This window comes from Prinia subflava, chromosome Z (genome assembly GCF_021018805.1).
Source record: "Prinia subflava isolate CZ2003 ecotype Zambia chromosome Z, Cam_Psub_1.2, whole genome shotgun sequence".
Classification (NCBI taxonomy): Eukaryota; Metazoa; Chordata; class Aves; order Passeriformes; family Cisticolidae; genus Prinia; species Prinia subflava.
Window position 1 is genome coordinate 16,479,920 of NC_086283.1, and position 60,948 is coordinate 16,540,867.

Below are 60,948 nucleotides of genomic sequence, written 5' to 3' on the forward strand. Positions count from 1 at the left end.
TTCACCCTGGTTGCAAGAAACAGGGCTCTGGCAAATACACACAGGAAACAGAATACCACTACAGCTGCCTTTCTTCTTCTTCTGTGGTGGGATGGACACTGCAAGAGAGGCCTTTTCTCTTGCAAAGGTGAATTAAACACTTTCTTCACATGTTTGTTTTAGTCCCTCATTCAAGGAAAATTTAGCTGCTTTGGGAAAACACGAAAGACTTAAGCTAGCACAAACCAAGTGTGATCTTTCAGGGTGTTATTGTCATTTAGGGCTGGGCTTAGGTAGTTTGTGAGAAAGATGGGAATTTCAGCATTAGGTCAGTACTGTGGGGTCCCAAGGTCCTGAAGAGTCTGAAGCTGTAAAACCATTTTAATCTCACTGATCACTGTATAACTAGGTTTTTATCACCTATTTAGAACCAAAAAAGAATGCTTTGCTGGGGCTATTTGTAGGTTAATTGATTCGTTGATTTGTTTTATTTTAAACAGTCATAACTACTCTCTTTGAGCAAGTATCTGACCAAGGATTTAAATATTAATTCTGAGAATCCTGAAATCCCAGGAAAGGCTCAAATCCAGAACAGCTTCTACTTTTTCTGCAACCCTGTCAAGACTTGTGCTTTCCTCCAGACCTGTGTGATTAATGCTTGAAGAGTTATTTTTAATGTGTAATGGCAAAGCTGTCTTTGCATTGTTTTTTGCACCCACTGCAGTGAGTGCCTGCGCTTCGCAGTATTTACTTGGAGCAGTGGTGAAAAGCAGATCATCTGGAGTTGATACAAACTGAACCATTCCGAGGGCACAAAATGTGTGGGCAGCCTCTTCTGCTAGGAAATAATTCTCCCCATCTGTGGTTTTGTTTGCAAGAGGGTTCTAAATATACTCTCATCTCCTGCTGATGATAGGAATAAGCCTTTTCCTGCATTATGGAATTAGAAGACTGTTTTGCAGAGTACACTGGGAGCAGCAGCACTGTCAGACTTATGTTACCCATTTAATAATGATCTGATGCTGCCATTGAAATCCAAAGAAGAAGAGTTGTTGTAAATGAAGTTGCCTCCTTCTGTGGTAGGATACAATGTGGCTGCCATGAGGGAACAGGAAACACAATTACTAGGGATTAGGGTTATCCTAAAACTTCTGTGTTTACTCTGCCACGGGTTCAGCCGCGTTACCATTGGAGAAATTATTTCATCTTTTTCCATGTCTTTCTGTTAGATTTCATTCAAGTTGATTTCTAGAGATTTGGAGGAAGGGTCAGCAAACCTCATATTTCTCCCATGCCAAGATCTCTCTCAGTATATAAAATATGCAGATCTTGTTCTATTGCTTACTGAAAATCTCCTTTAGGATGGAACGATCAGAGGATTCCGTGCCAGCTCAGTGCGTTTGAAATGTACGTTCTGCATTGCCTTAGTGGGTTATGTCCAAAGGCAGGAAATCCACAGAAGATGGGATTTAAATCACAGAAACACAGATGGGTAAAATTGCAAAGGAACACTGGAGGACATCTAGTCCAACGTCCCTGCTCAAGCAGAGTCCCATAGAGCGTGTGACTTGGGATTGTGTCCAGAAGGGTTTTGAATATTTTCAGGGAAGGAGACTCCACAACCTCTCTGGGCAGGCTGTTCCAGTGCTTAGTTACCCTCACAGTAAAATTCTTCCTCATAGCCAGGTCTACTTTCTGAAGTACCAGATGGAGAAAAGAAATGTGATAGAGACTAGGAACAGATTTTTAGAAACTCTATTCCAGTGCTGCAGTGCAGGCAGGGGAAGGCACAAGTATTTGAGGAGAAACTGCCAAACAAGCAAGAAGGAGGGTTTCCTCCATGTAAAGTATTTCAAAGTATATTTCACACTCTCCTTGCCCAGATAACAACAGCTACACCAGATTCTGAGTAGAAAAGAGTATAGGGGGAATATTGGATGTGACAGTAGAATTTGAGAAGCTATTTTGTACTACTTTCAAGTGGTTTTAATTATCAAATTTTGTCACTTACCACTTTTCTCTTCTACCACTTGGAGTGGAAGAAAAGTTTGTTATCCTAGTGCAAGACAACTCAGTGCCAAACCCTATTAAAAACAGCATGTTGGGTTAGAGTACTGAAAGAGAAAAGACTTTCCAAAAAGGGGAAAAAGGAGTAGGTTGGATCTGGAGATTCTGTAGTGAGGGAAAGAGAAACAAAGTGGCATCAAAACAGAGAACTTTGGCTTACATAAGTTTATTTTGGTATGATGGACCAAATGAAAGGAGACCCAGATGATAAAGATGCAGCAACTGGAATGGTGGTGAATAAAATTCAATGGAGACATTTTTAAATTGCAGAACAAATTTTTCACATAGAGGAAAAAGAAAAAGAGAAATTACTTCAGCCAAACAGAAGAGTGTTTAGTTTTCAAATGGCATGGTTTGACTTTGTTGCTTATGCAACATTATTTCTTCACATATTGTTTGAAAAGATTTTATTGAAGTAATAGGTGAACTGTTATACAGATGATTTTCTCCTGTGTTTACAAAGGCACAGATGTGTTCATCTGCTGTTATTTATTTATATGTGCTGAGTTATACTGAAGGTTTTGAACCAAAATGCAATTAAAGCTGCAAAAGAAGCTGAGGTGGCTGTTTGTGTGATAGCCAGAAGACATTTATGTCCTGATCGATTATTTTTATTCTTTTAGTTTTGAATTGTAGCAGGTTTGTTTTTTTTTTTATGCTGTTATGTAAGCTGAATGTGTCACTTTGTCTGTTTTACAGTCTGGATGCAGTGCAACTCATATTTAGGACTGTCGTCAGACATAAATATCCAAGTGCTGGTTAATCCTTTTTTATGGGGTGAGAAGGATGTCTCTTGTCTAAATCACAGTGTCTTCAATAAGGTGAATACTTTTCCTTTGCCTGTTTTGGTTCTGTATTTTAAAATACATGTCTGTTTCCAGGATGCTTTCCCAGATCCCCCTTGTAGCAAAAGTAAACAGAGGTTCTCCATCGTGTGTGTGTAGTGCTGTGGAAGTGCACAGGTGCCCCACAGACCTGCCTGTCTGACACTGCCCATTTAAGAATCTGCTAGATTGTCAGGGGCCGCAAAGGCAGTTTGTTTCTTATTATCAAGCAATTAAAACTCAGTTTTTATGTTACAGGTATAATGCTTTTGGCTTCTCTGAACTGGTGTGGGACACATATTGATCAGGCGAACGATTAAAGTTCGTGAATGCAAACTCACTAGTTTGCATGTGACCATTAAAGAAAATAACACAGCTTTTGATTCTAAGGGTGTGAGGGAACTCTATCTCTTCTGAGAATTTAATAGCATATATCCTAAAAGGAGGTAATAGTCTGTAATACAGGAGAGTACTAGCATAGCCTAATGAAAATTTGGACAGACTGGGGGGCACTCAGTTTTTCTACCTTAGCAAGAAAGGCGTGAATTATTTCATTATTCTACTACAGCAATAGAAAGACAAAAGTGAACCTGAGTCTCAGCCAGCATTTCTCTTCTGCCTACCATTTATTCTCCTATGGAAGTAACTGCTCCATCATTTCACAACCCAAGCAGAGGAAGGCAAGCAGGCTCCTCTGTGCTACTCAGCCAAGAACAGTCTGACCTTGAGAGGCTGATGAAGTCAAATATCACTGCAGTGTCAAAGCTAACATGTCATTTGACCTTGAGTGTCAACTTGATGCAAAAGAAATGTGACTGGAGTGACCCTGGAGCAGTAGTTGGCTGTCACTGATGCAAATGTGCTGGTTCCCTTGAGAGGTGCAGCCTGAAAGAACTGCTAATTTAGAGAGTATTATGGGAAGTTCTCATAGGCTAGAAATTAAGCCTTGCCCAACTGGGGCTAAAAAAAGGCAAATTATTAGAAAAACTCCCGTGTTCCTCATATGATTGCTGAGATGACCTGGTGAATAGAAACACTATTCAGCAGGAAAAAAAAAAAAAAGCACGTGGGGAGCTATCCTTTGTTTTTCCATAAGAAAGGCATCTGCATGCAGTAGAAAGTCACTTACACAACAAAAAAGAGTGCGAATAAATTTGTCTCCATCCACTGGAAAATGAAGAAATAATGGGGGGAAATTGTGGAGAAAACTATGTCATACTAGGGATTGAGATAGCAAAGTGTCCATTTACAAAAATAGGGTGACTTTCCTTTTTCTAGGGCACTGTCCAGCCCCACTGTACTGTAAGATCCATTCCTTCCCATGGCTTATTAATCTCAAAGGAAAACTGCTAGTAATTTTCAGACATCCCATTTCCTTTTCTCAGGTTTGTGTGGCTCCTGTCTATCATTACCCTCAACAGAATCAGCCTTAAACCTTTCTAGAGATGCTTTTTCTCTCTCTTCTCTTCTGTGTCCTTCAGGCTTGGTGGTGGAGGTGGCATTGTTCAGAATATGTGTTGTGAAGCAGCTGGTACCAGGCACCCACACCATGCTCTTTAAAGACTGGGAAGATGGTGTGCCTCAACAAAATAGCATTTTTGGTATGTGAGGGAAAGGATGACAAATCTGTGCGTTGTTCTTTCTGTTTTGTTGGTCAGTAGTTATGTCAGTGGGGTAAATTTGCTGAGAATTCACTTTAGGTGCCCTCATTTCACAAGCAGATTGGTGACTACAGGGCAGTACTCCACTAACATCCCCTTAGATCCACCTTAGGAAAAATATTATTAGACCTTTCTAAGAAGCCTCCTCATTTCAACTCACAGGCAGGAAGCTCTGTCACTGTAGGAGGAGGGACTAGTGTGGCAGAATATCACAAGATTAGCAGCCTCAGAAAAAAATTAACCAGAAAAACAAAATGTGAAAAATACCATGCAAAGCTCTCAGGATGCAGTTCTAACAGGACTGTTAGCACTAGTTTCATTTTGACCTCAAATTTCTTTATTTTGAATTTGCTCCAAGCAAGCAGCTTCGAAGAAGTTACTGCACTCATTTGGCTCCACTTAGATGAACTTCTTTTAAAATTCTCTAGTAAAACTTCAGGTTTCCTGAAAGCAAAGTATCTGTCAGTGGTGCTGTCTTTGAGTATTAACTCCTCTGTCCTCTTTATTATCTTGTTCTATGCTAAGTATAAAGTCAAATCAAAGCATCTCCCCAATGCCTTGATGGTATCACACATTTCATGAAAGGAGTGGTACCCAGCAGGAACTGAAACATTTTTCTTCTGAAATAGACACAAGAGCTCCTGGGCAGCCACCTGGACAAAGCCACATCAGGCCCACTGGCCTAAAGGGATGCTCTTTCTTGTCCCAGGATTGTGTAAAGACTGGATTTGGCAGTTAGATCAAGAACTAGCACAACTGGCAAATCTTGCACTCTGATGGTGCTACTGGGAAGATGTCTTTAGCATTACTGATTATTGATAACAAGCAACTCTTGTCCTTTTGAGCATGGGCAAATATCAAAACACAGCCACAGTGTAAGACTAAAATAAGATAAAAATAATTCTCACCTGATTAGGTAAGCTTTCAGACTGATTACAAGGTTCCTAGTGTCTCTCTGTGTGCCTTTAGGCAAAGATAGGACCATATCAAAATTCCCCTGAAACCAGAAATGTGAATCCTCCTCAGCCCAGAAGGGTTAATTTTGGTTGGGTGATTTTGTTTTCTGAGTTAGGGTGGCACAGCTACTCAGCTGATTTAACTGGTGGGGTACAGTGTATTTACAGCATGTCTACTGCAGAAGAATGAAATTTCTTTCTTTTTTTCTTTCTTCCTTTTTTTTTTCTTTTTTTTTTTTCTTTTTTTTATTCCCTTTCTTTTCTCTGTTTGTAGGTTTTCCTGCAGATAGGATAATACTCTTACTTCATCTGAGAAAATCCCCCTCCTATATTTTTACAAGCTTATCACTCTGGTGTTCAGGGAATTTCCAGACAATCTGGTTTGGTTTATTGAAGTGAGCAGCAAAGCTCCAGCCTGCTCTATACTGGAAAAAATATACCCCTTCTGAGCCACCCTGGAGATGTGCCTGGGTGGCCTGGCAGGGTCCCTCCAGCCCTGGAAGTGTCCTAGGCAACCTAGCTTGTGTTCAACCTTCCCATGGCACAGTGCAGTCTTTTAGCACTCTAATTTGAGGCTAGATTCTACAGGGGGATGATTTAGCCCTTTATAACCTTGTAGTTGTTACTGTGAGTTTATTAACCTGGCATGGGACCTCCTCCCTCATAAGAGCTGCCTTACAGTAAATAAACAGCAAATTGACCAAGACTCTGAAGGAGTTTGCTGATTCCTTTGCTTGTTCAGAAATGATAGTATTTAATGACACAGGTAGAAGAAGCTGCCATCTCCTGAGTGCAGGAGATGTGCTTTCAACTCCTCAGATTTTGGCAATACCACTTAAATTGACTTCTAGCATATGTCATTCTCTCTGAAAGGTCTCTGCAAATTTTGACTTGAAGACCTGAAGCCTGATGTGTTTCTAAATAATTCCTTCAGGGATTAAAGGAGCATGGAGTCTTCCTGATAATTTTTTTTTTTTTTGTAATAGTTCCTGGGGCCTGCTAAGTGAAAAATACTATATACAGCAGGCAGCTCTGAATACTGGCATAGCTGGTGCCTGGTTTCTGTTTTTCCACAGCATCAGACTGTTACAGCCTCTTGTCAGTAAACTTAAGTGTACTGACTGTATCAGTGGGTTATATTATTAGCCAAGAGTTACTCTTTGCCCTGGATATTTACAGAGCCAAGTAAATACATTGCAAAAGGAGGCATTGCCCAGAGCTCCTAATGGGAGTGCATTTGCAATGTGCTTTTTCACTGAACAAGTCCTGTTGTTAACAGGATTTTAGAGCACCTTCACTCAGCACACTGAAATGGCGTAAGATGCACAAAGTGCAGTGGTGATGTTTGAGGAGGAGGACATGAGTATCTGAGTATTTGCCAGTTTGTTCTGCTACAGAAACAGGTCCCAGGGGACCTCTGGGTCTCAACCTGGATCTCTGTAAGAACTTGTAAGTGCCTCGAGGCATCGACATTTTAAGGTGATTCCCTGCCATGGATAGGGACATCACATGATGTTGAAGAAGTAAGCAAAATGCTGCCAACAGGCAGGGGAAGCCCAGCTTGTGCTGAAATAGCAACCAAGGGGATGCTTAGCTCCTAAGGCAAGCTCCATACAGCAGATTGTATATTGTAAAACAATTCCTTTGGGCCTCAGGATTTTGGCACATCTCTGAAGACTTGGTTGCCTGGCCTCTGTGGAAGCATTTTTCTTAGTGTGTCTCCAGCAGTACTACCTACCCACCAGAGCTGTGCTGTTGCCATGATGCCATGACCAGCTATTCCTTAACTGTTCTGAAATGCAGAATTTCAGGAGCTTTCAGACAGCCTAACACGGAGATTTAATTCAGAACCTTACCCTCGAGTGCTGTTTTGATGTCAGGAGTAACCTTGCAATTATCTCAATTCAAACAGGCACAAATAAAATTCAAAAGTGTTTTCTGCCTTTACTTTTCATCAGGAATATTGATTATGGTAACATTGGTTTGTTGAGTCCCTGTTCTCAGTTTTAAACTTATATTTGCCAAAAACAAACACTCAGTTGCAAAATAGACATATGCAGGGGGTTCTTTTTTGCATCAGAATACCCATACAAGCAAAAATATACAAACCCAGGGCTGTGTTCCTTCAACATAATCTCCCAGTGTTGATTTTTGAGATCTGAGTTTTCATGTACAATCTTGGAAAAAGAAGCATAGAAAACAGAGTCGCAATAATTGCCACCTAGGAACAGTTAGAGGGAAGTAGGAGCACAGTGGCAAATACTCCTGCTTCATTTCTCAGGAACTTTGTGGAAGTTTTATTTCTGAGTTTGCATCATGTGAATTCCCAGTAACTGGGTTTCATTTTGCAAAACCTTTCAAAACAAAGCTCAGCTTAAACTGCATATTTTCATCCTTTTTGTGGTTTGATCATATGAAGTTAACATATTTCCCACAGTTTCTGGCCAAAAACATTAATCTAAGGTTGATCTGAAACTCAGTAAAAGTTCACATGTAATTGGGGTTGGACTTTGAGGTGATTTCATTTAATCTGTACTGAATTTTGAGGTTACAACAGGTTTAGTGTGTAGTGGAAAGGACATGGGGTTTTTTTATTAAGTTCCCTGTCTACTTCCTAGGCATTTAATTTGATAATTTAACTGGAATTTTCTGCTTGTAAATAACAATGAAATACTATTGTGGTACCATCTCCTATCATCCCTTGAGTTAAAAGAAGGAAAAGGGAAACCAAAGTCTTGTTCCACAAATATTCCTTCTCTCTGAGTAGTGACAAAGGCCATCTCAGTTTAACCACTCAACTTCTGTGCCTGATTCCATGGCTTTTTTTTTTTAAGAGCTGATTCACGCTGCTTAAGTTCTTTGCTTTTCCTTAAAAAAAAAAAAAAAAAAAAAAAAAAAAAAAAAAAAAAAAAAAAAAAAAAAAGCAGAGGAGTGCCAAAGAGTGAAAACTAGGTAGAAATTTCTGGGTAAGTAAACATTTTCAGCCTGCAATTTAACAAACTCAGTGTAAATCTCCTAATTGAATAAATGCTTTTAGCTGGAGGCTGTGTTTTGACTGAAACCAAATGAAATTGGAACTGATTGCTTAAAGACGTCAGAGGGTTTAAGACTGACCTGCCTCTAGTGATCTTCTCAGGATCCTCATTACATCTAGTTCAGGAATGCTTGTAGTGGTCATGTTACTTTTCATTTCTAATCAGACTCCTAAGACCAGAATGTGCCTTTAGCTCATTGTCAGTTGCATGCTTCTGGTAACTACTTCTGAAAAAAAAAAACCAATAAAGGAAAAAGGAGAAGTTTCTGGGATGATACATACTGCTGAAAGTTTCCTCCATGTGCAAATAAGCAGACTATATCTGTGATCTACCTTTTGATAACAGCTTTGCATCCTCCAAAATTACAGCTCTTCAATCTTGGGCCACCACATGCAGTGGAGTTGTCTGTAGGGACTTTTTGTCTCTATTACGTCCTCAAAATAAATTGATGATATGAAAAGTTTCTCAAATCAGTTGTCTCCCAGTGGGAATGAACTTAGCAGTTCCTCATGACGCAGCTTATGGCTTTGAGAGGAGAATCCTGATCCTGTTGGAATCGTGCACCATGCATGCATGCAGTGGGAATTCAGCAAAAGGGCTTTGATAAGACTATTACGTTCACAGAAAGCAAATCTGTGCTTTGAACAAATTCTGTCCACTTCATCCTGTGCCAGTGCAGTCTGTGCTGCCAAAACTCATCTTCTGCCAGTGCAAATGTGCCTAAATAAAGGTTGCTCCCTAGCTGAGTGAGTATGTCAACACCAGACAGCCTTGGCAGTTTGGCTGTCCTGGCAGAGACATGTACAACAACCATCCGTACCAGGATGCTGGCCAGACATTGGGGAGATGGAAAAAGGAGTTTGCAGCTCATGGGATATCAAAGAGAACATGCTCAGAACAGTTTGTCCCCACATCCATGGCATCGTCTGAAGTAGAACCCAATATTTTAATTTTAAACCCACACTTAGGCGGCTAACTTAAATTAGTGTGGCTGTACACACTGCTCCCAAAATGAATGTAGCTCTGGAGCTCCCAGGGGCTCTGCCAGCTGAAATGGCTTCAAGGTTGAGGAATACACATAGTGCCAGTGGCCCAGAGAAGAGCAGCACATTGGTCCTGGGTAGGGGAAAGGCTGGAGCACCAGGTGAGGGGCCATGAGGTGGCACCAGCCCTTTCCACCACAAAGAGCATGGGGACCTGCAGGCCCAGCCAGCTGACCCAACACTCAGGTCCAAGAGGAGCCAAGGATTCAGCAGAAAGACCCCAGGCTATGGCACACTTGGACTGTGAGGGGAAAAAAGCCCAGAGATCCCTTTTTTTCTGTGTCCCTCCTCAGAGGTACCAGCAGGAGCTGTTTCTGTTCAGCTGTTACTGCATCTTGATTAAACAGTGTGAAGGATGCTGACAAGTGGGATGGTGCTATGGGAAATCAGGGCTCCAGCCAGTGAGAGAAACCTGTCTGACTGTGACTGTAAGGTGTGTGGGAAGTCAAGTGGGGCACCCATTGGGTCACTGGAACACCCCTTGCTGCCAGGGGGTTTCAGTCCCAACAGTGAGTGCCTGGGTGGTGGGCGTGTGACTGCCACAGTGGTCAGACAGGAAATTTTCTGTAACATCACGCTAGATTTTCATCTTCAGTTGTGGCAGTAGTTAGTGAGATAAAAGGGTGAAATGGACTGGGAGACTGACACAAAAGTTTTCCTGTCAATTCTCTTCCATGTCCAAGTTGTAGTGGTACAGCTGCAGGCCAAGGATGAGCTGGGAATGAGATGTTAGACGAAAAATTTCTTTAAGCCAGTTCTTGTACTGAGAAAACTGACTACAGCAGCACAGGGTTTGGACATTTCAAGAATTTCAAGGCAGGTTCTTTCTTTCTGTTCCACGTGGGCAAATGCAGGGCTGCTTGTTATACTGTTTACAGCATTTCTGAGCTGACCTCGTCTGAGTGAGCATAGATATGTTGTCATGTGTGCGAGTGCATGATCAAACAACCATCACAAATATAATACCAAATGTCAAGAAGATTTAATCATATGAGCTGAAACATCTCCCACTAATGATACAACCTAATCACAGGATGCTGTTTTGCATGCATCACTGTCAAATGCTTTAATAGTTTTAGTCAGAAAGTATTTCAAGCTGCTTGTGATTAAAATTAGTACAATTACACTAATGGAATAGGATTTGTGTAGTTGCCCAAAAGCACATTTTGAAAAATAGAACTAAATTTCTTGTATAAATGATAAAACAAACTTAAGACCAAGTTTATTGGAAGGCTTATGTCAGCATTTGTCCTAGTGACCCATGTATTTTCTTTGCCAGTTTGTTTGCTTCTCTTTTACGTTGTCAAAGGAATTCCTTCCCTTTGAAATACAAACTTCCAACATAAAAATAGCATGCTAAAAAGGAAAAAATAAATTTTATTGGTGAAAATAACCAAAGAATGATACATAGCAGAGATGTGCATTTTTTCCTGCACTATTAATAAACACTTATGTTTATGTTATTTTTTCTGGAGAAAGCAGAAAAACGTCAATAGTTTTATCCAACGTCTATGAATGTTTCCTGAAAATTGACAGATTAATAGGGTCTGAACTGGTTCAGACTAAGGACACAGAGTATAAGGGGCAGTGTGATTCTGTATTAACTACTGCCTAGCTGACAATCTTCTGCCCAAATTCTGGTGGCTTTATTAGGTAGAAACACCTGTCAGCAGCAGCAAATTAATTTTTGTAAGCCTTGCCCACCTGACATGAAGCAAGAAGTCTTTATAAGAGCCTTTTCTGATGTTTTTATTAGTGCAAATTTCTCCTGTGTGTTCATCTGAGCACCAGAACAGTTGGACTGGGGAGGGGTACAGGGGGAGTGTCTGTCCCCTGTGCCTGCTGAGGAGAGGTGGTTGGGGCAGCTGTCAAGGGATGAGTCTCCTGAAGAGCCTGGCAGAATGGAGGAGAAGAGCAGAGCTGCTGCAGGAATGGGGACAGGGTAACCTGGGGCTGTGTCAGATGGAGCTGTTCTCAGGGCTCAGCTCTCAGAGCTCAGCTCTGCCCATGTTCCTGTATCTGGGGGTTTGTCTGTAGGGCTTGCAAAATGAGCAGCCCATATATTTTCACTCAGGGCAGCTGAAGGCAAATAATTGGGAGCTTCTTTGTCAAATAATTGGGGACATAAGGGAGACAAATAGATTTTGATCCTCTGAGATTCCACTTAAAAAGGCAAAGCACAGAGCTCTTGGCTGCAGTTCTTTGCCTTGATGTTAAGGCAATGCTTGACTTCAATTTGAATTTACTTTATGTGTTGGTTTTGTTTTTCTGAAGCAGGAAAGACCTTTAAAGTCTCCAAACTATTAGCTAGAAAGCCTCAAAACCTCAAGACAAAGATTATTAGATACTTTTTTAAAGAAGTGATTAATAAGTAAAAGAAATAAGACTTTTTCTCCAATCAGGTTCCAGTTTCTGCATCTTGAGAATCCTCATTATTATTTTTGACTTGTTAAAGGCAGAAACGTTGTTTTAGTTCCAGCTTTCTTGTATTGAGGGCCGCTTAGTCTGGTTTTAGCTCTCTCTCTCTAAAGCAATTGACATTGCTGTTTCACAAAGAGTTTGTCATAGGTTTCAACCCGTGATGCTTTTTCACTTACCAGAATCTGCTTTTCTTTTCAGTTTTGTTTTAACTCACTGGGGATTTGTCAGAACAGAGTCTTAGCTGCTTGCAAAATAGTTAGGAAATCAGCTGAAAGACCTCTCTCCCAAAAACATTTTGAGGCGTGTAGGATTATGAGGTTTTTGGCAGGAGATTCTGAGGTCCGGGCGTGTTTTTGTGGCCAGGAGAAAGTGACTGGGAAGTTGAGATGCAGGGCAGAGGTGTAGGCAGCTGTGATTTGATTTATGAATAATTTTCATAAATTTTGCATTTTTGGTAAATCGTATACATGAAATAGTAACTAGAACTTTTCCATTGAAGTTCACAAACTTCTGTGAAATTTAACTAGCTGAAGACATGGTTCAAAGACTGGAAAGTGAAACTGAGCTTATTTAGCTGCTGCAAACAACTCTTGAATATTCACCTGTTGCATTAGCTATTTGGGGGGTTTATATTTGTTATTGTTTATTGTTTGGAGGGTTTGTTGGTTTGACTGAGTTCTCAAAAACCCTTTGTTCAAGTTATACCAGACATCGAGTTCAGTGCTCAGATGATAGTTGAGTGGGACATGTTTTGGGATAGACAGCATGCTCCTGAAAACCTTTCTGGTCCAATTGCATATGAAATTCATGGCATCTTATTTGGTTAAAAGTTTTGAAAGTGCAAGTGCTACCATGACATTTTGCACTTTTCTTAGGATAGCAGATGTCCGCAGTGTCGTGGGACTTGTATGCTTGCATATGCTGTCCCCGGTGGGATTGGAGCCTAGTGGATTAGGGAAAAGGGATAATGCATGCTAATCCTCAAGAACTGGATTTGGAGCAGAAGGTAAAGCAACCTGGAGATTGCTCTTATTTAAGGCAGTGGCTCTATTGCAAGTAAATATTCTCAATATACTCGGTACAGCTCACACTTTATCCGGGGCAGTTGTGTAGCAGGGAAAAGGATGTTCTCTAGAATGTTCTGCAGCTATCACGGGAGACATCTGCAGAAACTCAAGATCATGAGCAATCCATTGCAAAGGTTGTTATCAGTGTGACCCAACCAGAGGGATTTTTTTTAATACTTGATGACAAAATCACTAAGACAAGGAAAGATGTTCTTTCCCTACCAAGACACACAATTACTCCATGTCACAGCAGCAGCTCTTCACTGGAACGAGCACAGCATTCAAGATCCATTAACTATTTCAGCAGTAGCTCAAGAACCTTTTATTAGTATTTTGCCTAATATAGGGCAAAACCATAACTTGGTCTTATAAAATGAAAAATTAGTGCTGCTTGGGTGTTTAGAAAGTTGTAGTAAAAATACAGAACAAATCAGGAACTAGAAGTTTGGTAGTTGAAGCAATATGTCAGAAACCATTTAAATTTTGTCTTTGCTACATGACAGAATTGTCTACGACATGAGGCATGTCCAGTTTTAGAAATTTTTAGCTGCTGAACAGCCCATAAAATCTTCATTTCCAGCCACACAGAAGCCTTCATTTCTTGTAATTTCTTGTACTGTTTCAGATGTCTTTAGGTAAAGCTGTTGTTATTGTTATTAACCAGAATCTTACTTTTTACATTTCTATGTGTCCCCGTTCGTGAGGTGATGGTGCTTAGCACCATATGAGCATAAAACAATAACAAAATTCTTGTATCATAAGGGAACCTGAATCGATGAAGGATAAACTGATATGCCCAGAAAAGGAAGTATCAGGATTTGGAGCAACCAATACCAGCCAGTGCCAGCTGCGGGAGTCTGGGTACATCAGTGGCCTGTTCACTTTGCAATTTCCTTTACTCATCACTACAAAGAAGAGTTTTGAGATGGTTTTAAGGAAGGGTAATATATTAGTTCAAAAGGAGCTTTTTCTATGTCTGAATTAAAGCTTATGAAAGAACCTGTCTCTGTGTTAATAAAGACAGAAGGAAAGAGATGGAGGTGAGCTGGACAATGACCTGGAGAAACGGAATGGCACCAAGTCAGCTTTCTTCAGTGAAATTATTTTTGCCTATTTAGGAGTAAATAATTATAATGGTTTATCATTATTCCTTTTCATATTGTAACTCATTATATTTTCAGTACATAATACTCTGCCTTACTTACCTGAGGGAAGAAAGAGATCTTGGGAGTTTGTGGGAGTGTGACACAGTCAATCTGGGCCTCCTCATATTTATATTTCAGCCATCCAACCATCAGAAAAACCTCCATAAGCCTGGTTAGGAAAATGCATTAGCAATATCAGTTATGGCAATAAAAAAGGAGTGCCTCTCAGATGCAGGATTTGAGCAGCAGGACCTACTCATGATCAGTACTACTGAGCTAACTTTAGCTTTTGATCCTCCAAAAATTTTTCCAAACATGGGGGGTTTTGTGCAAATGCTTTTATTCCTAAATTCTGGTCTCCAAAATCTCCCAAGCATGTGGTCTGTTGTAAAGCTGCTTACTTTTTGTCCACAAGCAATATTGTGAAACAACTGGAGAACTCTGCAGGCTGTTTAACTCAGTGCTACATTTCCCTCAAGCATGCATGAATGTTTGTATTCCAAGGATGTTGCTCTGAGCAATCTGAAGATTGCTTGGTAGATATTCTTTATCTCTTGCATTAGAGTTCTAGATGTTATCACATTCAAAACATATTTGAACTTTTTGGTAAGCATTCAGCATCTCTTTGAAGCAAAAAAAACATAGTGTGGCCCTCTTCCATAAGAGCCTGGCAAAAGTGGTTTTAGCTGCTTGGGGGCAAAGTCATGTGGGAACACTGATGCCTTTGTATTACTCTTCTTTATTTCAGCTACAGAAAAAGGCCTGCTAAATTCTATCCTTGCAGAGTATCATTAATAAAATCTTATAAAGAAATTCAGTAATATTCCAGTAGTCATAGCTATGGTGGTGCACTGAAAGATAAAGGCTATACTATCAAACCAGGTGGGTGACTTTTTTTTTTTTCCATTTAAAAGCATCAGAAATGTGAATAACTGACAAAACATTTCCAGTGACTTGATTCTTAAATATTCTGCTCTGAGGTTTCCCCACCATCAGCATCAGGTTCAGTGGTTATGAAGTGAGGTGACTTACAAGACCTTAGCAAAATTTGAACACCAGACTTGACTGGAACAGAGAACATCACCCTTTTCCATGTGGCAGTCTTTTTCAGGGGCACTCTTAAAAAAGAATTTGTAAGTCTCATCTACCGCCAGACTGACTGATTGATCAACTCTATGTTTAAGCAAAAAGATAAAAATGGCAAAAAATGGCTTTAAAATAACACCATTCTAAATTTTATCTGCTGATTTTTAGTGGCAGAACTGAAAGCAGAGTTTGAGTGATAGGAGTTGATTATCCCGTCTCTGCACCTACTTGCAGCAAAAGTAAGAGCAACATTTTTTCCTCTCCTGTGTTCAAGTTGTGACTCACAGTTCAGCAGCTAAGTGGGGCATACATTGTAAGATCTAGGCTATGAAATTACTTGCAAGTCTGACATTTCCAAAGCAATGTCACTGAGTGATCTTGAGCCAGCTTGTGTCTTGGGGTGCATCAAGCACAACATATCACCAGCTGGCTGGAGGAGGTGACTGTCCCACTCTACTTTGCACTGGTGCAGCCTCACCTCAAGCAGTGTGTGCAGTTTGGGACACCACAGTACAAGAAAGTCATGAAGGTGTCTGGGTATCCAAAGGAGGGCTAGAAATAGGGTAAAGGCTCTAGAGGGGAAGCCTTACAAGGGGCAGCTGAGGTCACCGGGTCTGTTCAGCCTGGAGGAGACTGAGGGCAGAACTCTGTGGTGGAGCCATGTATTAGTAGACTGTGTCTGTCTTTTTCTTCCAGTGTTCAGAAAGAAGAAAAATAAAATACTATTTCTGGTCCAGATTTGCTTACTAACCATCCCAGGGCCATGAACTATTATTTGATTGTCCTTGGGCTACTCTTCACAGCTTTATTACCACCCATATGGAAGAGAAACAATGGGTAATACTCCAAGGGCCCTTGGACCAGGATAAGAAGTTTCCTAGCGATGTCCTTAAACTAGACCCCAGGGAGGTAGCAGAGTTCCCTAAGAGGCGTGTCTGTCTGGCATGCAGGACCCTCTGTTCCCCTCAGAAGGGGGTCACCTACAACTATAACCCACCTTTCCTTCCTCGTGGAGGTGATCTTGATACAGAGGGCAGGCCTTTCTGGCCCTCACAATACCTCTTGTGCAGCTGGACCATCATCCACTGAGTGGCCTTCCACATCCTGAGCCTCATTCCTGTTGCACAGTGGCATCAAGGAAAGTGAGGGAAGACAAAGAAGGGACTTCTCCTGCCACCTGTGACATGGGAACACAGGTCCACCGTGACTCTACCTGCCAGCAGTTCTTTTCTTGGGAGATTCTTCCTGACTTGCAGTTCTTTTCCACTTATGAGTAAGATGTTTTCATTTCAAACTGCAATTGGTGATATGAGCCACAGAGTCAAAGTTCTCCCAGTGTAGTCTTTTATGTGGTTGTTAAATGTACAGCAGACGACAGACAGGACTTTTACCCCTGAAATTATTGGACTGAACTCACTCTGACAAACTTTCTAATCACTGGACTGACCTGGATCTACTCAAGAAGGAAAATATGGACAGCAAGGGGCTGAATACATAGAGAAGCTCTCTGGGGACAGTGATAACAGAAAGAATGTCAGCACATAAGGCATGAGAAAAAGACAAAAATATCCCTGTGGATAAGGATACAGGATGTAATTTTTTTTTTAAGTTACACAGCTTAGTTTATTTGGGAATTTGGGTCTCTCAGTTTAACTTTCTGATAAATTTTGCATTATTTGCAATCAGTTTAGTGGTCTATGCTTGGAGGCAAGTAAAACAAGCCTAACATCTCTTTTCCTTCCAAACACAGGAAAAGAGGTGCCTTTGGAATAACATACAGATGAAAAAGCCTACCTGCCCAGCAGATGTGCTAGGAAGGAGAGTCTGGGAACCACAAGCAGGTGTATAGCAGGAATGAGAACTAAAGTATAATCTTCCTAGGCTCTGAATTCTTAATTTTATCCCTGGATTTGCATGCCTGCAAGCTAGATACATCTACCAGGATTAGATAGTCTGCAGACCTGAGTTTCATTCATCAGGTTGCTCTCTCCCGGTTTGAAATTCTTCCTTGGAAGGCGATAACACATAATCCAAGTGACATCAGTTCACACCAGATTTAGACCCTTATACACACTTTTGCTAAATCCAATTAGCTGTCAGAGTTGAACTCTGAAAAAGCAGGTGAGGAGTTAAGGGTGTGGGAAATTGCTGTTGTACTTCAGTCCCTAAGAGCATTGGAAAGCTTTGGGTGTATGCAAAGCAGTTAACTCCTGAACTTACTCTTTGTGTGGTAAGACTCTCAGGCATAGATGAGCCCACATCAATGCCAAAATCGGAGCTCTAATCTGCACTGTGGTAGTTACTGTCACCATGGGAGTGGCAGCACAGAACAAAGGGAACTTGAGAACTGGCACAGATGGGTTTCCCTACAGTGTCTGACCAGGCAGAGCTAGGAGAGTGAGATCTGAAAACCCTGCTGGATTTTCTCTGAAGTCCATATGTTACTTGAAAGGGCATTAGAAAGACACACCTGTTCCTAGATGGAGAACTTGCTAAAACACCTTAAGCCTACACATGAGGGTACAATCTGTACACAATGGGTACAATACCCAGCCCATATGTTGGCAGATGCAGCTTTAAGTTCACATGAGGAAATGAGGTTGTTGGGATGGGGGAGACTCTTCGCTCAATAAAATGTTGAAAGTTGCCTTTGTTTCTGTCTAGTAATTTTTTCCATTGCTTCCCAAGAGTAAATGCATTTTGTTATCAGTGTAGCATTTCACTGCTTCCTGTTTCTGCTGTGCACCACAGCAGCAGTTCTTTGTGGTGAAGGCATGGGACTTACAGGGGTTATTGGGAGGCAATCCCCGAAGGAAGACCAAAAAGAAACTGAGTCGGGACCTCAGGGGAAAGTACAGTTCATCTGGGTGCTGACATATGTGCACTGTCACTAAGAAAGCAGCTTGCCAAGTCCACCCCAAGCAGGGTTGGAAGGTGTGAAGGCTGAGCCATACACAACCCCTCCGAGCTCACAGCTCTGGCCGTGACTACAAAGGCAGGCTCCTCTCCCAAATGTTGTTCCTTTTCTTGCTTGTCCAGATTGGCCCTTTGGCACGACAGAACAAACCAGCCTTAGCTACAGTACTAAGGTCAAGTGTAGAATCTGGAAAGCATTAATTGACTTAGAGTTATTAAGCCTCACCCTGTCTCACATCCTCAGAGCGAATCAAAGTTGCAGCATTGCTGCGGCAAAGAGAGGGTGCTGTTCAGTCTAGACCAGGGCTGCAGGAGTAACCTTTGTGCCCAGAACACAGATTAAGTTTGAGAGCTATTAAACTGAAGGAAGTGAGCAACGAAGAGGGAGGCAGGCTTTCAAAGGAAGAGTGTGGTGAACTGGTAAAACTCAAGTAAAGCAAGTATGTGATATCCAGAGGGGATGAGGACACTTATTGGATCCACATGTCACAACAAAGAGTAATAGAAAGAAATCTGCTTAAATGTGGGCAGCTAGAGCATTAGGGAGATCCAGCATGTCTTTCACACAGATCCTTGGCTCCCTATAGCAGGAATTCAGGTCCATCTCTCTATGAGCTCCCTTTAAATGCTCTGGAGCCTTCAGATGATCCCCTAGCCTGAAGCCTTCCCCAGGGTGTTCTGTAGACTTAAGGCCACTTTAGCTGAGGAAAGATAACTGATAACAGAATGGGGCTTCACTTCTAGTCAGGATTCAGCTACTTCCTACAGGGTTGCTTCTCCTCGTTTTTTCCCTATGGCTACTTTTACAGGGCTACACGTGGGCTTAGGAAATGGCTGGAGAGCCCGTTAGAAGTGGAGAAATCACCTTTCCTGTTCCATGCTCTGACTGTATGCAGGAATTCCAGAGTTCCCTCCTTGCACACTGGGTACAGTTTTATGTGAAGGACTCAGAGTCCTGTGGCAGAGTACCTCATGGTTTTATAGGATGATCTAACTTTTTTGAGGAAGCTTCAGAACACGCATCCCCGATTTTTTGTGCTTAAGGAATGGTTTGTTTGTCTGCTTTGCAAAAGCAGTAACAGCCTTGCAAGGCATGAGGCAGAAAAGGGCTGACACTCTGTTCTCCCTGTGGAGCTTTCTCAGAAAATAGTACCTAACTCCCTTTGTTGATACTTGGTGGATCAGTCACCAAATTTCACCATATTGGGTTATATGACTGAAAAATACATCATAAAGACTACTTTGTTTTACAAGCCCCTGCACATCTCTTTGCCTCTTTGCATCTACTACAGGAAACCAGTTAGATCCATTTAGAGATATGAAAAAGTACCACGAAGAAAAAGACTGCAGTTTTTAAGGTTACTTCTGTTATTCTTGAGCAATCAGAATAGCATAATTTCTGCCAAATTTGCTGCACAATTTTGAACTCAGAAACATCTATATAACTTGAAATTTCATTGTCCTTGGTATAATTTTCACCAAGAAAAATTACTGCAGATGAAAGTGTTCATGAGTACGGACAGTTAGAGAAACCTTTGAAATATCTGAGCTGGCAGGTAATTTTTTAAAAGCATTTTTTAAAAGTTGACTTTGAATGAGCTATTGAGTTTCAATTAATAACCCCATAGGAGCCACATTATAACTCCATATATTTTCTGCAGAATAATGCAATTTCTCCTGTTTCTGAAACAGTAGCTGAGCAATAGCTATTCCAGAGCTCTGCAGAACTAACACATAGGACAGAGAAGTGTATGCAGAGAATCCTGTTATCCCACGCAGTGTGGTAAACTCTCATATGGACACAAGCCAGAAGGATGGGGAAGCCATAGGCTTGATTCCCCCATGGATTATTAGTTTCTGACTGTTAACAGTGAGTTGTAGTCTGTAAAGAGTGTTTGGAGAAGAGGTGGTCTGATCAATGTGCTGGATTAAACTAAATAAACTTTACCACCTATTTCTCATTGTTTGAGTAGGACAGTTTGGGAAATCATGTCCCTCTGCTTCAAACAAGCTGGAATGCCTCTCCTTTGAAACAGATCAATTTGACAGCTTCAGAGGGGTACAAAAAGAAATGTTTATAAGACCTTGACCAGAAGGGAACTATTTGCATACCAGTACAGGACATGATTTTTTTTTTATATTTCCTGGTAAAGATTTGTGCTTTGTTAAGACATGATTATGAGTAGCAGTGCCCCTTTGGGTGAATACAGCAAAATCTCTAAACCTTTCTGGGTTATTTCTGCTAGGTCTGATATTATGTTCAAAGCTCATTGCTGCCTGATACAACGAAGAGTTGGGGAGACTGGAAAGATGCTCCTGAGCTGTAAGGTGATGGAAAAGCCTTTTCTGTAATGGGTGGTGATGGGAGCCTTTCCTTTTTCAATTTAGTTACAATCAGGCACAGATCTTTGCTGAGACATGGAGAATGGTTTTGGCTTCTCTGCCTTCCAAGAAAGAACACACAAGAAGTCTCATAGTAACTAGGACCAGCTGCTAGAGTCATGAATTTCTATGAAGGGATTTCTGGCAACCACATTAAATAATGCCTTTAGCCGACATGTCGGCTCTCTGAACTAATTTTTATATCATCAGCACTGCAGATGGGTGACTTGTTGCAGCACTGGCTGACAGTTATAGTTATAAGCTCCTACAACAACATACTCTTCTACTTGACAATGTTTTCAGGTTTGCAGTTTCTCTTCCACTGAGGGCAATGGTAGTACATAAAACGATGGAAGGGAGATGAGGAGAGAATATTCTTTCACCCCTCAGGACCCAGTTGTTATATCAGTTTTAACACCAATTGAACGTCTTTACATCTTACTACTGGTTCTAGCTTGTAAGATGGTGCAATTCTTCACACCTGTGGCTTCTTTAAAATGATAAAGAGTATACCCTTCAGTTACTGACTGGTATCTCAAATCCAAATTAGCCCATATTACCATTCAGTAATACTAGAAGAACAAGCTGTTTCCCTTTATATGATCATCTGCAAGATTTCAAGACTGAGGATGGGAAAACTATCAGTGTTGTAGCAGAGAACATGTGCAGGTAGATGAAAACAGAATCCATTCAGTAGAGTGCAGGAGAGACCTATTGGTAAACACTTCTGAAAAGAAATGCCCCAGAAATCAACCCAGAAGGTTTGTTTTATTACAGTTGTTCTTCACCATGTGTTCATTGAAATAGGAGTACTGTGATTTTCACTTCAAACTCAACAGCATTGAAGAATGCCAGAATCCAGAGTAAGTTCCTTCTTCAGCTTATTTAAATCTATTGTGGTGATTATTCACTGATGATATAACCACCACACCCCTTTACCAGCATTGTTTTTATTTCAAGAGCTTGTGTCCTACTGGTGCTCTGCAGCTCATTCAATGCAGTGAAGTATGGTGGCTGCATTTATAAAGGATGCTCATGAAATTTCAGCTAAATGTTAAAAACTGGCTCAGGAGGTGTTTAGCACACCCACCTCTGTGTGCATGATGATGCCCCTTACTTTGGAATTGTAGATCGTCCAGCTACAAAGAAATAAGCTGGTTTTGCACTGAAAGGCTTCTTCTGGAGGAAACTGAAAAAGAGAAATGGGCATAGAAGGGAAATGATGCACAAACAGCTATAGAAAGCATTGTGATCAGGGAGAAGACTTCCTGCCTGCTCTGGTTCATCAGGACATGTTGGCAACGCTGTTTCCAAGGTTTTCTGAAACATCCTTTCCTTTGACAGTGTTTCCTGACAAACACATCATGTGGTTGTGGGTTTCTGCAGTTCTGTTTTCATACCTTCTTCAGAGTGGACAAAGCTTGTGAAAAAAACTGCAAACCCACTATCTGGCTTGATCTTCTTCCATGTGGGTGACCCAAAGAGTTTTAGCAGATTTTTCATGCACATGGATTTCACATTCTTCCTTGCTGGTGCTCCTCCTGTTTGATTACAGCACAGCTATACAGAGCTTAAACTTCATTAAAACGGTTTAGTGAAAATTGTACATAGTGATCTCTGATCTCCTCTTAGGAACTACAATCCTCCTTAATTATTTTCTGCATCCTGGAGCTTGGTTGTTACTTTCGTGGTTGGGACTTCTCTTTTAGCCAGTCCCCCGTTTATTCAAATGCCCTCCCTCCTTTCCTTTTTGGAAGCATAATATTTGAGGGCATTTCGAAAGCAGTGGGAACCTCCTTAGAACCTTGTGTTGCCATAGTCAGAACACTTTTAAGGATAACCTCTAATCCGTGTGAGTGAGTAACTGAAGGCCCATATGTCCCAAGGGAAGGAAACCTTGGAAATGGGAGCCAGAGTCGAGTGTTCAGCAAATAAAAAAACCCCTTTTGGCTTTGTTCACATCAAACATTTGTGTTTGCCAAGAAAGGGAGAAACTTCTGCGTGACTACTTAGAATGCCACCTGCTCATTCAGCATTATGAATTGCATAAAGCCTACTCTTAAATTAATTCTATCCTCAAAGAATGGTTAGTAATTTTGAAGGAGGAAATACTCTCTTACAGAGATTGTCCTCAGCAATCTGAACATATCTCTTAACTTCTCATTTCTCCCCTGTGCTGGAAAAGGGAAGGTGTAGATTAGGCTCTAGATCAATGCAGTAAGTAATGCTTACTCTTCATAAATAGAGATCTGTGCTGATATATAATTGGTTATTTGACTAATGGGTAAAAAATCAACGTTGTATTAAACCTCTCTAGATGGAATCAAATGGAAATTGTTTTTTCAAAATATTTCATTTTCTTTAAAATATTAAATAAAAACTGCTTTAAAAATTAAAACAAAAAAATTTACACCATCCAAAAAACTCAGAGCAGATGTGTTTTGCCAACTGCACTTTCCTATGCCTAAAACAAGGCCTACTGTATAAGTTATGAGGAGGGTGAAGTGGATAACACCTACAATCTCTGCCTCCAAATTCTTGCCAAAAATTGACAAATGAGCTAGAATATCTTTATGTAAATATAGGATTGTTTTTACGTGCCTTTTTCAGCCTTAAATATATACTTCGGTCATATATACAGGCTTCTTCCAATATCCATGAAACTTAGGTAAAACCAAATGAAGGAAACATTAGATTTTTTTCTTAATAAAATTTCTTTCAGTGCAAGGAAGCAAAAATTTTCAAGCTGCAAGCTTTCTGATAAAACCCTTGGGGCTGAGAAATTGAATTGCTGAAAAATGGAAGGACAGTTCTAGCTTTCGTTGCATTATGAGAGGTGGGTACAGTGTTATCCCAGACCTCCAGTATACTGATTTGCTGATTTCTGATACTGAACTGCTGATTTCTGGAGGCTTTTTTTCGGATGCTTTCATAAATGCTTCCTGCATTTAACTATTGTCATGTTTCTGAATTCTGACACCATGGCTGTATTATTTTTAAGTACAAGAAAGAGGTAGGAACTGATTAAAAAATAATAATAATTAGATTCAGAACCTCTCTTGTTTCAAAATTAGCCTTCTGATGAATTTACCTGTTGTGCAGTGATGTTCATCCCAACAATTAAATCAGAGGTGACAAGAAACATCTTACTTGGCTGAGGTTATGCTCTTATTAAGTAACACAGCTCTGCTAACTAGAGATGACAACAAAGCAGTAATATTTGAACACTATTGTAAATCTGAGGAAGAAATGGCAGTCTTTAGTGTAAATGTCCTTTTCAGCCTGTCCTACATAACTGTATTGATGGGCTCCATTTAAAGCACTGTGTAAATGTTTAGTGAGACTTTCTCTTGGGTCAGCTCTTATTAATGTTGAGTGTGTGCAGAACAATTTGCAGAATCTGAATCTTGGTTTCTGGCAGAGTGTCTTTCCTTTCTAGTATGCTGGAAGAGGGGGAAAAGCAAAGTGCGAGGGAAAAGCAGTGAACAGGCAGCAGAGACCTGCAGCCTATAATGGGTGTAAAAGCATCCTAAACCATATTTAGACAAGAACTGAGGCAGTCACTATTTATCCTGTTTCAAGAATGGCTGTTTTGAAGTTACATGAAGTAACGTGAACAGTTTTCAAGTTACTGTTGCTTGTTTAATAGAATAAAAACCTGAAGAGTCAAATGGTGTCAGTGAAGCTGGCAAGTCTCTGTTGTTTCCTTACAGATTTTGCTGCCCATCAAAAGTATTGACTCAATGCAAGTCTTTGCATTTACTGAGAATAACAGCAGAAAAAGCATCAATAATAACAGTTTCTATCTTCTCCCCTACCACTGTTGGGTTTTTTTTTTTTTTAGGAAAGGAAAATCTGAGCAGATTTGTGCAGGAAGAGAAACCTAACCAGACAGATCTATAGCCAGTGCTTCTGCCTGTAGCTGGGGAAGTTCAGTTTTGTTTCCAGCTTTGTTTTCTGCCTTGGATGTCCTGCCTGCTGGACTGTAACCCTTGCAGTCTATGAGCTCAGGAACTGGAGCTCCCAGGTTTCTGGGAGATACACACCATGCTAAATAAAGGGGGTGGAAGGCTGAGTGCCAGCTACTTTTCTTGCTTTGGGAGTAGTAGCTGCTCTGTTGGGGGCAGTGTGGCAGCTACAGGAAGGTTTTATTCTTCAGAGCTTTGTAATCCCCCTCTTCATGGAAGCTGGAAGGGGACAGCTGGGGACACAGCAGGCAACCTTTCAATTAAGTGGAAAGAGTAGGAAATTTTCCACTGACAGATTTTCCCCCTCTTGACTAGATAAATTTGCAAAACTAAGCACTGCTATTAAAAAAAAAAAAAAAAAAAAAAAAAGGTAGTTCTTGCAAAAACAAGCTGATAACCTTATTTTGGGGAGATAATTGAAAAAGATTTGATCTTCTTTTCTTCTACTTCATTATTTCTGAATACTAAGAAGTAGGGATTTTTTTCCAAGCCAACCTTTTTTTTCACATGTTTAAGAAATATATTATATAATACTATTTCTAATTTGAAATTTACACATTTTACAACTATATAAATAAAAATTTCAGTCTGAAATATGTTCAGGATTGTTGGCTAATGAACATGAGTTTTTTGGGGTGATTTCAAACTTACGTTCTAATTTGGGAGGGATTTTCAACATGTTACAGATACTTAGGGAATACAAAAGCCATTCCCCACACAGCTGCTAGATGCTGTGGTGAGAGTTTGGAAAACATGAATCCATTCCCTGCACTTGACAGAGGTTACTCACCAAATTCCTTTCACTTAGACTGTCAAATTGCTTTCATTAGGAATAAATCTTCCTTTTTCTGCACTGACCAGAAACTGAACTAACACCTTAAATGTAATAAAGACTCAATTTTCTATCTTTTTTCTTCAACATCTTTTTTGTTGAAGTGTAAGAGTGTATTTTGTTGCACATAAGGGTGGAAAACATCCCAGCTTTCCTAACCAAACAGCATGCCCAGAGAAATGTGTGAGCATACTTTATCCATCCTTCAAAACAAAAGCTGTGGTTTATGAAGTCTTTGAATCCTTTGTGCACTGGTTGTGGGTAGGGATGATTGAACTCTAGCCAAAGATTTTGAGAGGGCACTGCTAAGTTTATTAAACATCTGGGAGGCAGACCAGGTTTCCTGCAAGTCATTTGGTACAGAAGCTTCTTACTTCTAACCAGGGCTTTGAGGTTTGCAATTACAGTTCCTAAGAGCCATGGCTGTTGCAAGTTGAAAGAATTCATTTCCTCCATGACTTACTGTGACACGGTTGGGATGGCTGGAAGTGACAGAAGAGAATGTCTTTCAAGCTAATAGATCATCCTTTATAGCAGAGTCCCAGACTGGCTGCATGCCAGGCAGACACACAAGAGAAACAAACCCAGTGCTAATAAAAACTTAAAACAAACATAGTGGGATCACTTTCTCGGTTTGATGATCCATTGAAATGGACACTGTTTAGTCCTCCTGACACTTGGAGCACAAGACTCTGCACTCCAAACACAGGTCATGGCCCTACAGTGTCAGAGCAGTTCAGCAATGGTTTATAAAAACTCCAAAATTCAGAGGAAGTGATGGTTTTAGCTATGGGAGGAGGTGGTTTATTTGTTTTAATTTGAGATTTGTTTTTTGAGCAATAGGGGATAGTGTTGTTGGTTTTGTCTTTTGTTTTGAGGGGTTTTTTCTGCAGATGTCCTTTTCTCCTCTTTGCTCTTTCCTGTTGTTTCCTAAACCAGTGAGTCTGTTTCTTATAGCCCAGATCCCACGGCTGCAGCACAGGGAAAGATGTTCAAAGCTTCACTGGCCAGAGATGAGGCCTCGCTGCCTGGAACAGCAAAGTGTGGCTGCTCATCCATGCAGCAATCTGTTGCTGCAGACACTCCTCCAGCAGCCTTTCCCAGCCCCCAGGATGGCAAACTTTAGTGCAAAGGAGGTTTTTTTGGCTGCCTGTATGAGGGTAGTGAGTCTACAGGACATTATCATTCAACCCCTTGAACCTGTGTCAGGTTCTTAATGTCTCAATGTTTATTCAGGGTCAGAGACTGCTGGCAGGTGTTACAATAAATGGGAGACTGTCAATAAGCAAATGACTTGCCATTCACAGTGTGATTGCTGTCAGCATGTGACAGGATGTCAGACTGAAAGAGAAGAGGATGGGCAGGCAGGAGAAACTGTAAATGTTTCCTTCTCTTGAGGAAGTGAGGGAGAAGCCTCCAGCAATAGCCATGGCAAATCAACACTTAAACAGCAAAAAAGATCCCAACATCCAGCTTTGAGATAATGCTACTAAAGGAGCAGTTTAGGTCTTCTAAAGTTTTGGGCAGATAGCATTGACACATTTGGAAGCGTTTACACTTCTCCATCAGGAAAGGTAGATTACATTTACTGGTACTCCCATTCCTCCTATATTTGTACATCGTGTGCATAAAAAGAGGCAAGATCCTAAACAAGTGGTTTTATCCATAATTAAAGACAGTGATTGTGCAAAGTGTGTTATCTCTTCTAGATAACATGCTTTTAGGCACACTTCCCAGTCCATAAGGTTCTGACCTTCCAAACCACAAAGGATTTGGGGAATCAGGATTCTGTTCTCAGTGTTGTTCACATGCTGCATCATCTGCCTCTGAAAATGCCTCCATTTCTTTGACTGTAAGACAAGATGGAATATTTTTCAAATTTTCAAAGACTCCTTAATTATGATACTTTGGGGAAGTTTTATAGAAATAAAAGAGAGACTTAATTATTTCATCCTGGACAGTTTATTACTTTGGAACAATTAAATAGAGGTAGTTGGTGATGCACGTGATTGCAATGAAAAAAACCAGCATCACTTAGTGACAAAACATGGGATTAAGCCACACTGAGTCAGAATCAACTTTTCCTCTCCTTTTCACACTGTCTTGGTGCTAACATGGAGGGCACAGAGAATTTAAAAAGTCTCTCCATCTTATCAACTCTGGTGCCCACTGCACTAAAGGGGATCACTGAAGTGCAAGTCCAACTCAGCCCTAAAGCCTGTGACTGATTTTATCCATCATGAGAAGGTCTGTGAGCATCATGTTCACAAATTCTCACATGTGCTCTCAGGACAGGCACAGAGCTTCTCTGAATTTGGGTAGTTCTTGCATTAAAGGCAAAAACATTCCAGGCAAATCAGAGGGAGCATGTTCTTTCAATATTCATGACCCTGTCCAAGGCTTTGCACAGAAGATTTTCCTTCAGCAGATAACAGGAAGAAATAAGAAAGCTATAGTCAATACAGTAATATAAGCCATAGCAATAGATTTTTGTCCATCACCTTTTCAGAAGAGTTTAAATAGTATTTTCTGAATTTTGTCCTAGCCTGAAGCAAGGAACCTGACACCAACACTGAGCTCCTATTGTTTAAATTCTGACAAAGTTGTAAACAGCTAAAATCAAAGTCTCATTACAACAGATCTGCTACAAGAATTACTGTGCGCCTACCATTCAAGTGCCCTGAGTGCTTTTACATCTCTAATCTCCACACACAATCCCTGCACTGCATCTAAACTCTGAAGACTGTTGCCTGAATTCCTCTGTCGTCAAATCACTGAAGTACGCACTTCACTTCAAACTTGAAGCCAAGGCAAAGTCTAAGTGATCTGCTGGACTGATTCATCTAATCTGCATGTTTACAGTGTGAATTGTTTGAAGCAGTTTCTTGAAAATTCAGAGTGGTCAAGAGCCTTAGTATCTGGTTCCGCAGTAAATTTTACACGTGTCAAATTCTGCAGGTTTCTCAATGATTTCAGCAGTTCTATGCACAGGTTTGAACGTGTGCTAGTATTGCCAGACTTCCTTTGAATTTCAAACAATTGCTTACCTTTGAATTTTAGACAATGGACTTCACATTCTAAATCCTTCCATCCATCTCCTCAAGAGTATTCTTTGTGTGTGGAGCTCCATTGAGTACTTCTTGAAATGCCAAATATGTTGTGCATGTTTTAGGTAATGCAATTTCTTCATTGTGAGAAAAGAAATACTACTTAAATACTACTTTTCGTTTATTTTGCTGTGCATCTCATTTAAAACCACAGTCTAGTTTTGGCAAGCATTAAGAGCTCTTAAATGGTTTGTAATCTGGTTTTAATATGATCCTGGTTCAAGTTCAAGCTGAATAAACATAGGGCTAAAATGAAACCTGATGTCTTTCTGCTTTATGCAGGGAGCTGCTACAAACCACAGGGTAAGGGCTGATTTATTTGCACAGCAACAAGTCCTAAAATGAAAAAAAAAATAGGAAAAAAGGTGGGTACTGGCTATTTTCTCTTAATTATTATTATTTGGTGACGTTGTGGAGTTACAGGAGGCAGAAAGCAGCTGGTTTAGCCAATTGTTTTACATTGCTCCAATGCAGAATGGTCCAGACAGTTACTTGCTGAAACAAGAGAGAATGTTCTCTCCCGATGTTTAAAAATCACCATCATTTAACTGTTTTACCATGTTTGCTTGGCCAGCAAATGATTGCTGGATAAACTGAGCAACATGGTTTCTGTTTTATCACTAGGCTGGGGCATGTAGCACAAGCTGTCCTGCACAAGGTCAGGATAAACCTGGAGATGGTGAGGGTGTAGGTTGTTTTATCAGTACATGGATTTTCAACCACATAACAGAAGCTAGGCCACAACACAAGTTGCATAGAGTTAACAACTCTATTTTCACTATGTCCAGGCTTGGTGAGTTTTCTAAAGCTTCATTTCCTCAAGTTGTCTGATACCATTTAATTTGTTTTCCCCCTACCCTCCTTCTCTTTATAACTTCTAACTCTTGTGTCTGAGAGAGATGGAGTAGTCTGAATATGCCGATTTGAAGCATATTAACTCACTTATATTAGTCCCCAGAAAAGTAAACAGAAATATCTTGGAAAAATACATTTTCATTCTTTGAAAGTACTGAAATTTTAAAGCTCTCACTTCTTCAGCAGCTGATATTGGCATTGATGTCAAACTTGCCTTTTCTGGAGTGGGTCTAAAAACCCAGGAGCCTAGTTATAGTTAGCCAGAATTGCAGTTTGTTTCCCCAGGGATTTTCTATGTCTACGACACAGAGCAATACCCTTCTCTCCCAAAATCCATTTTGTTTTGAAGTAACACATTCTGTTCTCACATGCTGATGTTTTATAGTAATAATAGAGATAAGATGGGGCTGTGGATGATATTTTCCACAGCCCAAATATACAGACAAAGCAGAGGCCTGGTTTGCAGTCTGTATTTCTGCCACAGTGGATGGTCTCATGTTTAAGTCCAGCCTGGATGCTGGGTTTCATACTAGCAGATCCACGAGGACTAGGCCTGGATTTTAGAACTTGTTTGGCAAGAGATGGTTTAATCATCCCCAATGCAGTGTTTTGGGCTTTGTTTGTGCTTAATTCCCTTAAATCTGCATTGCTGTTGTGAGGACTACCGTATCAAAATGGGAAGAATAAACAAGCAAAACATCTGAGCAGCACAAACCAGGCATGTTCTGCGCTTGCAATGTTGACTCATAACCGTAATTCTTCACCTCCTTCCAAGTGTTGATCTCCTCTCAACTCTCGCCAAGTGAGTCATAACCACCTGCACTATGCAAAGGAGGTCTGGGCAGCACCACAGAGTTGCTCAGTGCATCACCTGTCACTTCCCTGGGATATTCTTCCCTGCCAGGGAGCCCACAGGCTGCCTTCACTCTTGTCAGCCTGCACCAAAACAAACCAGAATAAATGTGCCTGTACTTGCAATTACTTCAGTAAAATATTTCCACTTTAATCAAAGATGTTGTCTGAGAACACAGGAGACAAGGGGAGGGGAAAGCAATGTTTGCCCTTGAATCTGAGAGAGGAGAAAAAAAAAAGTAACCCTCGGATGAAGTCTAAATCCTTTTTCCAGTAGATTTCTTTTATGTATAGAAACAAGGGGTTTGTGATGAAGGGAATTGCAGAGGTAAACAGGAATCAAGAAAGCCAGGTAGTCTATTGCATTGAGAAATGTGTCACAGAGAGGAATTGGAGGTAGAACTACCAAAGAGCAGAGCCTGAAGAAAATACATAGCACCATCTTCTGACATATTCACCCAAATGGGAAAAATACCAGGATATGTGTGCAAGTGCTGGGACTAATGACTTGGCAGCATGTCATCTTCCTTCAGAAACAGTATTGCAATGTCATTTTGTTATATGTGACACTGTACGAAGGGACAGAGCAGACTTTTGTGTGAATCCAGAACCTGAAGACTTGCAAGTCATTTCTAGAACCCATAGTGAGACCACGTGTATGTTTAAGTCCTAATTCCAGAGAGAGAATTGTGTGCACAAAAGCCTTTTGGGTTGGGGTTCCTTTTACTATTAGTTACAGCACAATTGACAGCACAATTACTTTAAAACTAGTTTTCACAAGTATTTATTTTTATATCCTCTATTTAAAGAAATGGGAAGGCAGGTAGGCAGGATTGTGTGATTGCCTCCAAAAGCGTCCTAGCCACAGAGTGTGAGGTTTATTCAAGCTCCTTCCACGCCTGAATGTAGAAATAGTAGCCAGAGGCACCTGTCTTTCAAGCCTTCAACTGCCAGGAACAATTTTTCTTCACTTAGTGAAAGATCTGCTGCAGGTAGTCAGCCTCACAGGTAAAGTGCAGGTTCTGACCTGGCTGCTGCCCCTCCACAGGAAGACCTTGGTTGGATGTTCTGAGGAGTCAAAAAAAAAAAGAAAATTGAGCATAGATCACTAAATGTTAGGAGAGGGGTGGAGAGCAGGGAAAGCTGGAGTATTGCTCCCTAAATCCGAGGTTCAGCTGCACCTTGAACTGTGCATGTGCGGCTCCATTTCACTCATCTCAGGTTTAGAGGTACTGCAAAAGCACTGGTGGAGGATAACAAGGCTTGTCCGAGATTTGGACCCTGCTTATGGAGTGACTGGGTAAACCTAGACTTTTCACCCTGGAAAAGTGCTAACTGAGAATGCTGTGCATGAAGTGGAGAAAACTCAAGAGTGCTCTGGAGAGAGCACATAGAAGCAAAGTGTTTCAGTCACTCCATCCAAGAGCAACGGGGCACCAGATCCCAGCTACTAAACTGAGTTGCAGAGAAAACGAAAGTGGGTGAGGAATTGTCGTAGATCTCTGCAAGGCCTTTTTGCAGACTATCGTGCACGAGCTGCACGGGGAACTGGACGAGAACTGGGAAGAGAGAAGAAACAGCACCGGGCAGGGGAAATCCTCTGTGCTGGAAATACAACCTGGGAGACTCAAAGGAGGCACTGCGTGTGTGCGCGTCCCGTTCCTGCCCGTCTGTAAGGACGCTTTCCCTCCGACCGCTGCCAGCGGAATGGAGCCGGGCCAGCGGCGCACAGGCACCACGGCCGGCAGCAGCAGCACAGGTGCCACGGGCCCGGCGGTGACCGGCAGGGCCGCGGGGCGGGGCGGGCCGGCGGCCCCGCGCTCCGCCCCCGCCGGGGCCGCGGGGCGGGGCGGGCCGGGAGCGGCGCCTGCTTCCCGCGCTGCGCCCGCAGAGCCCCTGCGGAGCCGCCGGGCCGGGCCGGGATGAGTGCCTGAGAGCCACAGAGCAGCGTCTGCGGCCGGCAGCGCCCGCGGTCACCTCCAGGTACAGTCCGTGAGTCTGCGGTCCGTCCGTCCTTCATCCCTCCACCTATCCATCTCTGTCTTCTTTGGCAGCCCCGGCAGGATGGGCTCATTCCTCCTGGTGTTTAATCTCTTTCTTGGCTACCCAGTTCTGTACAGACAGAGCTGCTTTTTTTGCGGGGTTATCAGCATATTGGGGAAGGGAGAGACTTCAGCGCAGCAGTTGCGGTGCAGTGAATGGGTCCTTCTCCTCGTCCCCTTCCTTGTAGTAAGATTGATCAGGGTCCTGCAGCTGCACGATGTGGATTTTTTCCGTGGCTGTAATCCTTGGAGATGGGTTCCCTGCTTTTCTTTACGCCCGTCGGTTAAACCGATCGCTGGTTTTCTTGGATGGGAAGGATAAAAAAAGCACTGATCTACCAGATTGTGTTTGTAGGCTGAGTAAATGCGTGTGTGGGCGGGATGTGTGTGTGTGTGCCTTTCGCTGGGCATCTGCTGAGTTTGAGTATGGTAAGACTTCAGGCTCCTGCGCTGTGTGAGTGGCAGCAGTTCAGGGGGACGAGGAGAGTAAGGACTGTTAAATGACCCAAAATCAGTGTTAAATGACCCAAGACCAGTGCGTCAGTTACATCTAAGCGCTGTGCTCAGTCCAGGCTGTAAACTAAGGCAGCCCTAACAAGCAGTGCCTCCCTGCTTTTCTGTCTGTGTGTGAAGCTAAATAAGAGGCATGAGGAGCTCTTTCAGAGGAGTCCTCCTGAACAGAGCGGAGGAGGGCTGACTCCTCTCAACGGGCAAGAATGGCCTGAAAAATCAAAAGACCGGGAACAAAGAGGTGCTCTGTACCTCGGGCAGCTATGTCTAAGCCAGGAATGTTGAGGGGGTTGTTTTCAGTGGGATTACCGCCTTGGTGAGCTGAGATGTCGTGCCATCTGTGGGAATTTTGGATTTGGGCGGGCGGGACTGGGTCTGCAGGCTGTCTCTTTATTTTGAAAGCTGAGAAGGAAGAGATTTTTGAGGTACGGCTTCCTCGGGTTTATCTTACGGCTTCCAGGTGAGATGCCTTGGAGAGAAGCTGTTAATCAGCTGAAAATCAATTCTAAATATACTCAAGACAAGTGGCTAACTGATGAGCTGTACTGGAGAGAACTAATAGCTGAGACCAAGCCCTGATTTTGGATAAGCAGTGGGGATATCACTCCTTTGCACAGCAGGACTGAAGCAGGCCACTGTAGGATTTGTTAAATCTTTGTAAAAGAGGAAAGAAATTACTGATTTAGGAGGGGTTAAGCTCACAGCTGTGCCACGCACTGAGTAAAATGCTTTTTTTTGTGTGCGGTGCACTGAATCCCGGTTGGTTTACATTCTTTGTGGTTTCTTTCTGCCGAGGTTTCGGGGGACGGCAGTGAGTGCTGTTGCCTCGCTCCGGTTGCGTGGGCTGCCTGAGCAGCCCTTGGCGAGTGCGGGGTCACCGTGCCCGCTCCTGCTCTGCGGGGCGAGCCGCTGTCGCACTGTGTCACAAGCGACAGGCACGGCTCAGTCCTGGAGCGCGGTCAGTGACAGAATATGAACTGGAAAAGCTGGCAACGTGGGGCTTTACTTTCGTGACTGGGTACTTAAAAAGTGAGGTTTTCCTGGGATGAGGACAGGCAGGAGCTGTGTGCGGATTATACTGCCAGTCTGTGCTGTGCATCACTGTAAGGGTCCGCTGAAAAGTGCTAGGGCTGGTTGGGATAGATTGCCTGCGTTTCAGAGGAGGAAGCACAATTTGTGATAGCACATACTTAAACATTTTTTCCAAATGTTAGTAAACACACAGGTGTACTCTGCAAGCACTGACAAGCACCCTTTGCGTGGCATGGGTACGAGCGACTGAGCCACATCATCTAATAAACATTTTGACAGAAAATGAGCTTGTAAACAAAGCTTCCAGAGAGCATTTTGCAGCCACTGCAAGACAATACGTAATTTACAAACAGGAGGCAAAGACTCCAGTTGATAGCTGTTGCTAATTTCTCCTCTGTTCTAGCTGCTGTAAGAAGTTGCATTAAAAAACTAAATCGCTACTGTGAGGAACCTGAATGGGTGGCATTTAGCGTGGCTGTATTTTTAAATGGAAAATGTGCAGGATCATGACAACAATCCAGCTCACTCTCCCTAGGCGGCTCCAGAATAGCACTGAATGACTCAGATCCATGCGTTCTGACTATTTTGGGCTTGATTCATCAAAATGCATCTTCTCCCTAGAATAAAATGTTCCCCAGGTCACCTGCCCCTCCCAAGGGGTCGGGTACTCTGCTTGCTTCTTGTCACATCTGCAAATAGGGCCAGAAATGCCAGGTAACACACCTGCAGAGAGGAGCCTGGGAGCTGCGAGTCAGCATCAGGCAGCACAGTGACACGTTTGGATGCATCAGGAGTAAGATAGAGCATAAAAAAAGCTTGAGTCAGACTGGGGAGTGGGGTATTCTCTGAGATAATTGCTCTCATTGATACAAGGCCAGGTGCTTTTTGCATGAATATAGCGTGCTGAACTGACAGTACTTGTCCATCAGGACTAGAGCTGATCCTCCCTTAAACATCCTGCAGGGATTCAGACACTATTAGGCCACGTTTGTAATGATCTTTTCACAGCCCAGCGTGGTGTACATTTGCTCAATACCATACCTACTGGGTGGTGACTTAATAGGTGTAATTGTTCCAGGGCAAAGAGCATTTGGCCATCGATTGCAAAGCCCAGGGGTCCACCCTCAGCCGGGCACGGGAACTGCTGCTGGGTCTCGGAGGCTGGCACAAACCAGCACAGACAGCGTGTGAGGGGAGGAGGCTTCTGCTATGGCCCTGCCTGGACTGGGGAAAAAGATCTTTTCAGTCATTTTGGCTATAATGTGCTTCTCTTTGATTTCCCGAGGAGTCAGGCAAGCTGTTTGACAAGTCCTGTGTAGCTCAGACCCAGCTCTGTTGTAAAAGCCACTGGCTGATACCCAGCCTAGATATAAATGGGTGCAAGTGTAAGTGATGCAGATACAGAGCTGTGCTTTCTTTCTTAACTGACAAAGTGGAACCATCATCTCTATCTTCAATCTAGACATTGGAAAGTGTATCTTGTTGTTGTTTTTGTGATTTTGGGGGTTTAACTGAAGTATTCCTGTTGCAGAAAAGGGGAAATATACTGCTTTCAACCTGCTGTATATGGAAGTGTCAGTAAAAATTCTTACTCTTCATGGAAACATAAGGGCTCAGCGACTGGGGAAAAAAAAATCATATTAATTGTTTGCCTTAAAACCAGCAAGTTTGCTACATCATCTAAATGGCAAAGACATTTGGCAATGAGATTTTAGGTAGACACAGTTAAATGAAATTTAGTGCTGTTATTTAACACTACTACAGCTTGCTGTTGTAAATTATAACTTGGCTGCCTATTATGATTACAAAAGGGAAAGGTGTTTTCTTTTGAAGTGTACTGTTGGTTGCACCAAAAGGCCAAGCACGGGTGTCTGCAAAGAGCAACAGTTTTGGGGTTCAGAAGGTATCTTGCTTTGATGAGGTTGAAGAAGGAAGCCTATCAAGAGAGCTTCATGCTTAAGGCTAGTACCGTGCTCCTGGCAGTAATATACGATACACCTTCTGTACACCTTTTGAAAAAAGATCTTAGTGCTTAATGAAAGGAAATAACCCCATACTTATCCCTCTTTGTACTGTCAAGCAGAGGAATGCAGTAATGAGAAACTGAGTGACTTGACTAAAGCCACGTGAGGAGCTTGTAGCAGAGTCAGAAGCAGATCCAAACTGCCAGCTGCCAGGTCTAAGCACTGAAATAATGCTGCTTCTGTTTTCTGTGGATGGATATATGAACCTCTCTTGATGAAACCGGTTATCACTCTAAAATGGTCCAGAACCACACTTGGCTACCATCTGTATGCTGACCATGCAGATAGAGAAGGTGAATCTTTTGGCTCTGGTCATCTGGGGTGGGTTAGGATTACATCCCTGTCACATCCCAGGGTTCCCATCCCTGTCACATAGAATGGATCACACTCCCCAAGGTTAGTGGAACTCGAATACCAAAATGATACTCTTCTGGTGACAGTGCAGGGGAAACGGCCCCCATCTCTGTTAAAGACATCATATTTCAGTTTCGTCAGCTTGAAGTATGCAGGAGGCACAAAGCATGTTACAGAAAGGATGTGGAGTGCAGAACTCTGTAGATACAGAGCTACAGGACTCATGTCAGAGTTCTGATTCACTAGTGGGGGGTAGCACAGCGTGGATGGCATCACAGGCTCCATCTGTCCACCCCACGCCCCATTCCTGAACATCTCAGCCACTGTGAATCAGCTGCTGAATCACTCATTCTACAGTGTGATGTTTTGGAATAAAACTGTTTGCTTGCCTTCGAACTCCTCACCTCAGAACTGCAGCACCCATCAGCTGACTGAGGCGCAGCATCCCAGCTGCCCCTCAGCAGTGTGAGCTGCAGTGGTGAACTCCTCCAGGCTGTGGAGCTCTGCATCTTGCTGGTGGATGGCAGCCCTGACAATCCAGTTTGCAGCTGGCTGAGTAGAGAGGTGAGATTTTAGTCTTTCGAGGCTGTAATATTTAAGAACAAATAGAGCAAATGACAAAACGGTTCTGTTCTTTGCTGGGTACAATAAGGGGAATGCTTTGCTTCTAAAACCCCCACCCTGCTTCAGTAATGTAAAGAACTGGAAGGCTTTAGTAGCATTCTTGCTTTCAGTCCAGCTGTCTGCTCAGAAATTTTCATGGAAAAGAGTAGCTATATGTGTTGCCTGTTTTTTAAGATGGGAGGTGGTTCATTGAATCCTTTAGCTGGCCTGAGACTCTTGTGCATCTTTCCATTTCATTCATTCTGTAAATCTCTCAAGTTTTGAAGAGTCACTATGGAGCATGCAATGGAGTGAACTTTTCTAGAATCTCTTGTGCCTTCTGACATTTAATTACTGCTGCGCTAATGCATGGTGTCACTTACACTTATCCTGTTTATTCATGTTTTAAACTTCTCTTCTGAAACTGGGATTAGCAAAAAGATGTACAAGGTACAAAAACTCCCCACTTTTTTGAGGAAAGCCTTATTTTGCAGTCGAATGCTAAAAGGACATCATCCAGATGAAGAAATTACCCATAAAATTAAAAACAACTTAAAAATGAACTTAGCAAAAAGATTAATCAGTCAGTGATGGAGCATGCTTTGTATCTTTTTAAATAATTGTGGCCTTTTTTGGCTTTAACCTACAGATAGAAATCTCAGCAGCGTTGTGGTCGTGGTAAGACACAAGTACTTTAAGAAATTATAGGTGTGGTATCGTTTTAGTATCATGCCTTTCTAGGCTCTTGCTTTTGTGTGTCCAGCAACACAGACAAATTGTATCATGTGTTTTGTTTTGGAGGAACATATGTCCTGTCCTCGGCCTCGACTGAGTAATTTTTCTGCAGCTGGGATTTTTGCTGCGATGCAGTCTGCCTGCATGTGCTTGTCTGGCACTGCAGCAGTGCTGTCACAGCCACCTTTCAGCACCATTAGACTTTCCCTCTCTTCCTGCCCCACTGAAGAAGAGGATGGGAGAGGATAGAAGGGGAGCTGAGTTGCAGGGCTTAAGCAGAAGACATGGATTTACAGCACATCAGAAACAGAAAGGAACTTGCTTGTTTCCTTCCCTTTTTCTGTGCTTGCAGATTTGGAGAAATTCAAGGCATTCTTAAATGCCCCACAATGTTCCTAATGTTCCCAAGTAAACACACAAATGTATTCGTACCCATCACACCTTTGCTGTTCACTATCCAAGGACTTTAATTTTGACTCATTCAAGGTTCACTTAATTACTGTGCCAAAGTTCTCATACTTGAGTGATCAGATAGCAGTGCTGTATCTGACCTTCCCAAATCATCAGCTGGGTCTATTTATAGACCCAAGAAAAATGCACATTCAGGAGGAAAATGCCTCTACTTGAAATTCAGTTCTTGTTTTATTCTTTGCTTGCTAGCGTTTTTCACTTTTCTTTGCAGTTTGTCGTTGCCTGGGTGATTTTTGGAAGACTTTACAAAATTGTTCATCCTCTGCTGTTTTAGTGAAGATCAAAATGTACTTTAAGACTCAGTCAGGTTTCTTACGTCTATCTCAGGTCTTTCCTTGCCCCACCAGCAACTGTCCAAGATGACAATATGTATGACACTGTCCAGCGTTTATAGTTGTAGTCTTCTTCCTCTGGGATGGATTCCTTATGAGAGGTTCTTAATCTTCCTCTTGGTTTCAGTCTGGAAAAAGCAGGTATCACTCTCCTTTCATCTCCTATGCGAGTATGAAAAAATATTCTGTACTCGACCTCTTAAAAGATAAACTTAATAAGTAATTCTAGGAGGGAACTATAACTCAGAGTTGGTGCTCAAGTCACACTCTGAGAATTGTACGGCAAATTCATCACAAAGATTGGAAGAAGGAAGGCTTGAGCTGGGATAGTTCTGTGATCTTAATTTCTGCAAGTAAGACACATGAAACACCCATCTGGGTGTTTTTCAGGTTTCTTGTCTTCTCAAGTAGCTTGAGCCATAAAATTTCCCTTTACCTTTCAGTTAAAAGTTTTGTGAGCAAAGCCCACACACCAGAAGAGCTGTAAGGAATGCGATGGGTGGCGTCTGTGTCTGGCGTGCTTTTGTTTTGGGCAGCCTGGGTGGGTGCCCCGAGCACTGCAGAAGCATTCCAGCTGCTCCAGCCAGCAAGCCGGCTTTGTCGAGGGCCTGGCTGAGATGCCTCTACATAAACACACACAGTATGGGGAACAAACAAGAAGAATTAGAGACGTGCACATGCCTGCACGGGTGTGGTATCACTGGCATCACAGAGACGTGGTGGGGTGGCTCCTTTGGCTGGAGCATTGGAATGGAAGGTTGTTGGCTTTTCGTGAAAGACAGGCTAGGAAGACTTGGAGGGGGTGTAAATCTGGAGGAATATGGGGAAATTGTGCAGGAAGCTGGGGATGAGGTTAAGAAAGCTAAGGGCCAGTTAGAACTGAGTCTGGCAGAGATGTCAAAGACAACAGGAAAGGCTTCTATAGGCAGGTTGCTGACAAAGAAAGAGGATAATGAGGACCCTCTCTGGAACTTCGCTCCTGCAGGAAGTCAGTCTTTTGTTTTACCATACCTCAGTTTTATGATGGCATCCTTAATAACAATGGTGGAGGGTAATCACCTGCTAAATGTCCTTACGGGCTTCTGATTGTATAGGGAACAGCTCTGCGGGAATGTAATTGCATTTTTGAAGTTTGCATCTTTTAAGAGGAGGTGTGCCTTGGGACTCATATCATTCCTCTGCCTGAGGGAAATAATGTGGGAGAAAACTACCTAACAGAGGAGCTGAAAGTGTTTGGCAGTGGCTTTAAAGGCACCTTTCATGGCTACTGCTGAACTTCTCAGTGGGTGCTTCTATGAAGGATACCAGCTGTCCATATTGTTTGGTTTGTTTTACAAATCTGATGTGCAGCCTGAGCTCTTTAATATAAATTAAAACAAACCAATGCAACCTTCCACTGTTTGTAGTAGGAAACATGCTTTTTGAGCAAAAAGGTTTGGAAAAGCACTTGGCAGCTAAGCCTGATTCCTTTAGTTTTGCCAAACTGAAACTTGGCTCCTGCAGGAGATGGTGGGAGTTTGACCACATCGTCTTTGGCTCTGACTTCCTATTTGCAGTGCTGTTACTGGCAAAGCCTGAGGCTTCTTTCTTGTCAGACTCTACTCACAGCCAGAATATGGACCTCAGCACCCAAGGCCTCATGTTCTTCATAATGATACTAAATGCAGAAAAAAATATTGTATTCTTCTTTCCACAGTGCCAAGTCTTTGACTTCTCTCTGACATAGGAGAGCACCACTGGTAAAGCCAGGAAACTATTTAATTGTTCTTTCCTTCAAGGCAGCTGTTTAATGAAAAAAAAAAAAAATAAAATTAAAAAAAAAAAAAAACAACAAAGAGAGAGATAAATATGTTTCCATGTGATTGCTCGCCAAATATTTCCAAAGCCTAGTTAAAAAGTTCCAGTTTTTACCTCCTGGAACATTTTTCATAAGAATAGTATTTCTTGACAATTTTTTTCCCAATTCCTGTTTGTCAGATCCTGCCCTGCTGTACTTTGTCAGCAATATTTTTAGGTCCCAAGATGCCTCTGATCTAGATTTGTGGACCATTGTCTGCTCTATAACCAAATTTCAGTTCTACTCAGGTTATTCTGAAGGCAGGGTTTGGCTGAAGCTTTAGCTAAAGAAGCTTCTAATTAGAATTAAGCATGCTGCTTTGTGTCTTCACCTCCAAATAAAATATAGCAGAGGGTTCAAGGTCAAGATAATAAAGGAGTCACGCTGGAAAAGCACATGTGTTGTATGAATCATCCCGTTGGCTATGCTATATTTATCTCTGTCACACTTTGATATCATCCCTTTTCATCACATGGAGAACGTGTCCTCTGTCCTGTTCACTTCCAAGTGAAAACCAGTTCTGACCATGCAGGACATGACCACCACTTGGTGTCTCACTGAAGCAGGACTGAGTCTGCTCTGACAAGCAGCTTCCAGAAGTAGATAGCAAAACAAGTGGGACAGTGTGTACCCTTTGGGAGAGACTTTTGAGAACTTTATTTCATGGTTAAAAATCAGTACATCTATTAATGGCCTGATGATTTTTTCTTTCCTTTTGATAAGGCTCTGGGAGACTGTGTCTCCGACTTGATTTGTGCTGTGAGGATTGCATGAAATCAAAACTAATTGCTGGCTAGTCTGGCTAAATCCCCTTCAGATTCCAGTCTCACACTGAATTAGGCTGCTTTGGTTAATATGAGACCTGGGTTGAAACAACTACTCGCCTTGGTTTCATACAAGTGCTAATATTGATGTCCAGTTGTTTTGCAGATGCAGACTAGCCTTTCTCACTTCCCTGTGTAGTATTACCTTGGAGCCACTGAACTACAAATGTTTGGTGGGTTGCAGTGTTTACACACTGTTCACTACCACTTGCATTTTGACTGAATAAACTGTGCTGCAGTAGCTGAAAAAAAATCTGAGTTTTGGTGCAAACTGGACACCTTTGAGTGTCAGTGGGCTGAAGAATATTCTGGAGTAGGTTCAAGTCTGTGGCTTTACATGCACGGTATGAAAACGTAGGAAATGCTGCAGAAGGTTCCTGTCAGCTCCTCAGTAAAGTTTTGTTCCTTAAACTGGGTTAGCCTTGCAAAGAACCTGAAAGACCAGGAGTCTCTATGCATCAGGATGCTTTATCAGTGCCCAGCATGGCTGTGGCAGGGTTGCACCTCCCCTGCCCAGTAATTTGAACTCCCTTGTACAGGAATCCTGTTAAGTTCTGTCCTGCACTTCACCCTCTTACGCTGAGGCATGTGCATTTACTTTGTTCCTCTCCCAGTTCACTGGGCTGAGTGAAGTTGCATCGCTGGCTGAACAGCTCCACAGAGTGTCTGATGACACTTTGCAGACATGGAGACTCTTCAGTCTTTCTCATTTTCATGCAGATATCTTTTGGCACCTCTCAAGGTGGGATTAGCACAGGTCATGTAGGCCAGGAGGCTCTCTCCACTGTCCTTCTCTGCCTTTGTTTTTGGCTTTCTCTTACTGTTTATTTACTGAACCGCTCAGGCTTGTGCTGGCTTGAGTGTCTCCATTGTCTGGACACACTGCCAGCAGCAGCAGCAAGTCTGTGTGGTGCTTCAGGTCCGAGCTAAGGAATCTGGCTAATAACTTAATAGCTTCTTTCCACAGAGCTCTCTCTGAAAAGTGCTCTATTGTGGGCTGGGGAGCACACAGATGGCAGCACTCTATTTATCTCCAGGCTGTCACATCACTTGTTGTTCTCCAAACGGGGTGCCTTCACAGGCCGCTGTTTGCTGAGGTCTGTGGCTTTAAAGAGCCTTTTCTCAAATAGGATTTGATACAATGGAGAGAAAAGAAACAGCATCTGCACTTACAATGATGGCTCAGAGGCATTAATGCTTTTCTCAGGCACACACACATGCTTGATTGACACATAGGCACAGCAGCCTGTGGATATTGTCCTTTCAGTTTGATCTCCCTTGCCTTGAAGTTGTGGGGAGGATTGGAAGCAAAGTGCCATCCCCTTTTGCAGTTCATCTGTCTCTCCCTGAATGCCCATCAGCACCCACAGCCCAGTAACTGCTGCAGGAGAGTTAAAACCAGCACATTTGTGGTTAAAGCTGGGCATAAACTTAGCTTCCCATCGAGGCTGTAACACCTAAGTTCCTCAAACTGTAAAGAACTGCTACTCTCAGAAAGCAGGGAAGGAGGGAGAAGGAAGGAATTTATAACTCAACACTCAAGCAATCAGAGAGATTTTATCTTTTGGCCTTTTCAAGGTACTGCATTACCAAGAGTGCTCTTGGGTGGTCATGGCCCCCTTGCTGCCCACCCACTGCTCTGACTAAACAGCCTGCAGCACTGACTGATCTTTTCCTTGGAAAGACTCTTTGATTCCACAGGCACTAAGATGCAGAGTGATGAGTAATTGCATTATTTTTCCTAAAGCTAGAAAACACAGGGCTGGGTTTTTCACATTTTCACAGAATTTGGGGAGAAGGTTTAACAAAACTCTGAATCTGGTCTCATCTTTTATGTCCTTGGTGAACTTGGACAACAGTGGTAAGCAACTATGCCCAGGCAAGTTTTTCCAAATTTCTGTACAGCCACTCAGAGAGTCAGTGGAGGCAGGTACACTGAAGCATCAGGCTTTATCCGGGGTCACACCTGTCACAGTGTTATTGGGAAAACCAAGCACCAATTTACCAGGGTGGAGTTGGGAAATGGGACATCTGGGATTGCAGGTTTATTGCTGTCACCTTTAATAAAGGAGACAGTCCTGTCACATAACCTTTCCAGGGCTTTGCTTCAGTCTCTCTCCTTCTGCACTGGCTGGGGGTGTGTCAGCCTGGGACAGCCTGAACACGCTTCCCCATCAGAGTGCTGCTCTTAGGGAGCTACTTTTGGGATTTGACCAAAGTGAAAGTTATGCCACACTCCAAAAAGCTTTATAGAAAGTCTGAGTTCCCGAAGCCTGTCAGGATTGTTGCACCTCCTTCTAACTCTTAGCCTGGACATCTTGTCTGTCATTTAATAAAGAAACAGCAAGATATAAAAGAAGTACCTGGCGATTGTGACAGGCAGTGTTGAAAGCCTGTTGGCCCTTTCCTGAGAAATCTGCATAGGCTTGAGAACCATACAGTCTTTATTGTGTGCAAGTAACCCATGGTGTGACATGGAGTTTTCTTTCTAGTGCAGTATTATCTCTGAAGATAAAAAACCCCTTACCTTGTACCTTCTCTAATTATCCCTTATCTCTTTTGTGTGTCTCCTCAGGGAAAGATGCCACAGACGCCTCCCTTTGCAGCAATGTTTGACAGCAGCAGCTACAATAGGAACCTGTATCAGACAAAAGAAGACAACTGTGGAGGGCTCTATTACCACGACAACAATCTCCTGTCAGGCTCTCTGGAAGCTCTGATCCAGCACTTAGTACCTAATGTGGATTACTATCCTGATGTAAGTTACATGCCCAACTAACTATGGCCAGGCCTGATGTGTCTCCTAAAGGGGAACATGTGCAGCAAGAGCAGAATCACATCCATGGCTAAGGAAGGGGTTCAAGTGGCTGACCAGCAGTGACAACATGTGCTTTACCTGAGTGTAGCATGCAATAACTCACCTTACCTAGGAAGTCTAATGCTTTATTACTCCTGCTGTGAGGTGAGCAACCCTGGTGACTCATTTATAAAGCACGCACCTAGACTGGCTTATTGCTTGATGGATTGTGTGTACCATTGACCCTCAAAAAGCTGCCAGGCAAGCTGAAGAGAACACCATGACCACTGTCATGACAGAATGAAAGTATTTATTGCAAAACCAAGTGGTTTTTAATGCATGTTTCCTGTTGCTCATCTGAGGTCCACGTGTATCTTGCAATAAGCAACCAAAATGTTGAACTGGTATCACACTATTTAGGAAGACCTGAGGCTGGATGTGACAACAGGAAGTTTGTCATCTGAGAAATTTTGACCTGCCTAGGCACATCTATGCATTCTGACATTTTTTTGTAATTCTTAGAAAAAGAAGATAAAAAAGAATGCTATCAAAAGGTGGCAGGAAAGGGCAGTTGGGGATAACTGGTGGGTGATGAAACTGCAGCTCTACTTGTTGATATGCTCCTGCTGAAGACGTAACTCTGTTTATGTTTAGCCTCTGTTATTGTCATAGATCTATTCACATTTCTGAGACAGGATGTTTTTTAACTTGGGTCAGAATTAACAGCAGCACAGGACTGTACTTAGGATAGTGCTTATCTATTAATGCTTAGTATAACTTCAAATACGTAGCAATTTAGACACTGGTTGGTCAAACATGATGATTTATTCCAAGTTTCTAGAGCCAGAAAGAGACAGATTTATTCCAAGTTTCTAGATCATTTTAGAGTCTTTGTAGAGTGGGTGCCGTAGATACTTAACTACTGGCAAAGTGGAAAGTGGAATGGATATTCTGGATATCCATCTCACAATGAGTTGAAATCATGATACTTGGAAAATCAAAGCAAAATTAGGAGCCTCTTCTTGTAACCTCAGAATCAGTTACTGACTTTTATTCTGTAAAGTCAAGCTGTTTAGTTCCCCCCACTTTTACCCAGGAGATAAAGATTTACTGTAGAGCAAGAGAAGATGAGTTGAAATTTTATTCTGAGTAATTTCAGGTAATGAGCTTACAATAAGGCTATGGGCAATAGGAGAGCTAAGCCACCTTTGCCCTGCCTTGTTTTGGTTTAATCTTAAACAACTTGGCTCAAGCACAAACTTACAATACTGGTTCTGGAGCAATGATAAGTGTTAAATTAAATGCTTACCTCTGTAGTAATTGCTTTTGGCACAGCCACATGCAGAGTTTTCTTTTGCAGATAGTAAAGTATGAGGAGCAGATTTTTCAGGAAGGCATTTTGAGAAACTATAAAAAAAATGCTGGTAATTTATGCCTTTCTCTGTCTTCCTCTTGTTCACAGAGGACATACATCTTCACCTTCCTTCTCAGCTCCCGTCTCTTCATGCACCCCTACGAGCTCATGGCCAAAGTCTGCCACCTGTGCATTGAACAGCGGAGACTCAGTGAGCCTGGCCTGGACAAGGTGAGATCCCACATTCTCAGGACTTCCCAGGTCTCTGCCCAAACCAAAATTCTCTCTATACAAGAGAGTCCTTAGTGCGATCGAACAGATTGAAAACATGACGCAAGCAACTAGAATTTGACCTTTTATTCACTGAGATCCATGGGGAATTTCCACTGCTCAGCCTGTCCTCTATGAGGGCTGCTGCTTTTGCTGCACTGCTTGTTTTACCAAGAGAATCTCTGAACCAGGGTCCTGAACAGGTCAAAATCTGCCCTCTGAAAGTCCAAGGTTTTGTTGACCCCTCTCCTTAATTCACCAAGAATCAAAAATCATTTTGTGGTCACTATGCCCAAGGCAGCCTCTGACCACCACATCTCCCCATCAGCCTCTCTCTGTCTGTACACAGATTTCTCCCTGTAAGGTGTAGTGCATTCATGGGTCTAGGCACAACTGAAATTTACCACTTTCTTTGTTGATGGTTAGTCATAAATTATGGAAACACTAATCAATGCCTTGCACTGAAACATTCCTGATAATGAGGGGATTCATTTCCACTCACCTGAGGCATAATTTCCAGGTCAGCTAAGACAATGAGAGTCTCTTCATTGGCTTCCACAGCCACTGGCTCTGGCCTGTAGTCCAATGCTGAGTAAAGTTAAGATTAAAAATTATTTGATATTCATACCTTTATGCTCCACAGTATCCTGCAGCACAGAATTCGATTTCCTTTGAGCTGGATATTTCCTGCATTGCTGTTACATGTAACATTCCTAACTACTGTTTCCAAATAGAGCTGGACCCAGAAAATTGCACCAAAAATCCTACAGTTGTTAACCGAGTGGACGGAGACTTTTCCTTATGATTTCCGAGATGAAAGAATGATGAGGAACTTGAAGGAGTTGGCACAAAGAATAGCCAGTGGGGATGAGGTAAGTTGTCTGCACACAAATTTATTGGATAAAAAGGCATTCCTATTACATTTTGGTATTGCTGTTAATAACATGGTGTGGCTCTGGGTGCTTAAGAAAACTTGCTGTGAAGGTGCTGGTAGGCAAAAAGTTCTGTCTGGTACCTAAGCCTAGGATGAAACTACAGAGCATAAGCAGATCTTCTCCAAAGCATGGACAAAGTTCTCTCGACCTCTAAGCCCATAACATAATCCCATTTTGTGCATACAGGCGAAATTTGGATGTTAGTATTTATCATTTTAGTGATTCTACTTGAAAGAAGCTAGCTAGGACAATAACTGAGAAATCCTTATCAGTGTTGATCATTTCTCGAGTAAGGTGTATTGGAATTGGGCCTTTGACATATAGGTCAATGGAAAAGTTACAGCAGGTTTGGGGAGAAATTTCCAAAAGAGGTCTGGACCAGGAAGAATTGTCTTGAGCTTAAAGCATCAACGTGGAGGAAGTCTGTCATATTCCTTCCTGTGGATGGAGCACACAGGGAAATCACCTGACCTTTTTCTAAATCCCACTTTCAGATGGAAGTAAAGTTCCACGTGGGTATTATGAAATATTTGGATGCTTAACTGGTGCTTGTCTTTTAAGTACTCAAATAAACTCAGCCAAATGCCAAGGGTTATATTTACTTAGTGGAAGGGAATTAACAAGGTTTCAGTAAGCAAATCCTGTGTAGCTGGCACAATACTGTGATTGCAAAAGACACTGGAGTGGCATTTGAAAGAACTATAAACACAAATAGCAATTGCTAAATGGTATTGTGTTTCCTCAGGGACCAGTGCCCCTTATATAACCTTTTAGGTAATGGTATGGATGAGGCAGCAAACAGCACATTAACAGGCGTGGAGGTAAGCTGGACTGAGAGGAGCTGAGAGTGCTGCTGTTGCCCGATCCGAAGAAAACACAAACAACCGAAGTCATTTATGCGGTGCTTTATTGAGGGCCCTGGGAGCCGTGGACTAGCGTCCAAGATCAGAGCCCCATCTTACAGAAAATTTACAGGGTTTTTATATGTTTCTTTACATGATTTCTTAATCGCTACAACATCTTACTTAATTCTATCGCCTGGTACTGTTATCTTCTTGACATTTAGGTTCTTGCCAACAGGTACATTCCTTAGATAAGTGATTATTCCTTAGATACACTGCTTACATTACAAATTTCACTATGATAGTTCATTTGCAGGTTATATGCGGCCTATCAAGCCTTAGCATGACTACTACGACTAATGTCAACTATAAGGTTCTCTACTAGCTAGATACAGTTTATTTCAATCAAATGGCAACACTGCCAAAGGCCTGGAAGGGTCTTGAGAGGCTGTACACAAGCATGGAAAAGAACAAACCTAAACTGACCTTGGAAGCTGAAATATATTTTGCTGTTGTCAAAGTGGAGAGGGATGAAAGAAGATCAGACAAGGGAGGGAGGTGTGGTATGAAATAACAATGAGAAAGACACACAATTTGGTATGCAAGCTGAAGGTTGCAAGATAGCTCCAGGGAGCTTTGGATTGGGAAGAGACAAGAGATGTGCCCTCATTCCAGGGGTGCCAGGTTGCTTTGTTTCCAGATACTCTTCATAGCAAGGTAGGAAACTGAAGTTCAGTTCCAGGCAAAGTAATTACGATGGAGGGCTCACACCCACTTGAAAAATAATCACTGGCACACAAAAAAAGAACCGCTTTAGCCTAGAGGAAGTTGAGTTGGTGGATGGAAGAATGACATGAGAAGAGGGAAGGGTTGTCTGCAACAAAGTTTCTGGCACTACAGACAGTTTAAACAGTGAAATTGTCTATTGAAGGGAAAGGCAGATGTTCAAAGCTGCTAGAAAATGTGCAAAGAGAGAAATCTTACTCTGCAGAGAACTATAAATCCTTTCTAGCTGTAGCTTTGAGGGTTTTTTGACTTTGAGGTTTCCTTTAGAAAGACAAAGTGAAAGCAAGCACTGCAGTAAATTGACTTGTTTTATTGTGAACTGCTTGGAACAGTAAATGGCAACTTCCTTGACCTTGCTTTTCTGCAGATCACTTGGATTTTTGTGAGTCATTACCTTAAAGGATACAAAAGAAGCAGTTTCCTACTCCTATTCACTGCAGTTCTACTTACAGCTTTTTTTTCCACTTCCTGAATTATTGTACTCCAGTTTTTTAAGAGCTGTCAGTAAGGGTACAACCAAAACCTCTCGCCACACTTTCACTCCTTCAAAACAATATATTTGGAAAAAGCTTTGGAGGAAAGGACAAATTTATCAGAATAAAGGAAGTATTGCTGCCTTGGACTGATCATACTACAGTGTGTAGACATTAGTTTTTGGATGATCCTTTTTGAAGCCACCTAGGTTTTGCTTTAACGGCTTTAGGATGATATGTGAAATCTGGAAGAGTAACCACCTTGGTTACACAGATCTATCTACTTAAGAGTTGAGTTCTGCTCCTACTTAAAATTGTCACTCCTGGTAACTTAAATCACTACGTGGAAAGGCCTGCAAGGGCAAAAGAAGAGAGAGATAGTTTTATTATCCTCTCCTTTTCCTCAGATTCACTGCAGGTTTGAGCTCTGACTTTGGCGAAACTGTTCTTGATTTGCTGCAGACAGAAGCAGGCTCTTTGTTTATCACTGAGTGGCTACCTATTTGGTTTTTTCTGTGGTCTTAAGCAGGAGAAGATGGAATATTTTCATTTCTTGTATTTCCTCCAGTGGTGGTTGGTACTTTTCAGGAGGTGATTTGAACACATTTTCTTTGAGCTAACTGGGTCAATACTGAACCTGTGAGACAATCACTGCTTAAACTCTCAGCTGGATTCCTTTTGGTCTGATAAAATGCTAATATTACAAATTCACATAATAGAGCTTAAGTTGACAACAAATACAGGCATCAGCATCCATCTGTTGCGATGTCATGCTGTCTTTTCACATCTTGGAAGTGTTTTCTGATTGTTTGATGTTAAAACAGATGTACAGGAAGAACGTGCAGCAGCTGCTCCAGAACCTGATTCGGAAGCTGGCTGCGGTTACTCAGTACGAGGAAGTGCTTGCAAAGATTGATGCCACCACATCCACAGATCGCCTCACGCTCCTGAAGACCAAGCCCCAGTCCATCCAGCAGGACATAATCACAGTCTGCAATGATCCCTATGTGTTAGCTCAGCAGCTGACGCACATAGAGCTTGTGAGTTGTTACACTCCCGGGGTGACTTCATCCTCCCCCTCTTTTTGAAGTGCCAGTTAACAGGGGATGTGACCTGGCTGCTTCTGTGCTTTATTTAGGAGAGACTCAATTATATTGGACCAGAAGAATTTATCCAGGCGTTTGTGCAAAAGGATCCTTTGAATAATGACAAGGTAATGGCAGCAGATCTGGAGCAGCTCTGAAATGCATCTTTTACCATCAGGTGCTCCATGAGCTGGAAGTAAAGTCCAGCAATACATGAGCACCGGTAGAAAATAAGCTTTAGTACTCTCATTAAGCATTTTGTTATTTTTTTTTTTCTTTCTGGAATACCACTCCTGAAGCTCCATAACTCAGCCAGCAAACTGACTTAAATGAACACATTTCCTGGGTTTTCTGACTTAAGCTAAGGGAGAACTTAATCCTGTGAATGTTTTCCCCAGGCCATATAGGCAGCTTACAGCTGGAAGAGGCTGAGTTTAACTTTGCCTTCTGCATTACTCATTTTTGACATCTGTTCTTCCTTTTTAGTAAACTGAACTCTTTGCAGCCAAGTCTAGATCTGTGTGAGATGGAGGGCAAATATGCAGTGTTTTTAACCAGCTGTGATCTCCTTGAGTGCTGTTTTCAAAATTACTTAGTTTTTTATGTTTTTCATGACTTAACCTCTGTAAATCAGTCCATTAAAATTTGAATTAACTTAAAACTGACAAGCAGAATAGAATGACACAAGTTTACAATTGGATGTTCAATCAGATGGTCTCTGAAGTTGTTTTTCTAGATGGAGATCACCGGAACTGCTGTCTACACCTTTTTAGGCAACCCTGAGCTGTGGTGTAAGAATGATTCCAAGATGATACAGCATAGCACTGCTCAGGAAAGGGATAATCGCATGAAAATGGTAGAGCTGATCTCCCAAAGTTAGGACGCAGTATGTCCATTTGTCATCAACAGCCAGACATAATGTGCCTCTGTTTTCCTTGCTGCCCTTGCAGAGAGCTTAAAATGGTTTCTACTCTATCAAAGGGACAGGAGTAAGGACTGAAATACTGTGCATATCCAAGGAAGCTTCATGCAGATATTTAGCCCTGGTCATTTGCATAAGTCTGTCCTAGGTCCTTAAAGCATCCCAGTAGGACTTAAAGCAAGGGGTGGATTCCACATGCCTGCTGGAGTGCTTTACCAGGCCGACAGCTCAGAAGGAAGTTACACATACTTGAACACTACCACTGCTGCTTTCCCTCCAAGCTTTATGTCACTTTGGGTAATCTGAGTTATTCCTGGTTACTTGACAGTATTTGGGAATGGCAAGGCAGGAAGCCAAAAGATCTCACAGGGAAAAGATAAAAATTGTGCTAAAAGTTGCTATTTTATTTCTGTCTGTAGAGCTGCTATGGAGATCGAAAGAAGACTCGGAATCTTGAAGCCTATGTGGAGTGGTTTAACAGGCTCAGTTACTTGGTTGCAACAGAAATCTGTATGGTGAGCAAGGATATTTTGTGCTGAAAGGTTTTGTTTAGTTATCTAAAACTGTGAAGCTTTTCCAGGTTTGGTGCCTTTTGGACTTTTCATTCGCTTGGTTCTATAATTGTTCACATTTGGATGCAGTCAGAGCATGTCTGAAGAGGAAATAAGTTGAGTGTTTTAAGCATTAAAACTATTGGTGCCTCAGCCTTGTTAGTGTGACAGTGATGATTTATTCTGGGTTAGCCCTTCTTGGTACATGAGTGTGTCTGGCCTGCTGTTCCCTTCTCTGAAAGGCCCTTGTGAATTCTCTCCTCTGGCTGACCCTCTACTCTCCTCTCCTGTTCTTCATATCCTTTTTCTTGGCAGAGCCTCTTTGCCTGTTGTCCCTGCTCTCTGCCTGCTCAGGATCTGGTTTGTCTTTGCTGTCCTGAATGCTTTTGAACACAAAAGTGTGCCCTCCCCCCCACATGTAAAGGATAGTGTGAATCTGTGGTACACAAGGAAAAAGCTTTTAACAGGGGTCTTATTTCTCTGGTGACATGTCCACATGCTGTTTCCAGCTGAGCATAACCCTATAAATGCATCTCTTGCAGCCTGTGAAGAAGAAGCACAGAGCAAGAGTGATAGAATATTTCATAGATGTGGCACGGGAATGTTTTAACATTGGCAACTTCAATTCCTTAATGGCTATTATTTGTAAGTATGTGTACTGAGATATTATTTTACCCCTGTTTAAATCTGGGTAAAGGAGGCAGAGTGCTTCACACTGAAGTCTGCTGCTTAGCTTGGTCAGCAGTATGAAGTTGCTCAATGCTGCTGTAGTGCTATGTGTGTAGTATAAAGCTGGTATAAACCAAAGTTTTCATTGCAACTTTTCAGAGACCTAAATCACCGCTTTTTTAAACCCAGCATCAGTGCTAGATTGGAATGGTAGCTTTCCCTGTAATATGGAGAATTGATGTCTTCCATCATTTCCATCACATCCTAGTGGTTTAAAAAATGCACATCTCTTTATATCTGGTAGGAAAATACTGGGAATATTTTTTTTTTCATTTGAAATGTGAAAACTTCAGTTATGTGTAGTTTTCAATGAATTGTGTAAGAGATGGTGTTCAGAACACTCATTTGAGCTTTTCTGCTGTTTACAGAAAAATATATATGCATGTACATACAAAACGTATACATGTTTTATCAAATTGACATTAAATAAAGTCATAGCATTTTATTAGAGCTTTCATTCTTTAGGAGATGAAGATTTTGTTTCCAAGGTTATTTTGGAATTTACAGAAAACAGTGACTAATTTCTTGAGTAGCTCCATCGAAAATACTTGTCATTGGTAATAGAGTATTTGCTTTAGAAATACTTACTAGTCCAAGCTACCTGAAAGATTTTTTTGTGTTAAATATTCCAACAAACTCTTTCTCTTATATCAAGCTGGCATGAACATGAGTCCTGTGTCTCGATTAAAGAAAACCTGGGCAAGAGTGAAGACAGCGAAATTTGATATTCTTGAGGTAAGTTTGGCCAATATTTGGACAGGAGGCTTTTAATACCATTTTATTTTTAACTGCTCTGAAATGTGAGTTTGGCATCATTATGACATTTAATTTAGTATATTTGTGCTCTTAATAGATATTGTCCAGCTGGCCTTTGTCAAAGTTCATGCAGGTGCAGCACTATATGAGTTTGTGATTTATCCAAGAGAATGTATTGGATCCCTTGTTGTGCTGAATGGACATTATTAAAACTAAGGTTCTCTTCTGATCAAAGGAACAGAGATACCACAGTCCTTTACAAGGCTGTATTTGTGAGTCTGTTTTCTGAAAAGAAGACCTTCTCCTATTCGAGAGTTGCTGAGCTGAAAAAGGATTGTGTGTACCTCATTATTTGCCTCTTTTCGTGCCTTGCAGCATCAGATGGACCCTTCCAGCAATTTTTATAATTACCGAACTGCTCTGCGTGGAGCCACCCAGAGGTCCCTGACAGCTCACAGCAACAGAGAGAAGGTGTGCTTGCAAATCACTTGGCAGTGGGCAAAAGGGAAATGTGCTTACTAAGTTGCATGGTAAACCTTTATCCTGGAATCCTGATTCTCAGCAGCTCTACCCCTGGTGGGCTTATAAAAAGCTGCCAGATCAGTTTGGTGCTGACTGAAAGTCCAAACATTAAATGATCATTTTGATTATTTAAGTAAAATAAGTGCATATTTATTTATATTTAAGTAAAATAAGTACCTCAGCTCATTTCTGTTTGACAGACACCTATGTCTCACAAACTTGTATCACAAGTAGAAAGGCTAAGGACTGACATGGGGTTGCTAGTAATCTTTTCCTATAGCTGCTACTTGTGCTAAATTTCAGTAATTCAATTCTTAAGGTGGAAAGACTTCAACACTTACTCATAAAAGGTATTCTACACCTCAAATGTAGGCAGAGCTGTGGCATTCCCTTCCTTTATATACTTTTCAGATGCAGAATTGCAGTGGTAGTTCTTGTGGAAAGGAATCAAATAGCTTCCTAGCTGCTCTCCACTTGGAAGCAGTTGCTCATCAACTCCTTATGATATTAGGACTTCATGCTGTGTTTAATAAACATGATCTTGGAGTTCATGGAATAAATTACCAGGCAGATGAAGCAAATCCACGTGCAGTCTGCTGATCTATGCTGTTGTTACACATGGAACATCTGTCTGAGTCCTAAAGATATGTTCACATGTCATTTAAAGTACCAGAAGTTTAAATGTAAGGGGCTTACTTCTTTTCAGAGAAAAGTCAGTTTTAAGACTTCAAATAAAGAACTTAAAGATATTGAAATATGATGTGGTGAAGTGTTCCACAGAAATAATAAGTGATACTTGTTTTATCCCCAGTTGTAACAAGGATGTGTAGCTGTGAAAACTTCAACAGGATGAAAATTAAAATAGAACCATTTTAAGACAGTAAAATTCTCCAGCAATCTCCAAATAAAATACTTTGTTCAGTTGGCAGGAAATGCCTAATTTTAAGCCAGTCAGTACCAAGGTTCCATGACTTGCATGAGCTCAGGGAATTGTAGCTCAAAAACCATTTGTGCTGCTATCCCAATATTCCCTGCTGTGCTTCAATATGCATCTCCCCTCATTTACCAAGAAAGTCCTGTCAGGAGGGAAAGCTACACTACAAGATACCCTGCAGGAATTACATGTAAGAAGTAGGTGCCTCTGACCTTTTATCTTATGGAATCTGCAAGGAAGAAGGGAAAAAATGAAAACAGGAAGGACATGATGTGGAAATTGAGGACTTTGTAGAGAGACTTGCATTTTAAAATGTAGTGAATGCAGTTTTTGTGTCAAGATGTAGAAGTCCTTCAGTATTTTGCTTACCTTTTCTGTCACCTGACTTCCTTTCATTTTTCTCTGTAGACCACTGTGTTTTGATTCAGGACCAGACTGATAATTATGCTGTTCTCTCCCTAGATCGTGATCCCTTTCTTCAGCCTCTTGATCAAAGATATTTACTTCCTCAATGAGGGTTGTGCCAATCGCCTTCCAAATGGTCATGTCAATTTTGAGGTGAGTAGAGCACTGAGTGGGGTTTTAATGCAGGCACAGCCCCTTTAGCAGAAAACTGAAGCAGATCACAGTCCAATTTCCACTGGATTCTGAGAGAGTAAACACAGACTGGAGTTGAGTGTACCTGTTACTTCTCAGGGGAGCTGGGAGGTAGTCAGGAAAAAGCAGTTTATTGAAAGTGGAGTATTTATAGAAACCTTCAATATTCCCAGTTTTTTAAGTGGGAGAAAAAAAAAGACGGAACTTCTTCCTAGTGCTCAAATTCATCTCAACATTTCAATTTACAGGTTTGCTGTAGTTAATGACAAAATGTTCAAATGAGTATTTTAAGGCTTATCTTTTAATTCCTCATATAAAAAGCAAGTTCCTGCTTTATCAAGTTATATAGGCAGCATTTTCATGCATGTAAGTCCCAGATTGTCTCTGAAGAAACATGTGATAGAGCAGCAGTGGGGGAATTTTGACTCTTGTCTTCCCATAGTTCTTCTGCGTCTGATTTCATGCTTGTTATCTGACACAGGCTGAGTTACCCAACGATTTGTTTCCTGGTACTTTCAGTTTTCAAGAAGCCTGGGTTCACACAAAATTGCAGTACATTTCAGTTGTAGTCATAGGCCTAAAATAGCCCAAAGGTTCTAAAACTAGGCTGTGCAGTCACCTGGAATGTCCTTCTACTCAAGGAATCCATGTGCACTTGAGGCATGTTAAACTTTAATTGAAAGAATTTATCAATTAACAGCATCAGCTCACTGTATGGGGAGTGTTTCTTTTTGGCATAAATTTCCAACAAGAAAACAGCATTTCATACGTGCTAACTGACAGGAAACATCTGGATTTTGAAATGTCACTATTAAGCATCAGATGTGAAAATCACTTATGTATTTAATTGCAAAACAAAAAACATGAGTATCATCAAAGTTAAAATTTGGGCATAGGGATGTTTCAGCTCCTTGAAAAAAAAAATTAAGTGCACTTCATCGACTGTCCTTGTATTCACAACAGCGGTTTTAACGAGGTGAAGGAGTGGGAAGTTACCACAGCTAGAAACAGGAACATGGAAGTTAGAAGTTGAGTTATGTCAGATCATGTTCAATTCCAACTTAAAAGCCAAGGACAATTGAAGCCTTGGTCTCCAAACCAAGATTTCTCCCTCTTTAAAGAAAAAAAAAGTTCAGGGTAAGCAATGCTGTTCAAGATATAGCATCTCTTCTGCTTTATATTCTGACAGAAATTTTGGGAGCTGGCAAAACAAGTCAGTGAATTTATGACATGGAAGCAAGTGGAGTGTCCTTTTGAAAGGGATTGGAAGATTCTGCAGTACTTGCTCTCTGTCCCAGTCTTCAGTGATGATGGTGAGGACCTCTGGACTTCTGCAGGGATGGTGTCACTGCCTACTGCTTAATCTCTTTCTGTGTTAATTTGTGGCTTCCTCACAGTAACAAAAAAATGTCCTGAGACATCTCTCTCTGGCAAGTAAAAAATGCTCCTCCCTTACAAATGACAGATAAGATTTTTCTTTAGTGTGCATATAGTCTGTGAGAATCAACATTGGTTTTGAAATAGAATGAACCAAATTGATGTGGTACCTCTAAATGTAACATAAAATGTATTTATGTGAACTTCAGGATACTTTGCACTAAGGGATGCTACTTAAGGAAGAAAACAGGGACTTCACTGGCTACTTACAAAGCACCATCTCCCTGGGCTCATTTTATTCTCTCTTGAGTGCTTTCTTCTCCTCGTGCTTTTGAGTTTCCACTGGTTGGTATTTCCCCCCTCAGGGCAGTCTTTGTTCTCATGCACAGTTTGTTAGCATTGTCTGGGTGCAATTATAAGCAATGCTATACTTCCTAATGGGATTCTGAAGCCCTAAACTGAGGGATGGATAATATGTGCCTGCTTCATTTAACTCAATCTGCTTTGCAGGGAGAGCAAATTTTAAAATGCCAGTAGGCCTAACATAATGTATTTGCTTCTGATTGCAGCACTTTACTTGGCTTCCTATGAAAGCGAGGGCCCTGAGAACCACATTGAAAAGGACAGATGGAAGACACTAAGGTTTGTGTCAGAGGTTACCCAGATCAATAAATAAATAGAATGGGATACAGAGCAAGCATCAAGCAGTTAAAACCAAATGGCATGTTACATGTTTCAACAGATGGGGCACAGCATGGTTGTAAATCCCCCCTCCAATCTGGGACTCTTGGAAAAAATAGAACAATCAGTCTTCATCTCAAAATAAAGGACCTTTCAGTCCTTCTTTCCCTTAGGAAATGGGAACTAGGTCCCCACTTTCTCACAAGTACTATAACAGAGCACTCTGGATTCCACACAGTAGATGTTTTCATAGCTACTGCATCCCTTTCTGCACAAGCCTTTCAGGCAGGGATGAAGTTTGCATAAATACCATTCTGGGGCAAATGCATTGATGGAACCAGTTAACAATTTAGAGTTCAGGCTGGGGAAAAATACTTGGCAAAATCATATTTTTGGCTTTTCTACTACTGCTATTAGAATGCAGCCTCACCAGCTCTTTGATTTTACTAGTTGTGGCAGGATACGTGAACCATTAAGGCAGGGGGATGTAACAATTCCGTCTGATTGATTCCACTCATTTTGAGGAGAAGACAGAAAGAGAGTTACTTACATCAGGGCCCAGACACTCCACATTACACAGGGTGACAAGGTGAAAATCTGTAGTAACACGAATCTCAGTTTCACAGCTTCCTTATTGTAGTCACTCTGTCTGAGAAGATTTGCATCGTTCTAATGATTGTCCTTACCCATTTGCATTTCCCTCTGCCTTTCAGGTCAGCGCTTCTGGGCAGAGTCTAGAGCACACCGTGCCTGCCGTTGCTGTGTTACATGGATTGCCAAGGGGCATGGCTTGGTTTATTTTTCTGTGCACTGAGTGGCACTCAGAACGATGAAAGATGTGCAGTCAGTTGCGATATCGTGGCAGCAAAGATGAAAGAAGCTAATTCAAGAACAAACAGGCAACTTCTTCCATCTGACAGATGAGATAAAATCACAGCCCACTCAGCTGGGAATCAGGCTGAAGTATTGACTGAGAATCCTTTGAAGATCTCAGATGCTGCCTATGAATCATTTCACACCTGGATGAAATATTCTTTCCTTTTGCTGCAGCTTGCTGCTACAAGGACTCACAGGAGGTTACAGAGGGGAAATATTCACCATTCCTTTCGGTGAAACCCAAGTCTACATTGAGGAGCTCTCATTCTTAATAAGCTGAATATATCCCAGAAGTTTGGGATTGCTAAGGGAAAGTACTGGACATAAAAAATAGCTGCTGAGGAGAATTTCTCCCTACCACTGTAATGGTGGCTGGGTTTAATTTTTTTTTTCCCAGTGTGTTTTTGAGTTGGCTGCTGGCAGGCAAACTCATTATTAAGTTATTTAAAAAATATAAAGTAATAAAAATCCAAGGCCATGGTAGAAAATACACCTGCTATAAAAAGATAGTAGCTATGTAGCTCTACAACTTCTAGGGAGGCTTTTTCTTTTGTTGACTTCTTTACAACTAACCACTACATGCTACAGACATTCTTATTTTTATTGTGAGGTTTTGTTACTCTTGATTTTCCATACTTTACCTTCTTCTTATATTAGGGTGAACAAGCTGGCTTTTCTAGAATAGTTTTTAAAAACTGGCATAAATACTGTGTCTAACTATGAGAGTATGTTTTTATTAAGTAATTTTTGTAACTGCTTTTTTTTTTGAAAGGCTAACAGTGGAGAACACAATCCACTTTGTCTGAAATAGCAAGATGCCAAAAAGAAAAAAAGAGGCTTCTTCTTGGCTCCAGCTATGAGCAAAACATTCTTCCTGTGTGTTTGCTTTGGGGATTATATTTATGACTGTGAAGTAGTTTACTGTGTTACATACCTAATAAGTTTTTAGTAGCTCTAAATACTTAGTCAATCTATCCTAAGAGGAACCTGATTGAAAAAAAAATACAAAACCAAGCTGTAGTTGTAGATCACCCTGGATGCAAAAATCAGTAAGCAAAGTACATACTTGGCAAAAAAAACCCCACCCTGTTTTCAGTTACTCTGCTACTGTTGTTAAAAAAAAAGAAAAAAAGAATAAATATATTTATTTGTTGCACTGCATCTCTTGAGTTTTCAGGTAAAGTGGTTTTTATGTTCTGTCTGTACCTTTTCAGGCAAATATTTTAATTTTGAATTCTATAGTAACATGTTTGCCTTTGTTAATGGGGATACTGTCTTTAACTACATCCTGTGTCCTGGTACAAGGTACTAGAATTCTCTGAGTTACATATTTTACAAGGACCAGCACCAGGCCCTCAAGCCCTGACAGAGAAGATTTCCTATCCTCCTTTCCCACTCCCTGTGTTGGGGTAAAGGAGAAAGAAGTGGCCAGCTCTTGGAAAGGAGAAAACTGCTTCTGCTGTGCACAGAATTGCCTCCCAGATTTCATCAGGTGAGGTTTTTCCCAGCCTCCCTTATACATCCTTCCCCTGTTGTTAAAGCTTATGCCTGAAAGGGGAATGCAAAATCCCAAAACTCCGGCAAGGCAGAGATGCTCCTTCAGCCATTATTTAACTCAGTGTTTGATGTTAGAGCCTTGCCATGCTCTATGCCCTCTGCTCCATCATTTGGTGCAGCCAAACAGTGCTGGGCTTTAATTTTGGGCATCCCAAGCTATGTTAGGCTGTTGAACCACTGATGTGGAAAGAGCTGTTCACACCTGTCTGTAGCAAATGGGAGAGAAAAGGACTGATTTTTGATTCTTCCATGGTCGAGCAGCTCCCAAAGGAAACATCACAGACTCAAAAATGAGGAGCTACAAGAACTCATCAACTCTGGAAGCTGACTGTTCAGGCAGGACTGAAAATGCCAGCTCAGTGCTGACAGATGCTCAGTGCTTAATGGGGGAAGAGGCAAAGATGTCTCCTGTACAAATGGCTCAAACATCACTTATTTCTTTGTTGTGCACTTTCTTCTTGTGGTGCAGAGACAAAAACTCTGCCTCTTACAGAGCCACGTGAACCAACTTGTTCAAAAGAGTCTACAGATGTCTGGCTAAGCCCACAAGAAGAGTACCTGTCCTTACCATCCAACTATTTCCCTGCTCCTATTTGGAAAATCATCACGGCATCATCATGAAAAGAACAGTCAGAAGAATGCAAAAATGTGCAAGAGCCTATTTACAGCTGTCATGTCTGGAAGAATAAGTAGGGACCTTTACATCCACGTGGGTATTTTGCATTTGTGTTGTATTTATCAGCCTCCCCAGACAGATGTTCTTGACGGAGCTGGAACTGGTACTTGATCTAGCACTGAAATAGGCAAATAGGCTAATACGCAGAAGGTCAGGGAATATTCCCTGTCGTTTTGGGAGGCTTTCCTCACTGGTTGTGTGTAGTATGCTCCTTTGTGGGCTTCCTGCAGTATTTTTGCTGGAAAAGAATAATCCTTTTGTAGTGCACCAATGTCTGCTTGTTCTTTCAGCTTCTCTGTCAATTCTCAGTACAGATTTTTCCTGCTTAAAAGGAAGGCATGTGCTCAGCTGACCCTTCATAGTCAAAGAACTGATCAAGTTGGGTGAGGGTTTGGTGCCAGCAAGGGCATAATTTAATACCCACTGACACTTCATCATCATTACACTGTGCTGCATAAAGCTTTTGTGGAATATGATTGTTTCTTTCCCTTCATTAGAAAGGTTTAGCTCCAGTGTGACCCAAAAGGAGATCTCACTATAAGCTGGGCAAATACAGTGTCCTCCTTTCATGGAGATTACTTTTCAGGAAGAAAAATGCAAAAGATAATGTGAATAAAGCAACTGTTCTTCATCAGTTATTTAATAGCCAAAGAAGTCTGAGTGCCAGATCCTGTGGGGCCATATTATCTGCTTTCTTGTAGTGCTTTTCTCCCCTGTCTTGTCAAGTCCAGAGGCTGGAAGGGGAATGGTTCTTAGGTGGACTTCCAGCTGCAGGGGAAAGCAGCATCTGGAGCCATGGTATTCCAGGGAACAATAAACCAAGTAAAATACCAGTTGGTGTTACAGCAGGATCTTCTGCAGATGCCCAAGTCTGGCCTAGTGGTCAAAAGATAAATCACTTCCCTGGCATTAACAAGTCCTTATTGTCTGACAACTCACTAGCATTTACATATGGAATGCCTCACTGCTTTTTAAATGAGTTTTTCTTGGGAGAAAGGTAAGTGTAGGAAGTCAGAAGTAGTTAGGGCTGGGGGAAAATTATTTCAGAAGGAGTTAAGAGTTTCCCTTGTCCTTTTCTCCTCCAGACAGTTCAGAGGAGTGGAATTCTGCTTTTCCATTAAAAAAGTTAGAAGAGGATCTATGGAGTAATAGAAAAGAGAATCTGGTAAGAAATGAATTCGTACCTCTTTCCTGAGGCATATCACATAATTTTAGCCAGCAGTATTGGACAGAGGGAAGTGCAAGCAATAAAAATTTATGTTACAGTA

General features: G+C 41.7%; 2 protein-coding genes across 3 annotated transcripts; one reads left to right on the plus strand and one right to left on the minus strand.

The window, feature by feature from the left end:
• Positions 1-30,999: 30,999 nt before the first annotated feature.
• Positions 31,000-35,030, minus strand: LOC134563903 (collagen, type I, alpha 1a-like). The gene is made up of 3 exons (XM_063422320.1): positions 34,953-35,030; positions 31,815-32,194; positions 31,000-31,264 (listed from the first exon to the last, which is right to left on the minus strand). The coding sequence occupies exons 1-3, from the start codon at positions 35,028-35,030 to the stop codon at positions 31,168-31,170; spliced, it is 555 nt and encodes a 184-aa protein (XP_063278390.1). The 3' UTR covers positions 31,000-31,167.
• Positions 32,045-58,608, plus strand: RASGEF1B (RasGEF domain family member 1B). Of its 2 annotated transcripts, none has more exons than XM_063423082.1 (14): positions 32,045-32,179; positions 43,536-43,718; positions 45,220-45,342; positions 46,116-46,253; positions 49,242-49,457; positions 49,556-49,630; positions 50,844-50,939; positions 51,518-51,620; positions 52,360-52,439; positions 52,836-52,931; positions 54,379-54,474; positions 55,703-55,826; positions 56,460-56,532; positions 57,285-58,608. In XM_063423082.1, the coding sequence occupies exons 2-14, from the start codon at positions 43,542-43,544 to the stop codon at positions 57,307-57,309; spliced, it is 1,422 nt and encodes a 473-aa protein (XP_063279152.1). In that variant the 5' UTR covers positions 32,045-32,179; positions 43,536-43,541; the 3' UTR covers positions 57,310-58,608. The 2 variants fall into 2 exon arrangements, with proteins under 2 accessions (XP_063279152.1, XP_063279153.1); XM_063423083.1 differs by lacking the exon at positions 32,045-32,179 and adding an exon at positions 36,578-36,722.
• Positions 58,609-60,948: the final 2,340 nt, after the last annotated feature.

Coding starts and splice junctions, on each gene's coding strand:
- LOC134563903 (XM_063422320.1), bottom strand. CDS start 35,030: ATGACTGAAAAGATCTTTTTCCCCAGTCCAGGCAGGGCCATAGCAGAA. Junction 32,195..34,952: donor CTCACACGCTGTCTGTGCTG/GTTTGTGCCAGC, acceptor GACGGACCGCAG/ACTCACGGACTGTACCTGGA. Junction 31,265..31,814: donor GCCTCCTTTGAGTCTCCCAG/GTTGTATTTCCA, acceptor TTGACTCCTCAG/AACATCCAACCAAGGTCTTC.
- RASGEF1B (XM_063423082.1), top strand. CDS start 43,542: ATGCCACAGACGCCTCCCTTTGCAGCAATGTTTGACAGCAGCAGCTAC. Junction 49,458..49,555: donor AGCTGACGCACATAGAGCTT/GTGAGTTGTTAC, acceptor TGCTTTATTTAG/GAGAGACTCAATTATATTGG. Junction 54,475..55,702: donor ATGGTCATGTCAATTTTGAG/GTGAGTAGAGCA, acceptor ATATTCTGACAG/AAATTTTGGGAGCTGGCAAA.